General features: G+C 41.6%; 5 protein-coding genes across 6 annotated transcripts; 3 read left to right on the forward strand and 2 right to left on the reverse strand.

Annotated features, from left to right (window-relative positions):
• The first annotated feature begins 10621 nt into the window (after window positions 1-10621).
• On the forward strand, window positions 10622-11557 carry LOC139175833 (olfactory receptor 4E2-like). Its single transcript, XM_070767136.1, has one exon. The coding sequence runs from the start codon at window positions 10622-10624 to the stop codon at window positions 11555-11557; it is 936 nt and encodes a 311-aa protein (XP_070623237.1).
• A 7805-nt stretch (window positions 11558-19362) lies between these two features.
• On the forward strand, window positions 19363-20394 carry LOC139154886 (olfactory receptor 4E2-like). Its single transcript, XM_070729933.1, has one exon. It carries the CDS (start codon window positions 19393-19395, stop codon window positions 20392-20394), a length of 1002 nt encoding a protein of 333 aa, XP_070586034.1. The 5' UTR covers window positions 19363-19392.
• A 6458-nt stretch (window positions 20395-26852) lies between these two features.
• LOC139154256 (olfactory receptor 4E2-like) lies at window positions 26853-39205 on the forward strand (the record flags this gene model as incomplete). The annotated part of the gene is made up of 3 exons (XM_070728683.1): window positions 26853-26931; window positions 28419-29328; window positions 39181-39205. Coding segments are annotated over exons 1-3 (1014 nt in total), but the record flags the coding sequence as incomplete, so codon positions are not given.
• On the reverse strand, window positions 33286-34230 carry LOC139153139 (olfactory receptor 4E1-like). Its single transcript, XM_070726740.1, has one exon. It carries the CDS (start codon window positions 34228-34230, stop codon window positions 33286-33288), a length of 945 nt encoding a protein of 314 aa, XP_070582841.1.
• Window positions 39206-49800: 10595 nt separating the features above from the next.
• Window positions 49801-57452, reverse strand: LOC139154845 (olfactory receptor 4E1-like). Of its 2 annotated transcripts, none has more exons than XM_070729858.1 (2): window positions 52989-53075; window positions 49801-51046 (listed from the first exon to the last, which is right to left on the reverse strand). In XM_070729858.1, exon 2 carries the CDS (start codon window positions 51028-51030, stop codon window positions 50080-50082), a length of 951 nt encoding a protein of 316 aa, XP_070585959.1. In that variant the 5' UTR covers window positions 51031-51046; window positions 52989-53075; the 3' UTR covers window positions 49801-50079. The 2 variants fall into 2 exon arrangements, with proteins under 2 accessions (XP_070585959.1, XP_070585960.1); XM_070729859.1 differs by lacking the exon at window positions 52989-53075 and adding an exon at window positions 57198-57452 and having other exon boundaries at window positions 49996-51046.
• Window positions 57453-63712: the final 6260 nt, after the last annotated feature.

The following is a 63712-nucleotide window of genomic DNA, read 5'->3' on the forward strand; positions in this document are numbered from 1 at the left end:
CTGCTATGTAGAAGCTTTGCATTTTGATATTAGGGAGATGGGTGAGGTTACACAACCACACACAAATTAAAAAAAAAATACAATAGTCACAGTCACTCATGCCCTCATCACCTCGAGGCTCGACTACTGTAACGCTCTCTACATTGGGCTACCTTTGAAAAGTGTTCGGAAACTTCAGATCGTGCAGAATGCAGCTGCGAGAGCAATTATGGGCTTCTCTAAGTATGCCCATATCACTCCAACACTCCGCAGTCTGCATTGGTTGCCGATCAGTTTCCGGTCACAATTCAAAGTGTTGGTTATGACCTATAAAGCCCTTCATGGCACCGGACCAGAATATCTCCGGGACCGCCTCCTGCCACACGAATCCCAGCGACCGGTTAGGTCCCACAGAGTCGGCCTTCTTCGGGTCCCGTCGACTAAACAATGTCGTCTGGCGGGATCCAGGGGAAGAGCCTTCTCTGTGGGGGCTCCGACCCTCTGGAACCAGCTCCCCCCTGAGATTAGGATTGCCCCCACCCTCCCTGCCTTTCGTAAACTCCTTAAAACCCACCTCTGTCGTCAAGCATGGGGGAACTAAAACATCTCCCCCTTGCCCATGTTGTTTTGCCGTTTGATTGATTGACTGTGTGCTTGTTTTTTATATATATTGGGATTGTTTTATGAATTTTTTAATTTAAAATTGTAATTAGATTGGTGGGATTTGGATTTGTTACTATGTACTGTTTTTATTATTGTTGTGAGCCGCCCCGAGTTTGCGGAGAGGGGCGGCATATAAATCCAATAAATCTAATCTAATCTAATATGCAAAAAAAAAATAATCCTTTCCCAAAAAGTCTTGTTGGCCTTCCTTTGGTTTACTACAAAATAACTGTGGCTAGATGTCGTAAATATGCATGAGGAAAAAGGAGTCCATTAAGTGATTTATGTATTGTCACCAGTGGGAAGTGAGGGGTCATTGGCTTTTGTATTTGGGATTTTACTTCTGTAGGTATAAAATTACTTCTGAAAATCACAGTCACCAGGAGAGAATTGGGTGGCTGTATAAATCTTCTCTCCTGCCAACCTAGCTGTTTGAAAGCATATTTTAAAAAATGCAAGGTGGGAAGGTAATGGCGTACCATGCATCTTTGGCATTGAGTCATACAGTCCACATGACCATGGAGACATCTTTGGACGACACTGGCTCTTTGGCTTTGAAATGGAGATGAGCACTGCTCCCTAGAGTCAGGAACGACTAGCACATATGTGCGTGGGGAATCTTTACCTATATAAATAAAGAAATGCAATCCAATCATGTCTAACTTGTTTTATGTTGATCATGAACACGGAGAGCCAGTTTGGTGTAGTGGTTAAGGCACCAGGTTAGAAACCAGGAAATTGGGAGTTCTAGTTTCACCTTAGATATGAAAGCCAGCTAGGTGACTCTGGGCCAATAGTCAGGAAATGCTGATTTGTAGTTCACCATAAGCCTGAAAGTCACCTGGGTGATTTTGGGCCAATCATTAGGAAATGGTGAGTTCTAGTCCCATTTTAGGCATGAAGGGCCAATCACCAGAAGATAATCACTACCGGCGTAAGGTTGACTCAGCCTTCCATCCTTCCAAGGTGGGTAAAATGAGGACCCGGATTGTGGGGGCAATATGCTGGCTCTGTTAAAAAGTGCTATTGCTAATATGTTGTAAGCCACCCTGAGTCTAAGGAGAAGGGCGGAATTAAAAAATTGAATAAATAAAATAAAATAAATAATGAGTTCTAGTTCCACCTTCGGCACAGGGGGCCAATCTTTTCCTTCCTTCCTTCCTTCCTTCCTTCTTTCTTCCTTCCTTCTTTCTTCCTTCCTCTCTCTTTTTTCTCTCTCACTTCCTCTCTTCCTTCCTTCCTTCCTTCCTTCCTTCCTTCCTTCCTTCCTTCCTTCCTTCCTTCAATTTTTATGCCGCCCTTCTCCTCAGACTCAGGGCGGCTCACAACATGTTAGCAATAGCACTTTTTAACAGAGCCAGCCTATTGCCCCCACAATCCGGGTCCTCATTTTACCCACCTCGGAAGGATGGAAGGCTGAGTCAACCTTGAGCCGGTGATGAGATTTGAACCGCTGACGTTCAGATCTACAGTCAGCTTCAGTGGCCTGCAGTACAGCACTCTACCTGCTGCGCCACCCCGGCTCATTGTCACAAAGGGCCAATCAACATAAGTTATTGAGTTCTAGTCCTGCCTTATTCACAAAGGGCCAGTCACCAGAAGATATTAAGTTCTAAAACTTTTTTTTTTTTTTTAGTGATTTTTAGTCCTGCTAGGCATGAAAATCAACTAGGTGACTTTGGTCCAATCACTTTGTCAGCCCAACTGATCTCATGGGAAAATAGGAAAAGGAAGAAACATTATATACGTTTGCCACCTTGCATGATTTATAAAACCATGGCGGAGATATACAGAAGTATAATTATATAAGCAAAATAAAATAAATAATAAAAATAAAATAAGTAATAAATAATAAGTAATAAGTAATAAGTAATAAGTAATAAGTAATAAGTAATAAGTAATAAGTAATAAATAATAAATAATAAATAATAAACAATAAACAATAAACAATAAACAATAAACAATAAATAATAAATAATAAAATTAATAATAAACAATAAAAACAAAACCAAACAAAACAAAACCAGGTCTCTGGGCCCAGAACAGAAGAAGGAAGCTAATAATGTAAGGAAAGATGGCGGCTGCTTCTACTTTGCAGAGCTCCACCCACGACCTTCAATGTCTTTTCAAGGTGAAACACCTGGAAGAACCCTCTGGTGCTTTCAAAGATGCTTACAACTTTTTGCAAAAGGCTGAATTTTGCAAAGCATTCGGGGCAACAAAGGCTGGGACAATGGTGTCAATCCAGATTCAAATCCACCTTTAAAGGCTTTCCAAAGACATCTGTCTGTCCCCCTGCCTCTTTTCTTTCCTCTTCCTTCCTTGCTCCTTCGGATTTGACCCATCTCTCGAGCGGCCCCTCGGTTTCCAAGGGGGCCTACAAATTGCCTGAATGTAACAGAGATGTGAACTGTAAGATGCCTTTGATTTCTCCTGGAGGGTGGGTTTCCCCTCCCCCCCTAGTTCCCTTCCGGCTATCCATGTATCTCCTCTCCCTTGCAATTTTGCATTGTCCTCTGCCATTTCTCCCCCTCCCTTTCAGGCTTGGCACAGTATTCAGATGCTGGGGGAGCTGAAAGCAGAGCCAGAGGGGGCTGGGGGGAGGCTGTGGTTTGGCGGGTGAGTGGGTAAATGAGCGTGGCGGGATGAAAGCTTTGACTTCTGATTTGGGGAGGGGAAGGATTGCAGGAAGAGTTAAGAGGGAAGGCAAACCACTGTCAATTCACTGGCAGGAATGGCCAACTCCCCAGAAGATAGGCTCAAGAATATCCTGCGAACATAGACTAACAATCCTGGGCCTAGAAAGCCTAGAACTACGGCACCTAAAACACGATTTGAGTATTGCCCACAAGATCATAGGCTGCAACGTCCTACCAGACAATGACTACTTCAGATTCAACCGCAACAACACAAGAGCACGCAACAGATTCAAATTTAACACGAACCGCTCCAAACTTGACTGTAAAAAATAGGATTTCAACAATCAAGTTATCGAAGCGTGGAACTCATTGCCGGACTCAATTGTGTCAACCCCTAACCCCCAACATTTCTCCCTTAGACTCTCCACGATTGACCTCTCCAGGTTCCTAAGAGGCCAGTAAGGGGCGTACATAGGTACACTGGTGTGCCTTTCGTCCCCTGTCCAATTGTCTTTCCTTTCTTTCACCTATCTTATATATTCTCTTCCTTTCATATATCCTCTCCTCTAAGTCCACTTTCACCCTCATTTATATTATCACATGACTATTTTTCTTCCTATTTGTGTATTGGACAAATGAATAAAATAAAAAAAATATTAAAAATAAAAATTCACTGGCAGGAATAGCCAACTCTCCAGAAGGCTCAAGATATAGAAGGATTTTCACAGAATTGAATATTGAGCGCTATCTAACAAAGTGAAATTCAGAGGTGGAAAAAGTAAGGCTCTACATTTAGGCAAGAAAAACAAAATGCACAGGCACATCATATGTCATACCCTGCTCAATAGTGATAACTGTGAGAGGGATCTTGGAGTCCGAGTGGACAACCAGTTAAATATGAGCCAGCAGTGTACAGCAGCTGCCAAAAAAGCCAACACAGTCCTAGGCTGCATCAACAAAAGGATAGCATCGAGATCAAGTGAAGTGTTAATGCCACTTTATAATGCCTAGGTAAGGCGACATTGGGAATCCAGTTTTGGTCGCCATGATGTAAAAAGGATGTTGAGACTCTAGAAAGTGTACAAAGAGCAACAAGGAAGGTTTGGTAGGGAAGGTTTACCTATTTGCCAATGACTCTAAAGTGTGCAATAGGGTTGATATTCCTGGAGGCGTCTGTAATATGGTAAATGATTTAGCTTTACTAGATAAATAGTCAAAGCAATGGAAACTGCAGTTTAATGTTTCCAAATGTAAAATAATGCACTTGGGGAAAATGAATCCTCAATCTGAGTATTGTATTGGCAGTTCTGTGTTAGCAAAAACTTCAGAAGAGAAGGGTTTAGGGATAGTCATTTTTGACAGTCTCAAAATGGGTGAACAGTGTGGTCAGGCGGTAGGAAAAGCAAGTAGGATGCTTGGCTGCATAGCTAGGGGTATAACAAGCAGGAAGAGGGAGATTGTGATCCCCTTATATAGAGCGCTGGTGAGACCACATTTGGAATACTGTGTCCAGTTCTGGAGACCTCACCTACAAAAAGATATTGACAAAATTGAACGGGTCCAAAGACAGGCTACAAGAATAGTGGAAGGTCTTAGGCATAAAACTTATTAGGAAAGACTTAATGACCTCAATCTGTATAGTCTGGAGGACAGAAGGAAAAGGGGGGAACATGATTGAAACATTTAAATATGTTAAAGGGTTAAATAAGGTTCAGGAGGGAAGTGCTTTTAATAGGAAAGTGAACACAAGAACAAGGGGAACAATCTAAAGTTAGTTGGGGGAAAGATCAAAAGCAACATGAGAAAATATTATTTTACTGAAAGAGTAGTAGTTCCTTGGAACAAACTTCTAGCAGACGTGGTTGGTAAATCCATAGTAATTGAATTTCAACATGTCTGGGATAAACATATATCCATCCTAAGAAAAAATACAGGAAATAGTATAAGGGCAGACTAGATGGACCATGAGGTCTTTTTCTGCCGTCAATTTTCTATATTTCTATGTTTCTTATAAAGATGATTAGAGGACTGAAGACTAAAACATATGAAGAACAGTTATTGGAATTGGGGATGTCTAGTTTGATGAAAAGAAAGAGTAGGGGAGATATGACAGCGGTGTTCCAACATCTCAGGAGTTGCAACAAAGAAGAGGGAGTCAACCTATTCTCTAAAGCATAGAACAAGAAGCAATGGGTGGAAACTAATCAAGGATAGAAGCAAGTTAGATCTAAGAAATTTCCTGACAGTTAGAACAATTAATCCATGGAATAGCTTGTCTCCAGAAGTTTTGAATACTCCATACTGGAGGTATTAAAGATCTGAGATAACATCTAGGAGTTGGACTAGAAGACCTCCAAGATACCTTCTCTTCTCTTCTCTTCTCTTCTCGTCTCTTCTTTTCTCCTCTCCTCTCCTCTCCTCTCCTCTCCTCTCCTCTCCTCTCCTCTACACTCTATTGTACTCTACTCTACTCTACTTTACTCCACTCCACCCTACCCTACCCTACCCTACCCTATTCATTAAATTAGACATACCCAGTTCCTGCAACTGTTCTTCATGTGTTTTAACCTCCAGTCCCCTAATCATCTTTGTTGCTCTTCTCTGCACTCTTTCTAGAGTCCCAGCAAACAAAAAAGTTTGATAACCTTGCAGTCCAAGGACTCACAGCATTTCCTTGGTATTCAGCCTTCCATATGGTCCAATTTTCACAGCCATACATTGCAACGTTTGTTGGTAGGGTGATGTCTCTACTTTTTTTTTTCAAGCAAGATTTTTTTTTATGTCTCTGCTTTTTAGTATGTTGTCTAGATTTGCCATAGCTTTCCTATTAAAATTACTCAGAAGAACTACCGGTATATCAAAATGAACTTAACGTCCCTGATAACCATGATGGCACTTTTAGAGGTTTATCTACTGAGACAAAATATTTTCCCTATTAATGATTAGCAAAGTTGATCTCAAACTTTTGGCACTTGTGGGAAAGCTTTAATTAAACTGTTCAGCCCATAGTGGTTTAATTAAGGTTAGGATCTCCAATCTCCCCTAGGATGGAAATCCCTTTTATCTTTTTCATGCTTGGAAAAAAAGTCAAGTCCAGGTCTTTGTTTCAAAAAAGTCTACATAAGAGTGAAGGTTAAGATTACATACATTGCCAAAAAGCTATCACATAGCCAAGAGAAGGTAACAACTGGTTTTTACGTTTGTCCATCAAGGTGACTAATCCAAAGAGGCTGGACTTGTCTGAAATAGTATAGAGTCTCCTGCTTGGGCAGGGGGTGAACTAGAAGACCTCCAAGGTCCCTTACATCTCAATCCTGATTGATTAAAACTCTTTGACTCTTTGATGCTTGTAAACTGATGCTCAGCAAAATTGTGAGTATTTTCTTGTACATATTTAGAAAAGTAGTTGTAAGGGTAAATAAAACGGTTTAAAAGAGTGGGAAAACATACTTGTTAGAAACTTGTTACAGTCATGTGCCTAAAATATTGGAACTACAATTACCTGAATCATGCCAGAACTCTAGGACTTGTCCAGCAGCGTATCAATGTTAGGGCTCCAAAAAACATCCCCAACGAAATCAGATTAGGGAAGCCTTAATTAAAATTTTAAAAAAATTATAACATAGGAAACAATTTTAAACTAAAACTTGTGTGTTTGATCAGTCCAATGTTGCTTGTTTTGAGCTGGTGACAGATTTAAAGGGATTCCTTTTTCATCAGCATCATATAAATATCTGAATGTCTACAATGTATATGTGTATATATGTATGTATGTATGTATGTATGTGTGTGTGTGTGTGTGTGTGTGTGTATGTATATGTATATATATATATATATATATATATATATATATATGTATATATATATGTATGAAATGTTTTTAGCTGAAATTTTAAAATTAAGGGAGACTAGGATGGTACCATTTCGGCCTTGTTCTGGCCTCATCAGCTAGCCACACCCTTCCTTACTAGGATTCGATCTGGCAGCTTCTGCCTTGTAAGGCAGAGAATTAACAGTTGAGCCACCAGATCTTGATCCCTCCAGCTCTGTTTGGGTTTTGCCCCGTGTAATATTTTAAATGTCTATGCAACGTTTCGGTGAAATCACATTCACCATCATCAGGCTGAAGTTGTAAACTTCCTGCTGCTGTAAATATAGTTTGTTTGCAACTGCCACTTGTTCCTTATAAATAGTGGTGGGGATGGAGATTTGGCTTGAATGTAGCAAATAGATTGGGTGGTTTCCAAATTTCTGGTAGGCGGGATGTGTCATCACGTTTATTCATACTGAGGGGGTGTTTTCCCTTTTCCAGCACATTAAAAAAACAGGATATGAAATTGACTTCAAAAAAACTAAATTACTTTCCAAAACAGAACTCGTATATAAAAGAATAATCATGGAAGCCAAAGAGATAGAAAAACACCCCCTCAGTATGAATAAACATGATGACACGTCCCGCCTACCAGAAATTTGGAAACCAGCCCTAAACAAAAAAACATATCATAATTATCACCATGTCAGACCCATCCTCGAATACAGCTCATCTGCTTGGAACCCATATCGCATCTCAGACATTGACACCCTTGAAAATGTTCAAAGATACTTCACCAGAAGAGCCCTTCACTCCTCCACTCGAAACAGAATACCCTATGAAACTAGACTTACAATCCTGGGCCTAGAAAGCCTAGAACTACAACACCTTAAAAATGATCTAAATATTGCCCACAAGATCATATGCTGCAATGTCCTGCCTGTCAAAGACTACTTCAGCTTCAACCATAACAACACAAGAGCACACAACAGATTTAAACTTAATATTAACCACTCCAAACTTGACTGTAAAAAATATGACTTCAGTAACCGAGTTGTCAAAGCGTGTGAACTCATTACCCGACTCCATAGTGTCATCCCCAAACCCCCAACACTTTACCCTTAGATTATCCACGGTTGACCTATCCAGATTCCTAAGAGCTAAGTAAGGGGCGAGTACAAGTGCACTAGAGTGCCTTACGTCCCCTGTCCTATATCTCCTATACCTTTCTTCTATTCCTTTATCTCTTCTTCTATTCTTTCATTGATATGTTTTATTCCTATATCTTCTCTTCTCTTCTTTCTTAGATATATTTTACTATGAGTATATCCTCTATAACCTTCATCATGTATATTACTATGTGTATATAGATATATACCCACTAAAACCCTCATTGTGTATTGGACAAAATAAATAAATAAAATAAAATAAATAGATTCCTAAGAGCTAAGTAAGGGACGAGTACAAGTGCACTAGAGTGCCTTCCGTCCCCTGTCCTATTGCTCTCCTATATCTCCTATGCCTTTCTTTTATCCCTATATCTCTTCTTCTATTCTTTCATTGATATGTTTTATTCCTATATCTTCTATTCTATTCTTAGATATATTTTACTATGTGTATATCCTCTATAACCTTCATTATGTATTTTACTATGTGTATACCCACTAAAACCCTCATTGTGTATTGGACAAAATCAATCAATCAATCAATCAATCAATCAATCAATCAATCAATCAATCAATCAAACAAACAAACAAACAAACAAACAAACAAACAAACACGAGAAAGCAGTGTGTGATGGCAGCCAAACAAGCCAATGCAATCCTAAATTGCATTAACAGAATACAGGATACAATTAAGATCAAGTGAGGTACTAATACCACTCTATAAAGCCTTAGTAAGACCACACAAAGAATACTGCACCCAGTTTTGGTCACCAGACAAAAAAAGATGTTGAGACTCTAGAAAAATTGCAGAGAGGAGCAACCAGGATGATTAGAAGACTTGATGATTAGAAGACATATAATGAACTCTTGCAGGAACAAGGCATGGCTAGTATAGAGAAGGACCAGGGGAGACACGATGGCAGTATTCCTGTTGTTGCCCACCAGTGGCCAGCGGATGTTGTCCACCACTGGCAGCAGATTCGGACAGTAAGGAGGTTGGTAAGAAACATGGGCACTCTACAAAGTTTGGTCTTGCCATGCATCTTGAAATTTGCTCTCTGGCAGTGTTCAATGCCAGATAGGTGGGTATTGGTAATCTTTTGACAGACTTTTATCAAGCCTTGTGGACTGTAAATGAAAGTAATTTACAGTCATATAAATAAAAGAGCCTTCTCTGTGGCGGCCCCGACCTTCTGGAACCAACTCCCCCCAGAGATCAGAGTTGCCCCCACCCTCCTTGCCTTTCGTAAGCTCCTTAAAAACCACCTCTGTCGTCAGGCATGGGGGAATTGAGATATTCCCTTCCCCCTAGGCTTATAAAATTTATGCTTGGTATGTCTGTATGTATGATTGGTTTCTTAAATTAGGGTTTTTTTAATTTAACTTAAACTTGAATATTAGATTTGTTTATATTGTCTTATTATTGTTGTTAGCCGCCCCAAGTCTACGGAGAGGGGCAGCATACAAATCTAATAAATAAATAAGTAAGTAAGTAAGTAAATAAGTAAGTAAGTAAGTAAGTACGTAAGTAAGTAAGTAAGTAAGTAAGTAAGTAAGTAAATAAATAAATTTAAAAAATATAAAAAAAGAGGTTTGTAGGATTAAACCTGTGCTTTATACTTTCTAAGGAAGCCTAGGTCAGAACAATTCCAATATTTGAGGGCTATTTTCTAAAGCACCCAAAGGCCAGGCAAGTAATAATGGATAGAAACTGAACAGGGAGAGATTCAACCTGGAAATAGTTTCAAGTTTTATTGGATTTATATGCCGCCCCTCTCCGAAAACTCGGGACGGCTAACAATAATCATGAACAATATACAATAAAATCCAATACTAAAAGCAAATTAAAACCTATTAATATATAAAAACCAAACATACATACAAACATACCATGTATACAGTTGTAACGGCCAAGGGGGAGAAAAAGTCTTAATTCCCCCATGCCTGGCGGCAGAGGTGGGTTTTAAGTAGCTTACGAAAGGCAAGGAGGGTGGGGGCAATTGTAATCTCTGGGGGGAGTTGGTTCCAGAGGGCCGGGGCCGCCACAGAGAAGGCTCTTCCCCTGGGTCCTGCCAAAATAAGGAGACATTTTCTGACAGTGAAAGCAAACAAGCAATGGAACAGAAGTTGCCTTCGGGGGTTGTGTGAGCTTCATCACTGGAGTCTTTCAAGAAGACATTGAACTGCCATCTTTAGAAATGGTGTAGTAGGGTCTCCTGCTTGGGCAGGGGGTTGGACTAGACAACCAAGAGGTCCCTTCTGACTCTGTCACTCTGATCTGATAAGTTGAGATGGTAGAAAGAAATTATCATCTTTTTTTCCTCCTTAGGTTGAAAGGGTGGACCTATTTCTACCCCATTTCAATGGAAGGAATCAACCAGACAGTGAGCCATTTTGTGTTCTTGGGACTGACCAATAACCGGAGCCTGGAGCTGGTTTTATCTGTCGTTTTCTCCATCCTGTACTTACTAATCCTAGCAGGCAACCTCCTCATCATAGTGACGGTGGCTTGGGACCGCTGCCTACACACCCCCATGTACTTTTTCTTGTGGAACCTCTCTTTCATTGACATTTGCCATTCCTCTGTCACAATGCCCAAGATGCTTTCCGATTGCTTCTTCCGCCACAAGGTCATCTCTTTTGGGGGTTGCGTCACCCAACTCTTCTTCCTTCACCTGTGTGCTTCGGTGGAGATCTTCCTCTTGACCGTCATGGGCTATGATCGTTGCGTCGCCATCTGCTATCCCTTGCAGTACGTGAACCTGATGAATCTGAAGACCTGTGGGGGTTTGCTCGGAATCTTGTGGGTCGGGGCAATTATCCACTCCCTGATCCAGATGGTCCTCACCGTTCATCTCACTTATTGTGGCCCTAATGTCATAGACAGCTTTTTCTGTGATATTCCTCCACTCATGAAGTTGGCTTGTACGGACACCTACTTCACTGGCGTTCTCCTCATATCCAGCAGTGGTCTGATGTCTGTAGTTTGCTTCGTGATCTTGGTAGCTTCCTATGCCATCATCCTTATTTCACTGGCAAGGCAGACAGCAGAGGGGCGTCACAAAGCTTTCTCCACGTGTGCAGCTCACCTACTTGTCGTGATCCTGTTCCTGGGACACTGTATCTTTATCTACACCCGCCCTGCTTCCAGCTTTTCAACAGACAGACTGGCTGCTGTCCTCTACACCATGGTGACCCCTTTCCTCAACCCTCTGATCTACACTCTGAGGAACAAAGAGGTCAAAAACTCCATTAAGAAACTCTGGAATCAGAGAAAGATCTTCTTGGCAAGGAGATGAGTTGGCTATCTTTGTGTAGGTGGAAAAACAAACAATATATGGAAAGAGAGGATCCCATGGAAAGGTCGATTATGATATGAGCCAATATTGTGTGGTGACAGCCAAAAAAGCCAATGCCATCATAAACTGCATTGGCAGAGACATACAATCAAGATCAAGGAAGGTAGTAACAGATGATTCCTACCGGTTCTTTAGAACCATTAGTAGTTTGACGATGACATCATGGAGCTGGTTCTGGTGATGTCTTCGTGGGACTGCCACCTTGGATTTTACATCTGTGCATGTGCAGAAGCTATTTTTTGATTTCTGTGTGCCTGCACACCCAGCACAATTCTGGGCAACCTGGAAGCAAAAGGATTCAGAACCCACTTGGGGTTAGTAATACCACTCTATAAAGCAAGACCACAACTAGAATACTACACTCGCACTATAAAAAAGGATGTTGAGACTCTAGAAAAAGTTCAGAGGAGAGCAACCATAAGGATTAGGGGGCTGGAGACTAAAATATTTTCTCTCTCTCTATAATATATATAAAAAGTTATATAAAATATCTTCTTTCATCATCTCTATCACCATTTCCTCCTACTTATGACTCTATAATTGTAACTTGTTGCTTGTATCCTTAAGATCTTTTATTAATATTGATTGTTTCTTCATTGTTTATTTGACCCCATGACAATCACTAAGTGTTGTACCTCATGATTCTTGACAAATGTATATTTTCTTTTATGTACACTGAGAGCTTATGCACCAAAGACAAATTCCTTGTGTGTCTAACCACACTTGGCCAATAAAGAATTCTATTCTATTCTATTCTATTCTATTCTATTCTGGCAACGGAAGTCCGGAGGCGGGGTATCCTAGCGGCAGTGGCGGATTCATAAGGTGAAAATAGTTCGGAAGAAGAGGCAAAAAATCTTAAACCCCAGGTTCGTTTCTTAAAAAGTTCATATGATGAGGGGTTCATAAGACGAGGTATCACTGTACTTGTATATAATATTGATTTATATATTCACAGCATGATTATTTATAATTGGGCCAGTTGCTTTTTAAAGAGGTTTGCTTGTTTGACATGTAATCTCAGCAGAATCTAACAACCATTGATGATTTTTTTTACCATACAATATAACAAACACTTTAAGCTTCTATGGTATAAGTTGGAACACTAATGACATTACTTACTTGCATCATGAAATGTTGGCAAGAAAACAACCAATTTCACAAACATGAAGGACCTTACAGTTGTCATCGTCATCGTTATCGTTGTCCTCCTCCTCCTCTCCACAAATCCTACTCCCTTCTGGCGCTTTGAAATGCAATTATCAGTGAATGATCAATTACTTGAAATTACAGGTAGTCCTTGACTTACAACCACGATTGCGACAAAGATTCCATTGCTAAGCAGGGTGGCTATTATTTGTATCACACTTAATTTATGATCTTTTTTGCTATGGTTATTAAGCAAATCAACTAAAACACATGGTGTTAGAAATTCCATTTATATATGTATATCTATAACCACAGAACAAATACAGAGTATAGTCACCATGTGCTTTACCGCTCAGCTATATAACAGGAAACAGGAAGCCCAGAACAAAAGAGCATACAGTATACACTGTGGATCCAGATTTGTAAATACTGCCATCTACTGGCTGAATACTACTGTAGTTGTAGCATAAAAACACATTCCAGCCATGAATTCCAACATTGGTCATTAAGTAAAACTGGCTTCTTCCATTTACCTTGCTCCAAAGCCAGTTGGAATGGTCACAAATGGCGGTCACATGACCCCGGGACATTACAATGATGTTCTGACCTAGACTTCCTGATAAAGCATAAATCACAAACATAGACCCCCAAACCCCTCTTTGTATTTCAACAACTGAATTCACAGCCGTAATGAGTATCAAACAGTTTTAATTAGTGTGACAGAAGTATGACAGAAGTCTGCCATTAATAGTAATAGTAATAGTAATAGTAATAGTAATAGTAATAGTAATAGTAATAGTAATAGTAATAGTAATAGTAATAGTAAAATCTTGCACACGCAGGCATCCTTGCACAAGATTTTGCTTGCTGTGCATGTGCAGAAACTAAATCTTGTGTCGACAGGCACGCACGTGCCAGCTGGATACCCATGTGCTTGCGATGCTCCCAGAGGGCATACCAGGAAACGGGACATCAGTTGCCTTTTCCTGTGCTGTTATAACTTTGGATGGCTACTAAACAAATGGTTGTAAGTTGAGGACTAACTGCATCTTTTAACCATCTTTTTCAAGCTGTTCGTGGCTGCTTTGCCCTTTGCAGTATACTTCTTGATTGTGTCTTACAGTTGACGACGAATCCTAAAACGCAGAGCTATCCACCCCCTTGTTATCTTCATGATCAGTTCAAAGGCCAGTTGCTCTCTTTTAATTGAACTCATTAATTAAAGAAAGCTGGAGATTCTCATTGCTCTTTCCAAGACTCTGTAACGTACCTCCAATTTGTGGATTAGATTTGTGTATGCTGAGAGCATATGCACCAAGACAAATTCCTTGAGTGTCCAATTGCACTTGGCCAATAATTCTATTCTATTCTATTCTATTCTATTCTATTCTATTCTATTCTATTCTATTCTAAAGCTCCTTGTTGAAAAGATGGAATCTTTATGATATGGGGCTAACATACACATTGAAACAATGCCATTTGGCTGAGGTCCTGTAGGATTTCCTGCTCAGGCAGGGGGGTGGGGTGAGGGTTGGACTTGATGACCTGCATGGTCCCTTTCAACTCTAACAATAAATAAATAAATAAATAAATAAATAAATAAATAAATAAATAAATAAATAAATAAATAAATAAATAAATAAATAAATAAATAAATAAATAAATAAATAAATAAATAAATAAATAAATAAATAAATAAATAAATAAATAAATAAATAAATAAATAAATAAATAAATAGACAAATAGACAAATAGACAAATAGACAAATAGACAAATAGACAAATAGACAAATAGACAAATAGACAAATAGACAAATTGACAAATTGACAAATTGACAAATTGACAAATTGACAAATTGACAAATTGACAAATTAACAAATTAACAAATTAACAAATTAATAAATTAATAAACAAACAAACAAACAAATAAACAAATAAATAAAACAAACAAACATAGTTTCAGTAAATTTTTTAATTAGGGATCTTTAACAAAATATATAAAAAAGAAGATAAATACTTGACAACATAGAATAAAATAAAATAGAATAGAATAAAATAAAAGACTATACTAGACTATACTAGAATAGAATAGACAACAGAGAATAGAAGAGAAGAATGGACAAGATAGAATAGACAACATAATAATAGGATAGCATAGGAAGGATAGGATAGGATAGACAACAGAGAACAGAACAGAAGAAGAGAATAGAATAGAATAGACAACATACAATAGACTAGAACAGGCTAGTAATAGACTAGACTAGACTAGAATAGACAACTGAGAATAGAATAAAATGGAATAGAAAAAAGAATAGAATAGACAACAGAGAATAGAATAAATAGACAATATAGAATAGAAAACATAATAATAAGATAGAATAGACAACAGAGAATAGAATAAAACAGAATAGACGACATAGAACAGACTAGAACAGAACAGAACAGGAATAGAATAAAATGGACAATATAGGATACACAACATAATAGAATAGAATAGGATAGGGCAGGGCAGGGCAGAACAGAACAGAACAGAATTAGAAGGGACCTTGGCAGTCTTCCAACTCCCTACTCAAGCAGGAAACCCTATACGATTTGAGACAAATGGTTGACCAAACACTGAGCTGGTTTATTATTTTCATCTTCCGGAATGGACTCAATTGACCCAGCGCTTCTTGGCAGAGAAGAACCCAAAACTTTAAGAAGGATCAAAGCAGGTTTTTAGCCTCCCTTCCTTTTTAGTTTCACCTGCGTGATCAAATCATCCCTGAGATCTTCCCTAGAGAAAGAGTAAAATCAAAATTGACTTGTCTTCATTTTTTTGCAGTGAACCTCTAAATGTCATTATGGAGGCAGGCCTGTTGGCACAATTTATTTTTCCTATTAATTCTTACCAAACTTTGCTCCAGATTTCTGATCCTCTTGAGGAATCTTTAATTAAAGATTCAAGCTCCGTGGTGTATTAATTACAGTTAGGATCACCAATCTCTCAAGATCTTCTTCTCTGCCCTCCCCAACCTGGTCCTCCTTGAGTTCTAAGTTTATTTCTTACTTTCAGAGCATCTAAGGTTATATAAAGGAGAAATAGCCAAGATCAGATGATGCTTATGAAAACCATCTCTCCACCTAGAGAAAAGAATGAGAGAGAAAAAAAATAAGATGGACACAGAAGAACTTGTGAAGCTATCTGCATGATCTTCTTTTTTTCCTCCAATATATCAGGTAAATCCGCACTCTTTCTTAGAACAATTTAAATCTGCATCAGTGTTGGTCACCACATTATGAAACAGTTGTTGAGATTCTGGAAAAATGCAGAGAAGAGCAATAAGAATGATTAAGGGGTTGAAGGCTAAAAAAACCGAAAAACAAATGAAAAATGGTAGCAGGGTTTAGGTGTGGCTGGTCTAGAGAATAGAAGTATCGGAGTGTGTGTGTGTGGGACTTGATAGCAGTATCCCAATATTTGAGAGGCTGCCACAAGAAATTTTGGCCCAGAGGGCAGCACAAGAAACAATGGATGAAAACTAAATCAAGGAAAGGCGCAACCTACGGTAGAAATGAAGAGAAACTTCCTGGCAGTGAGGACAATTAACTGGTGGAATGGCTTGCCTTCAGAAGTTGCAGGTGCTTCAATAATAATAATAATAATAATAATAATAATAATAATAATAATAATAATAAACAACAACAACAACAACAACAACAACAACAAGAACAGCAATATGCTGCAATGTCCTACCGGTCCATGACTACTTCAGCTTCAACCTCAACAACACAAGAGCACGCAACAGATTCAAACTTAATGCGAACCGCTTCAAACTTGACTAAAAAATATGACTTTAACAATCAAGTAGTCGAAGCATGGAACTCATTACCGGACTCAATAGTGTCAACCCCTAACCCCCAACATTTCTCCCTTAGACTCTCCACGATTGACCTCTCCAGGTTCCTAAGAGGCCAGTAAGGGGCGTACATAAGTGCACTGGTGTGTCTTTCGTCCCCTGTCCAATTGTCTTTCCTTTCTCTCATATATCATATATATTTTCTTCCTTTCATATATCTTCTCCTCTAAGTTCACTTTTACCCCTATATATATTACTACATGTCTATTTTCTTCCTGTGTATTTGTGTATTGGACAAATGAATAAATAAAAATAAAACAAAAATAAAACGACAACAACAATAATACAGAGTTGGAAGGGACCTTGGAGGTCTTCTAGTCCAACCCCTCCTTAGGCGGGAAACTCTACTTCAGACAAATCGTTATCCAAACATCTTCTTAAAAACTTCCATTGTTGGAGCATTCACAACTTCTGGAGGCAAACTGTTCCACGAATTAATTATTCTAATGTCAAGAAATTTCTCCTTAGTTCTAAGTTGTTTCTCTCCTTGTTTAGTTTCCACCCATTTCTTCTTGTTCTACCCTCAGATACTTTGGAGAATAGGTTGACTCCCTCTTCTTTGTGGCAACCTCTGAGATATTGGAAGACTGCTATCATGTCCCCCGGTCCTTCTGTTCACTAGACTAGCTATACCCAGTTCCTCAACCATTCTTCATATGTTTTAGCCTCCAGTCCCCATATCATCTTTTTTGCTCTTCTCTGAACTCTTTCTACAGTCTCAACATCTTTTTTACATCATGGTGACCAAAGCTGAATGCAGTATTCTAAGTGTGGCCTTACCAAGGTATTATAAAGTGGTATTAACACTGAACATGATTTTGATTCTATCCCTCTGTTAATGCAGCCTAGAATTGTTTTGGCTTTTTTGGCAGTTGCTGCACTGCTGACTCTTATTTATTGGTTGTCCACTGGGACTCCAATATCACTCTCCCAGTTACTACTGTTGAGCAATATATCACATATATTGTACTTGTGCATTTTGTTTTTCTTGTCTAAATTTAGAACCTTACTTTTTTTCACCATTCGATTTTTCACCATTTTGAAGAAGAGACTGGACAATCCCCTGTCTGAAATGGTATAGGGTTTCCTGTTTGAATAAGGGTTGGACTAGAAGATCCCTTCCAGCTCTTTTCCGATTGATTTGATATATGACCTCAATTTAGCCTAAAATTTCTGTGGACAAGTGAGACAGTTGTTAAATGAATCTTGTCCTGTTTTACAGCTCAGGCCAATCTCTTATTATTTTTCTCTAGTCACTAGTGATTATTCTAATCTAAAGGATGTTAGAAAATGCCTTTTCCATCCATAGAATTGGGTTTATTTTAAGGAATGGTGCAACGAGGTGAATCAGCATAAGTTTACCTTGTTGGTCTAAAAAAACCAGACATTCAGTGTCTAATCTACTTGTAGAATTTGGAATCTTAAATGGATAACTTTGAGTCAGTCAATCTTTCTGTACACATCAACCCAACAGGGTTATTGAAATGGATATAAATTAAAGATGGGCTCCTTGTGTGTAAACCACATCTCTGCTTAATTAGCTTTCTAAAAATTAAAGGTTTTTAATCCACCAGATGTTGATTACCAGAGGACAGATTTTATAAATTATTTATTTTAAAAGAGAATTTCTATATTTATTTATTTATTTATTTATTTATTTATTTATTTATTTATTTATTTATTCTTTGTCCAATATACAATACATATGAAATGAAATAGACATTAAGTAGTATATATAGGGATAGTAAGTAAAAAAGAAGAGGAGTGGATGAGAGGGAGAGAATATATAGGATATATGAGAAAAGGAAAGGTAATTGGACAGGGGACGTTAGGCACATCAGTGCACTTATGTACGCCCCTTACTGGCCTCTTAGGAACCTGGAGAGGTCAATCGTGGAGAGTCTAAGGGAGAAATGTTGGGGGTTGGGAGTAGACACTATAGAGTCCGGTAATGAGTTCCACGCGTCGACAACTTGATTGTTAAAGTCATATTTTTTACAGTCAAGTTTGGAGCGGTTAATATTAAGTTTGAATCTGTTGCATGCTCTTGTGTTGTTGCGGTTGAAGGTGAAGTAGTCGTTGACCGGAAGGCAAAAGCTGCAAAATATGCAAGGCAAAAGCTGAGGCAGGGATTTGCATCAGCAAAAGTGTATTTGTCTCAACATGCCTAAAAAATGCTTCAACAAATATTGAGAAGGTAAAGGCTTTGACCTCTGGGCAAAGCATAACAATGGAAAATCTGAACAAATCTGTCTCTCCTGGTCCTTCTTTTCATTAAACAACCCATGCCAAGTTCCTTCAACCGTTCTTCATATGTTTTAGCCTCCAGTCCCCTAATCATCTTTGTTGCTCTTCTGTTAACTCTTTCAAGAGTCTCAGCATCTTTTTTAACATTGTGGTGACCAAAACTGGATGCAGTATTCCAAGGGTGGCCTTGCCAAGGCATTATAAAGTAGTATTAACAGTTCACATGAACTCAATTCTCTATCTGTTAATGCAGCCTAGAACTGCATTGACTTTTTTGGCAGCTGCTGCCTCGGTTTCATATTTGCTCATTGAGAATGTGACCACAATGTGCTTTTTAACATCTTTGCCATATGGTAAATGAATAATAATGAGGAATGGATTTTTTCCCCTATACATATATGCTTGGAGATATTTTGATCAAAATGTTTTATTTCTCCTTACTTAGGTTGAATGCATGGACTTTCATCTGTCCCATTCCAATGGAGGAGGCAAATCAGACGGTCACTTACTTTGTGTTCTTGGGACTGACGGATAACCGGAGTCTAGAACTGGTTTTATTTGTCATCTTCTTCATCATTTACCTGCTTACCCTAATAGGAAACTCCTTGATTGTGGTGACGGTGGCTTGGGACCGGTGCCTCCACACACCCATGTACTTTCTTTTGGGAAATCTGTCCTTCCTTGACATCTGCCATTCCTCTGTCACAGCACCCAAGATGCTCCTGGACTCTGTCTTCAGGCAGAAGATCATCTCCTTTGGGGGCTGTGTGGCACAATTCTTCTTCCTCCACATCTGTGCCTCCGCTGAGATCTTCCTCCTGACCATCATGGCCTATGACCGCTGTGTCGCCATCTGCTTTCCATTACAGTATGTGACTCTTGTCAACCTGAAGATCTGTGCATGGTTGGTGGGTGCTCTGTGGTTCGGGGGCATCATCCATTCCCTGGTTCAGACTATCCTCACCATTCGCCTTCCTTTCTGTGGCCCAAATATCATAGATAGCTTTTTCTGCGACATTCCCCCAGTCATGAAGTTGGCCTGCGCTGATACGTACTTCACTGAAGTGCTTATGATATCCAACAGTGGGGTGATCTCCTTGCTTTGCTTCTTGGCCTTGTTGTCTTCCTACGCCATCATCTTTCTCTCCCTCAGGAAGCAGACAGCTGAAGGCCGTCGCAAAGCCTTCTCCACATGTGCTGCCCACCTACTTGTGGTGGTCTTGTTCTTAGGACCTTGCATTTTTATTTACACCCGGCCCACCACCAGCTTTTCCACTGAGAAGATGGCCGCTGTCTTCTATACCATGGTGACCCCTTTCCTCAACCCTGTGATCTACACATTGAGGAACAAAGAGATGAAGAACTCCATGAGGAAACTTTGGTTCAGGAGAAAGATGTTCATAAGGAAAGGGGTTGGTCAACTTGCTTTGGTGGAAAACGACTCTTTCAAAAAGGAAAAGACAATTCATTGCAAGGAATGATCTTAATAAAGTCAAGTGGAGTATCTTAAACTACAGAAGTTTTTTTTTTTAAGTACAGGTAGACTTCAACTTACCACTGCAACTGAACCCAACATTTCTGTTGCAAAGCAAGTCAATGGTTAATGGCGTTTTGTCTCACTTTACAACCTTTCTTGCCAACTTTTCTCACTACAACTGTCAAGTTAACTACATGGTTGTTGTGAATCTAGCTTCCACACTGACTTTATGTGTCAAAAGGTTGCAAAAAGTGACCGATGACCCCAGGACGCTGCAATTGTCATAAATACATGGCAGTTGCGAAGCTTCCAAAGTGACTATGGGGATGGTACTACATTTGTAAGTGTGAAAAATGGACATAACTCACTTCCCCCCCCAGTGATGTTGTGACTTCAAACTTTTGGAATGTATGTATTCTTTATGTTGGAGAGTTTCCTGTTTTCTATTACAGTTACATAGTTGAGCAGTAAAGCACATGATGACTGTACTCTTTGTTTACTCTGTGGTGCCACAGTATATATAAGCTGGGATTTCTGGTCACTAAATAAATGGTTGTAAGTTAAGGATTGCTTGTATGTCTATAACAGGTCCATTTTTCTAATTTTGGAGACATGGTAAGCCAACAAGCTATGTTAAGTTTTTAGGACATCTGTAAGATACTATTAATTTCTTTAAAAAGCAAGACAATGGTTTTGGAGCATGACCAATCCCTTCATGGCACCGGACCAGAATATCTCCGGGACCGCCTTCTGCCGCACGAATCTCAGCGACCGGTTCGGTCCCACAGAGTTGGCCTTCTCTGGGTCCCGTCGACTAAACAATGTTGTCTGGCGGGACCCAGGGGAAGAGCCTTCTCTGTGGCGGCTCCGACCCTCTGGAACCAGCTTCCCCCTGAGATTAGGATTGCCCCCACACTCCTTGCCTTTTGCAAACTCCTTAAAACCCACCTCTGCCGTCAGGCATGGGGGAACTGAAACATCTCCCCCTTGCCCATGTTGTTTTGGTGTTAGATTGATTGTGTGCTTGTTTTTTTAATATTCTGGGGTTGTTTTTTATGGATTTTTTAGCTTAACATTGTAATTGGATTGGTGGGTATTGGATTTGTTATTATGTATTGTTTTTACCTTGTTGTGAGCCGCCCCGAGTTTGCGGAGAGGGGCGGCATATAAATCCAATAAATCTAATCTAATCTAATCAATCCAAAGGCATGAGATCTGTGCTGGAAACAGTTCTGTAGGAAAAGGACAAAACTACACTCCTACGTAGGACTCAGGGGTGGGTACTGCCCGGATGGGATGGGGGCAACGCAGTGGGGTAGCGAAAATGGAGCTCCACCCCAGAGCACTCAATTTGCACTGAAAGATATTGAAAGAAAAGCAGGCATCCTGCATAAGCCACACCCACAGTGTAGTAGTACATTTTTTGGTTGCCCTTCACAGGTAGGACTTAATGAAGAACTGGTGAACTGCCCCATCCCAGTTAAATGAAAAGACAGAATTGGAGGGAGAAGACTCAACTGAAACTAAAAGGAAACAAGGACATGTGTTTTATCTAACCAAAGATGTCTAGAAATGAATATTGGGGAAATAAATCTCAAAGGTCAACGATTGAAGAAAAGTGATTCATGCTGGACACAATAAGACAGAGATGTCATTGAGTTGATCCTTCTTTGTGGCAGCCCCTCAAATATTGGGAGATTGCTATTAATTATAGTTAATGGTATTACTTATTTTAATACTGCTTAGGATTCTGGAGTTGGAAATGTATCCAGCATTTTTCATATAAACAGGAAGTTCAATTGCATCAGGGTATCATTCGGAATGCTTGAAGTGCCTTTGTTTCAGAATTAAAATATTGAATGATGTCTGAAATATTGGAGACAAATTTATCAGATTTGTCAAGGAATTCCTGGCCACCCAAGAAACTTTGTACTTTTGTTTTTAAAATTATGCATTTCAGTGCCATGTTACTCTGTTCTTAAATATACCAGCATTTGAAATTAAATATCATAATTGAGTTCTCTTCATTACATTGTCTTAATATTTCACTAACAACAATTTTCCTATGGATGCACTGCAAAAGAGTACAAAGCAAGATCAAGATTTTGATTCCACAATGTACTAAATCACATTTTCAGAACTAAACCATGAAATATAAGTGTTCTGTCGGGCTCTCTGGTAGACTCCTCCCGAAAATTCACAGGTACAAATTTGAGGCACACACACGTTTGAAAATTCAAAACAATGTTCTTTATAATGAAAATTCACTTAAACCAAGCCCTCTTTTGGTATTGCAAAGAGCACTCGTCTCCAAACAAACTGGTAATTTGTACAAGTCCCTTATCAGTCCTGTGATACTTAGCTTGCAGCTGTGAGGTAATTCACAGTCCTTCTTCTTTCACAAAGTGACACACACTTTGCCCTGGTTTAGTTTCAAAGCGGGGGAAAATCAGCACACAAAAGGTCAAAGTCAGTAAAGCAGTCATGAAACACAACGATCAGATAATCCTCCACAATGGCCAAACCCACAGGCTGCTATTTATAGCAGCCTCACTAATTACCACAGCCCCACCCAACCACAGGTGGCCTCATTTTCTTTGATAATAATCTCTCAGTTGTTGTTGCCTATGCATCGCTCTCTGCATGTGTGGCTGTATCATTAACTCTTGTTCTGAATCCAAGGAGGAGCTAGATAATTGATCTCCTTCTGAGCTGTCTGCCACACTCTCCTCCTCCCTGTCACTCATGTCTTCTTGGTCAGAGGAGCATTCATCAGCAGATTCCATCGGGGGCAAAACAGGCCTGCAGCATGTGGATGTCTCCCACACATCCACAGTCCTTGGGGCAGGAGCTGGGCCAGAGCTAACCACAACATATAAGTATATTCCAAATGGCTTAATACTTAAAACCATTGTTGGAACTTTCATCTACATAACAGTCAATTTCTGCAAAAAATGCTTACCTACACCAACTAAAGTTACTCCTTTACTGCCATGCTCAAGATATCACACACTAGCAAAAGTAGAGTGGATAGAGGTTTACATCAGTTATAACCACTGTAATTTTTTGTTGTGGAAAGTGAATCTGTAAATCAGTCAGGAATGAATTTTGTCACCTCTGTCCAATAAACCTAGTATATTTTCTTATCAAGGCAATGGAGTGATAGAAGTAGGAATTGCAGAAGGAAGAGTTTGTCTGACATAAAAGAATAGAATAGAAATCTTTATTGACCAAGTGTGATTGGACGCACAAGGAATTTGACTTGGTGCATATGCTCTCAATGTACATAAAAGAAAAATATACATTTGTCAAGAATCATGTGGTACAACAATTAATGATTGTCATGGGGTCAAATAAGCAATGAGGAAACAATCAATATTAATAAAAATTTTAAGGATACAAGCAACAAGTTACAGTCATACAGTCATAAGTGGGAGGAAAAAGGTGATAGGAATGATGAGAAAAATCTAGTAGTAATAGTAGTGCAGATTTAGTAAAGAGTTTGACAGAATTGAAGGAATTATTTGTTTCAGCTAGAATAATGAAAAACAGATTGAACGGGGTGAGCCCTAATACATCTGCTCTAAAAAGCTATGGTGTTCATGTCTATGAGTTAATAAGTAAAAAAAATGTGTGTAGAATTCATGTCTTCCGATCAACATTGTTTAGCAATAAATGTAACAACGAGCATTAATTAATTGGGTTGTCAATAATCATGCTCTGATAGCATTCAATTCTCTTTTTATTTATTTGAATTTATGTCCACCCCCAGCCAAACAATCTCAAAATGATTTATATGGGGCCTGTGTTTACAAGTTGATTACTATAAAATGTTATTCTGTTTTCTAAATAGCTCCCAGAATTCTCAGCAAAGGCCACGTTGGATGATGGATTCTGGGAATTGAAGTCTACATTGCAGGAGAGTATCCAAGTTGGCAGGTGACTGTCATAGGATTATCCTGGCTGATTGTCCTTGGTTGATGTGATGAACATTAAATCAAATCTAAATTCTTAGACAGTTCCATTTAAATCATGGTGTTTTGTTAATGTAAGATTTATTTCAGATTTGGAAAACTCAGAACTCATGGAAGGACCAAGCAGGGTCCATGCAGTATCTAGAAATTATGGATGCTTCAACAAGAAGAGATTGGGCAACCATTTGTCTCAAATGCTATAAGGTTTTCTGCTTGAGCAGGTCCCTTCCAACTTGGTGGATTCTTCTGATAGTTTTTATTGACAAAAAAAAAGACAATTGGTTAGTAATGGACCCCTGAATGTCATTATGGGATCCTTTCTACAGACACAATATTTTTTGCTCCGCAGTTGTCACTAAAACTGTCTACAACATTTGGCCCTCTTGGGAAAGCTTTAATTAAATGCTCCAGCCCAATGGTGGGAATTCATTAGTGTGCAGATTTCAAATCTGGAAAAAAACCCCACCCCAATTTTGTCTTCATTATAATCCAGTATTCATCACCTCCAGTATTTCTTTCAGGTTGTCTAAGTCTATACAAGGGAAATGATTACATTGGTCCCCACCAAGACTCTAAGCTTCCTAATGGATGGCGAAACTCATTTATACTCCCCAATTCATTAACCTACCTGTGATGCCTTGACTGAATAGATTGTCTTCAGAAAATGTGAGTACTTGACCATGATTGCTCATGAGCATGGAGATAGCTGAAAAGATGGATACAAGGCTTAGAGGCAAATAAAAATAACAAATTAACAGAGTTGGATGGGAATTTAAAGGTCTTTTAATCCAGCCTCCTGCTCAAGCAAGAAACCCTATACCATCTCAGAGAGATGATTTGTCGAATCTCTTCTTAAATACCTTCTGTAGTGGAGAATTCACAACTTGTAAAAGCAAACTGTTCTGTTGATAAATTGTTTCTTAGGAAATTTCTCCTTAGTTCTAGTTTGCTGCTCTCCTTCCTTGATGTCCATCCATTGTCCTCTTCTTTGAGGCAGCCCTTTGGATATGGGAAGAAGGCTATCCTGTCTGTCTATCTATCTGACTGTCTCTATATAATATTTATATCTGTGTGTCAGATGTGTGCTGCAGCTGTCAAAAAAAGCCAACATAGTTCCAGGCTGCTTCAACAGAGGGATAGAATCACGATCACGTGAAGTGTTAATACCACTTTATAATGTCTTGTTAAAGCCACACTTGGAATACTGCATCCAGTTTTGATCATCATGATATAAAAAAGATGTTGAGACTCTAGAAAGAGAAGTGCAGAGAAGAGCAAAAAAGACGATTAAAGGGGCTGGAGGCTAAAACATACAAAGAATGGTTGCTGGAACTGGGTATGCCTAGTTGAATTAAGAGAAGGACTAGGGGAGACATGATAGCAATGTTTTAACATGCCAGGGGGCTGCCACAAGGAAGAGGGAGTCAAACTATTCTCCAAATCACCTGAGGGTAGAATAAAAAGCAATGGGTGGAAACTAAACAAGGAGAAAAGCAACTTAGAACTAAGGAGAAATTAGTTTGTGTGTGTGCACAAAAAGACTTTAGGTGTAGATTTGAAGCAGTGGAGGGTCCGCCTGTAATTTATTTATTTATTTTATTTATTTAATTAATTTGTCAATTAGTTTGGACAGGTTTATTTTGAGTTTGTATCTATGGTTTGCCCGTGTGTTATTGGGGTTGAAGCTAAAGTAGTCATTAACAGGTAGGACATTGTACTAAGCTTAAGTCAGACAGTAGGGTAGATTGTCCAGGTCCAAAAATTCAAGCCTTGTGCATTAAGTATTGTATTGGCAGTTCTGTGTTAGCAAAAACTTCAGAAGAGAAGGATTTAGGGGTAGTGATTTCTGACAGTCTCAAAATGGGTGAACAGTGTGGTCGGGCGGTAGGAAAAGCAAGTAAGATGCTTGGCTGCATAGCTAGAGGTATAACAAGCAGGAAGAGGGAGATTGTGATCCCACTGTATAGAGCGCTGGTGAGACCACATTTGGAATACTGTGTAAAGTTCTGGAGACCGCATCTACAAAAAGATATTGACAAAATTGAATGGGTCCAAAGACGGGCTACAAGAATAGTGGAAGGTCTTAAGCATAAAACTTATCAGGAAAGACTTAATGAACTCAATCTGTATAGTCTGAAGGACAGAAGGAAAAGGGGGGACATGTTAAAGGGTTAAATAAGGTTCAGGAGGGAAGTGTTTTTAATAGGAAAGTGAACACAAGAACAAGGGGGCACAATCTGAGGTTAGTTGTGGGAAAGATCAGAAGCAACATGAGAAAATATTATTTTACTGAAAGAGTAGTAGATCCTCGGAACAAACTTCCAGCAGACGTGGTAGATAAATCCACAGTAACTGAATTTAAACATGCCTGGGACAAACAAATACCCATCCTAAGATAAAATACAGGAAATAGTATAAGGGCAGACTAGATGGACCATGAGGTCTTTTTCTGCCGACAATTTTCTATGTTTCTATGTTTCTAACGAAGATGATTAGAGGACTGAAGACTAAAACATATGAAGAACAGTTATTGGAATTGGGGATGTCTAGTTTGGTGAAAAGAAAGAGTAGGGGAGATATGACAGCGGAGTTGCCACAAAGAAGAGGGAGTCAACCTGTTCTCTAAAGCACCCGAGCATAGAACAAGAAGCAATGGGTGGAAACTAATGAAGGACAGAAGCACATTAGATATATATTGTGAGCAGTGGAGGACTCTTCTTGTGAAATACCACTGTACTTGCTTAATTGTATTAATGACAGATTCTTTTTTTAATATATATATAAGAATTTTATTTACAAATATACAATAAATACATAAGAAACAAATAATTACGATTGACAATTAAAACATGGCAAATTACCTAGGCAGTAATCGTATGCTTTGACAGTAAACCAAGACATAAAGACAAAACAATTCGACAGATTCGATTGGTGACAAATGGCTCCACACAAAGGAAGAAACCAACCATATTCTAGTTAACGTTTTCCGAACTTGAGTGAAGACTGTAACATCATATTATTTCCTTATGATATATCCTGTCTGCTACTGAAGTAAGGAAGTGATTTCAGGGTATATATTCATTTTGAGGAATGGTTTATTGATATGTATTTCTATGTTTGTAGATTTGGAGCAGAGGTGGTATTCAGCCAATTCCGACCAGTTTGGTTGAATTGGTAGTGGAAATTTTGAATAGTTTGGAGAACCGGCAAATAGCGGTTGGCTCCGCCCTCCCACCCCTGCCGTTCACTGTCCTATATTCCCTTTATTTTTACCTCAGCTGATTCACTCACCTCACCAGTGCTGACAACAACGGCGGTCTTTGAGTGTTGCGCGCGCACACAAGGCACACTCATAGAACCAGTAGGAAAATATTTGCAATTCCACCACTAATTCGGAGACATTCTGAAGTAAATTTTTTTTTTAAAAAAAAATACTTTATTGATTTATACAAAAAGGAATAAAACAGGGGGAAAGGGAGATGTGAGTACAAAAAAGAGAAGTGGGAGGGGAGTGGGGTAAACAGTATTGTTATATCACAGCTTATATATATTATTGTATATACATTTCAAATATTTGTCCATATGTAAATATTTCGCATTCAGAATTCTTATTTAAATAATCTTATAGCTGTAATATTTGATAATCCAACAGTAATGTGGAAAGAGAAGGGATAGAAAGGGAGAAAAGGGAGGAAAAAAAGAGAGAAGAAAGAAGAGAGAGATAGAGGGAGGAAAAGTAGTACCTGCAAGCAAGCAGGCGTTTGGGTAAATATTTTATGTATGTTTTTATATTGGGGTTCCTTGCTTTTAGATTTTTAAATGTGCAACTGTTATTTTAGATTCTAATTATTAGATTTGTCATTATATATTGTTTTTATCACTGTTGTGTGAGCCGCCCCGAGTCTGCGGAGAGGTGCGGCATACAAATCTAATAAATAAATAAATAAATAAATAAATAATAATAATAATAATAATAATAATAATAATAATAATAATAAATAATATTTCTCTCTACTTAGGTTGAAGGTGCGGACTTCAATCTATCCCACGGTAGGGTCAGAGTTCAACCAGACAGTGACGCATTTTGTGTTCTTGGGACTGACTAATATCCGGAGTCTGGAGCTGGCTTTATTTGTCATTTTTTTCATCACCTACCTGCTTATTTTAATAGGGAATGTCCTCATCATAGTGACGGTGGCTTGGGACCGCTGCCTCCACACCCCCATGTACTTCTTTTTGGGGAACCTCTCCTTCATAGACATCTGCCATTCCTCTGTCACGACACCCAAGATGCTGCTTGACACCTTCCTCTCCCAGAAGGTCATCTCCTTCGGGGGATGTGTAGCCCAACTCTTCTTCCTCCACATCTGTGCCTGTGCCGAGATCTTCCTCCTGACCATCATGGCTTATGACCGTTGCGTTGCCATCTGCTACCCACTGCACTATGCGAAATATGTCAACCTGAAGATTTGCGCATCCTTGGTGGGTGGTTTGTGGGTGGGAGCCACTGTCCACTCCCTGGTCCAGACGGTTCTCACCATTCGCCTCCCTTACTGTGGCCCAAATGTCATAGACAGCTTTTTCTGTGATGTCCCACCTGTTATTGGGTTGGCTTGTACAGATACGTATTTTACCGGCGTTCTCATTGTATCAAACAGTGGCATGATCTCCTTGGTCTGCTTCTTGGCCTTGGTCACTTCCTATGTTATCATCCTGTTCTCACTGAGAAGACGGACAGCGGAAGGCCGTCGCAAAGCTTTCTCTACATGTAGCGCTCATTTACTGGTGGTGGTTTTGTTCCTGGGGCCATGCATTGTCCTTTACAGCCGGCCGGCTTCCAACTTCTCCTCAGACAAACTGGTCGCTGTCTTCTACACCATGGTTACTCCTCTCCTCAATCCTGTGATCTACACCCTGAGGAATGAAGAGGTGAAGAAGTGTATACGGAAAATCTGGCTCCGGAAGAAGATTTTTTTTACAAGGGGATGAGTTGGCTAGCTTGACAAGAAATAGGAGAAAACAAAGGTGTGTGTGTGTGTGTGTTTGGTTTTTTTGTTGAGTTTTTGTCGATTTTTTGTCCCTCCTTCCCTCATTATTAGCAAAACAATAATTTTAAATATTCAGCAAAAAATATATTCAGCAAAAATATGTGATAGGTATATATATACACACACACATATATGTATCACATATTTTTTGCTGAATATTTAAAATTAAGGGAGACTAGGACAGCGCTATTTCAGCCTTGTTCTGGCCTCATCAGCTAGCCATACCCTTACTGGGATTTGATCCTGGGGCCTCTGCCTTGTAAGGCAGAGAATTAACCTCTAAGCCACCAGATCAGATGCCTTCAGCTTTGTACCAGGGAGGGGCTATATGTTTTTTTTCTGTTGGATCACCCTGGTATATTGAAGGAAGGTCACAGCTCCTTTTTGCCTCTAGGCCTATTTCAAGGCAGTTAATTTATTCATAGCCAACAAACTATGTTCTGTATGTATCACATATTTATTGCTGAATATTTAAAATTAAGGGAGACTAGGACAGCACTATTTTGACCTTGTACTGGCCTCATCAGCTAGCTATACCCTTACTGGGATTTGATCCTGGGGCTTCTGCCTTGTAAGGCAGATAATTAACCTCTAGGCCACCAGATCTGATCCCTTCAGCTTTGTACTAGGGAGCGGCTATATATATTTTTTCTGTTGGATCACCCTGGTATATTGATCCTCATTTTACCCACCTCAGAAGATTGGAAGGTGAGTCAACCTTGAGCCGGTGATGAGATTTGAACTGCTGACCTTCAGATCTATAAGTCAGCTTCGGTGGCCTGCAGTACAGCACTCTACCTGCTGCGCCACCCCGGCTCAATCCTCACCTCATCACATTTATCTATTTGAGGAATGTGCTGCCCAGTATAAAATCCCCAAATTGCTTGCTAGAGAATTTAAAAAAAAGTCTAAGACCAAATGTAGACATGTGTGTGCATATTTTGAATATATTATAATCATATAATAGTTGCATTAATCCCGGCATAAATGTGAAAAAGGAAATATATAACGCGTTACTAGATAGAAGACTGACGGCAGAAAAAGACCTCCTGGTCCATCTAGTCTGCCCTTATACTATTTTCTGTATTTTATCTTAGGATGGATATATGTTTATCCCAGGCATGTTTAAATTCAGTTCCTGTGGATTTATCAACCACGTCTGCTGGAAGTTTGTTCCAAGGATCTACTACTCTTTCAGTAAAATAATATTTTCTCATGTTGCTTTTGATCTTTCCCTCAACTAACTTCAGATTGTGTCCCCTTGTTCTTGTGTTCACTTTCCTATTAAAAACACTTCCCTCCTGGACCTTAATTAACCCTTTAACATATTTAAATGTTTCGATCATGTCTACTTCAGGATAATTTTAATAAAGAAAGCTTGGTAATGAAAAGATAATAGATTTCCTTATTTCTCACTAATGCTCCAAAGGCTGATTGCCAATTGTTGATGTTCACAGTAACCCCCCCCCCCCACAATTATAATTTAGGACTGACATTTTTTTCATTGTATCGGTTCCCTCTCTCCTTCCTTTCCTTTTCCCCTCTCTTGCTCCCCTCCCTCCCTCCTTTCCCACTCTCTCTGTCTCTCCCTCTACTCTGGGCTCCCTACCTATCTTCTTTCCTTCCCTCCCTTCCTCTGCTTCCCTTCGCCTCCCTCCCTCCTTCCTGACCTCCCTTCTCTCCTTTCCTTTTTTCCTCCCTCCCTCCATCTCCCTCTCTTTCTTTCATCCTTCCTTCCTTCTTTCCTTTCCTCCCTCCTCTCCCTTTCCTCCCTCCCTCCTTCCACCTCTCCCTTCCTTTCCTTCCTTCCTTCCTTCCTCGCTCCTTCCTTCTTTCCCTCCTTCCCTCTCTCCATCCATTCCCTGCCTCCCTCCTCCCTCCCTCCCCCTCTCTCCCTCTCTTCCTTCCCTCCCTCTTTCCTTTCCCTCCCTCCTTCCATTCTTTCCTTTTCCCCTCCCTCCCTCCCTCCCCCTTCCTTCTTTCTTTCTTTCTCTCTTCCCCTCCATCTTCCTCCTTTCCTTCCCCCTTCTTCCTTCCTTCTTTCCTTCCTCCCTTTCATTTTCTCCCTTCTTCCCTTCCTTTCCTCCCTCCCTCCTTCCACCTCTCCCTTCCTTTCCTTCCTTCCTTCCTCACTCCTTCCTTCTTTCCCTCCCTCCCTCTCTCCATCCCTTCCCTGCCTCCCTCCTCCCTCCCTCTCTTCCTCCCCCTCTTTCCCTCTCTTCCTCCCCTCCCTCTTTCCTTTCCCTCCCTCCTTCCATTCTTTCCTTTTCCCCTCCCTCCCTCCCCCTCCCTTCTTTCTTTCTCTCTTCCCCTCCATCTCCCTTCTTTTCTTCCCCCTTCTTCCTTCCTTCTTTCCTTCCTCCCTTTCCTTTTCTCCCTCCTTCCCTCCCTCGCCCCCAGTTTCTCCATTTCTCTCTTTGGGAAAATATAATGATCTGCTCTTTTTAATATTCCTCAAAATATTTTGTTCTTCTAGGAGGGGTGGCAGCTTCCCACATTGTGATAATTGGTTTAGTTATTAAATAACTGTAATAAGTAAATAAATGATGCCAAACAATTAGCGCTGCCACTGTAGTCCTTGGTTTGTGACCATTCACTTAGTAACTATTAACAGCAGCTAGAATTTCAATTGCACAATTTTGGCAACATAGAGAGTTACCAGATGATTTTGTATTAATAAAGAAAATTTTGGAGTGAGCTGAAGCAGATATGCTGATGCATTAAATAAATAATAAGGAAGACTCAGAATATTACAAAATTTGGAACAACTTTTATGAGTGGTTAGAAATGAGAAAACAAAACTGAGACACAAACATGAGTTAAATATAAAACAAAAAGGATGAAATTACTTAAGTTATAAAAGTTTAAAGTTAAAATATGAATAATTGGATGCATATGAAATGTGTTATTGTATTCTTGATTGATCAAAGGCAGTTGAAAGCGTATCAAATATGTAAATGAACTAAATAACCAAAATTAATTTTTTTCCAAAATGTCATTGTTTGTAAAAGCCGTTAAAAAGACTAATTATCCATTGTATTTAATGGATATGTATAAACTGATTGATTTATTGATTGATTCTTTTTTCTTTCTTTCTTTCTTTCTTTTTTCCTTTTTTCCTTGTTTTTGTGTATATGTATATGTTATAATGTTTGTTTCAAACGTCTATATGTTTTGTTTTTAATACAAATATTTCAATAAAAAGTATTTAAAAAAAAAGAAAAATGATCATAAGAAACTTTTTGCAGCACTTGGTCACTTAATGAACGGTTGTAAGTTGAGGACTACCTGTAGTTTGCAGGGAGGAGGAGAGAACAGTACTAATAGTCTTATGGCCGTAATGGAGTCTTCTACTAGATTCGTAAGTTGGGTCAATTGTAAAATTGGTCACCCACATGACCAATCTCATTTTGCAACTTTTGGGCTGGTGGTAGTTAAGGGACTCACTAATGTCACTAAGAAATGCAGCAGGGGGCAATAGGCTGGCCCTGTTAAAAAGTGCTATTACTAACATGTTGTAAGCTGCCCTGAGTCTATGGAGAAGGGCGGCATAAAAAAAATCAATCAATCAATCAATCAATCATTTAATTAAGCAAGCAAGCAAGCAAGCAAGCAAGCAAGCAAGCAAGCAAGCAAGCAAGCAAGCAAGCAAGCAAGCAAGCAAGCAAGCAAGCAAGCAAGCAAGCAAGCAAGCAAGCAAGCAAGCAAGCAAGCAAGCAAACAAACAAACAAACAAACAAACAAACAACCATATTGGAGGTAAGATCAGATCAGAAATGTGCTTCCTTGCCTGGGGTAGACACCTCACTATTTCTATTGATTATCAAATTATTGGAAAGACATAATGCCGAGTCTTGAAATATTTTAGTCTTCTTAATGAATTCCCTTGGCTCCCGCATGGACTTGCCGGCCACGGAGTTTATGCAAGGCACTTAACATGTCCTCATTACGCAATGTGTAGATCACTGGGTTGAGTAGGGGTGTCACAGCTGTGAAGAAGATGGAGACAACCTTATCTGCTGCCAAACTCTTGGCCGGCCTGAGGTAGATGAAGATACAGTGGCCCAAGAAGAAGGTCACGACGGTTAGGTGAGCAGCACAGGTAGACAGAGCCTTGCGCCTTCCTTCAGAGAAGCGGTTTCTCAAGGAGACGAGGATGACCACATAGGAGATGATCAAAACGATGAAGCAAACCACGGAAATCAGTCCTGAATTGGAGACGATGAGGACCTCAAAAACGTAGGTGTCGGCGCACGCGAGTTTGATGACTAGAGGGACGTCACAAAAGAAGTTGTCAATGGAGTTGGGGCCACAGTAGGGCACGCTGAGAGTCAAGGCTGTCAAAGCAATGGAGTGGATGAGGCCTCCTAGCCACATGCCCACCGCCAAGCTGAGGCAGACCCGGTGGCTCATGATGCTTGTGTAATGCAGCGGGTGACATATGGCAGCATAGCGATCGTAGGCCATGATGGTGAGAAGGAAGATCTCCGTGCAGGCAAACAGGTGGAGGAAGAACATCTGCGCAATGCATTCTCCGAAGGAGATGCTTTTGGACTCCGTCAGGAAGTCTGCTAGCATTTTGGGCATGACTACCGAGGAGTGGCAGACGTCGATAAAGGAGAGATTGCTGAGGAAGAAGTACATGGGGCTGTGCAGCTGGCTGTCGAAGATGATGGTGATGACAATGAGAATATTGCCTACCAGGATCAAAGTGTAAATGGCAATGAAAAGGACGAAAAGCACCAGTTCGGTGTTATGGTTGGTGGTGAGTCCAGATAAGATGAATGTGGTCACTTCCGTAGTGTTCGCTGCTGGCATGGTTTTCTGTGGAGAAAGTAGGAAGGAAAGAATAATAATAATATTATAATAGAATATCGCCAAAAAAGCTTCTAGGGTGGTTAACCTGATCCTACGCAGCTTCTGCTCAGGCAATCTCACACTACTCACAAGAGCCTACAAAACTTTTGCCAGACCCATCCTAGACTACTGCTCATCTGTCTGGAACCCATACCACATCTCAGACATCAACACCCTTGAAAATGTCCAAAGATATTTCACCAGAAGAGCCCTTCACTCCTCCACTCGAAACAGAATATCCTACAAAAATAGACTAACAATCCTGGGCCTAGAAAGCCTAGAACTACGGCGCCTAAAACACGATTTGAGTATTGCCCACAAGATCATATGCTGCAATGTTCTACCAGTCAATGACTACTTCAGCTTCAACCGCAACAACACAAGAGCACGCAACAGATTCAAACTTAATATGAACCGCTCCAAACTTGACTGTAAAAAATATGATTTCAACAATCGAGTTATCGAAGCGTGGAACTCATTACCGGACTCAATTGTGTCAACCCCTAACCCCCAACATTTCTCCCTTAGACTCTCCACGATTGACCTCTCCAGGTTCCTAAGAGGCCAGTAAGGGGCGTACATAAGTGCACTGGTGTGCCTTTCATCCCCTGTCCAATTGTCTCTCCTTTCTCTCACTTATCATATATATTTTCTTTCTTTCATATATCCTCTCCTCTAAGTTCACTTTACCGTTATATATATTACTACATGTCTATTTTTCTTCCTATGTATTTGTTTATTGGACAAATGAATGAATAAATAAAATAAAATAATAAATAACAGATTCAAACTAATGACTAAAAACTAATTCAAACAGTCCAAATTAATGTTCACTATGTAAAGAAAAAACTTTGAACTTTTGGGGAAAAAATGTGGGAAAATCCAGTGGAATACAACAAAGCTGCCTTCTGGGTCAAAGATATTCAACAAACAACCCAAAACAAAATGGAAAATTGTATAATAAACTGCAAACTGACAGGGTTGCAAACTGGCATGGTTGCAAAACAAGCAAAGAAGGTTAAGAACCGGAATGTACCTGGCCTGTACAAATTTCATTTGTACTGGTTAAAACACCTGACCAGCCTCCAACATTGTATGGCACTGAATTTGATAAAATGCTTCAAAATGCAACAAGTGAAGAATGGTTAACAGCTGGCCAAATATACTTGATAATGAAAGATCCAGACAAGAGCATAGAACCAGGCAACTATTGCCCAAATACTTGTCTGCCATAACTTTCAAACTTTTTACATGAATCCTGGCAAATTCATGATTCAATCATCTGGTGGAAAACCGCTTGTATCCAGTAGGAGAAAAAGGAAATTATAAAAAATCAAGAGGAACAGAAGATTAGCTGCTCATTGACAAAATGATACTAAAAATTGCAAAACGAAGAAAAATTAATTTAAATATGGTGTGGATTGACTACAAGAAGGCATTTGACTCTTTACCGCACAGCTGGATTAATACCTCTCTGGAAAACTTTGGAATCAGAAAAAAAAATCTGTACGTTTTTGAAAGAAAATATGCAAAAATGGAAAACAGTTCAAACAGCTAATGGGGAGAACATTGGTGAAGTCAACATCAGACAAGGAATCTTCCAGGAGGACTCACTTTCACTACTACTGTTCAATATCACATTAATTCCACTGACAGTAATCCTTATTGAAAATGAGACTGTGAAGATCTTGTGGGACTTTCGAATACAGACAGGTCATCATTTCAAACACAACACGCCAGATATCCTTGTTGTTGTGGGCTGAAGAATACAGTTTATTGATATCACTGTACAACAGATTTATTTATTTATTGGATTTGTATGCTGCCCCTCTCCGGAGACTCGGGGTGGCTAACAGCAACAATAAAGCAGTGTACAATAGTAGTCTGATGTTAGAAACAATTAAAAACCCATTAATATATACAGTATATAAAAAAACCCCCAAACATACATACATACATACCATGCATAGAATTGTAAAGGCCTAGGGGGAAGAGGGTCCCAATTCCCCCATGCCTGATGGCAGAGGTGGGTTTTAAGCAGCTTACGGAAGGCAAGGAGGGTGGGGGCAATTCTAATCTTTGCGGGGAGTTGGTTCCAGAGGGCCGGGGGCAACCACAGAGAAGGCTCTTCTTTGATACCAGAGTCAAAGAAAAAGAACTGGAAGAAATTATGAAATATTGAGACCTATTCATCAAAACTATACAGCTATGGATGAGATATGTAACAGTGATACCCATTGTCATCGGGGGGGGGGGGGAATTTGGTACCATGTCCAAGAATTTCATAAAACACATCAAGAAATTGCAGCTTTCTGAAATAACATCAAAGGAATTGCAAAAAACCCTATGCTACTCAGAACATTATATATTTTAAGATACTTAGTTGATACCTAGGGCACTGGCAGCAACCAATATAAACCATTAGCACCAGTCAGTGGTATTTGGGACACTTTTTAAAATGTTCAGTTGACTGAGTTTCAGGTTTAATGAATAAAAGATATATGTACTAATAATACTACCAATACTACTACTAATACTAGCAGATTGTCAAGAATAATTCTGCTGCAATTTTAAATAGTTCATCCAGATTCTTATAGATTTTCAGATGAGCTTCACATTAGATATTGTCTGGTGTTCCACAATTACCTTATCTTTTAAAAAAAATATTTTTATTGATTTTTTACAATGTAAACATCCACACAACATAAAACAAATGCTTTGTGAATTGTGCCCACCACCAGACAAACATTCATACCCCACCATCAAATCGGGGGTGTTTCTTGTATAAACCATTTTAACCCAAGAGCAAAGTATCTATTTACATATTGCAGAAGAGACGGAGTAACGACTCGGACACAAGAGCTGGATTTAAACTTGGGTCATTTTTATTATAATAAATTTGCATAATTTATTAATTAAATTAGCATGAATTAGCATAAATTTGCATAATCAACATACTTAACTATGACCCGGAACCAAATGGACCTGCAGGGTCAAACAAATACTTCCGGGGCGGAAATGACGTAAAAGGTCAACATTCCTGGGCAACTATGGGCGTAATCGATGCTGGTCCAGGTGAGGGACCTCTCCCTCACCTGAGACCCTGCCATACACTCGCATGAGGGGGGTCCCGCCGGCTCACCCCTACCCTGGGACTTCAATAGCGGGACCCAAAGACAGGTTCCCCCCAAGTGCGCAGGTAGCACCCACCATGGTCTTGGAGAGAACCTGTCAATCATCCCCAAAGATGCCCAAGGGAGAACGCGCAGTTGCTGAAACCACCCAGATTTCCGCCCCTAACCTGCCTACCCAATGACCAGAGGTAAGCCAATTAACCTAATTAAATGCAAACACCCCCTAACCGCACATCCATCTCCCCAGTGTGGAATGGGCGAAAAAACAGCCTGGCCTAATGGGCGAAGCTGCAAAAAATTCCCATTCGGCCCCCGCAGGCGACCCCTAGGCACACTGCAAAATAGGGAAGGGCGGGTGGGTGTCTGCTCAGGCAACCAGGTCCGGGCGAAAAGGCTGTTTCCCGGCCTGCTGCCCCTTAAATAGGGCCAGCAGGCCCCGCCCAGACCTGACGTCATGCCCAGCCACGTGGGCAGGGCATTCCCGGCCGAAATCTCGTCTCGCGAGATTTCGGCCGAAAACAAGATGGCGGCCGCCATCTGAAGGGTCCGAGTCTGCCCGGCCCTTCAGCAACATCGCCGTGGGGCCGGTGAGTCAGCCGGCGTTATTGCAGAAGAGACGGAGTAACGACTCGGACACAAGAGCTGGATTTAAACTTGGGTCATTTTTATTATAATAAATTTGCATAATTTATTAATTAAATTAGCATGAATTAGCATAAATTTGCATAATCAACATACTTAACTATGACCCGGAACCAAATGGACCTGCAGGGTCAAACAAATACTTCCGGGGCGGAAATGACGTAAAAGGTCAACATTCCTGGGCAACTATGGGCGTAATCGATGCTGGTCCAGGTGAGGGACCTCTCCCTCACCTGAGACCCTGCCATACACTCGCATGAGGGGGGTCCCGCCGGCTCACCCCTACCCTGGGACTTCAATAGCGGGACCCAAAGACAGGTTCCCCCCAAGTGCGCAGGTAGCACCCACCATGGTCTTGGAGAGAACCTGTCAATCATCCCCAAAGATGCCCAAGGGAGAACGCGCAGTTGCTGAAACCACCCAGATTTCCGCCCCTAACCTGCCACGGAGCGGGGGTCAGATCTCTATCTTGGCCCCCCGACTCCCCCCTCTATCTGCGCCAGCTCACGCAGAGACCTCTGCAGGTCCTGTAAGAAAATGGCGTTCCCCTGTTCTGACAGGTGAACGCCATCGGCCCGGTAAAGCCACGGCCGATCTACAGTGATGAGGGGATGGGCAACTACAATCCCCCCTAATTCTTTGACGGTCTTTCCCACGGCCTTATTCACCCTACGTCTAACCCGGTGGATGGCCCTAAGGGAAATGGCGTCCCTCCAAACGATCCGTGGGAGGATCTCTGACCACACCACTTGCGTGGTGGGCCATACCGTGCGAAGCCGCCGCAGGTCTTCGCGCGCCTGGACGATCAACGGTAGACCGCCAAGCAGGCATAGGTCATTGCCACCGAGGTGCAAGACCAGCCATCTGGGTGCGGCTATGGGCTGCCGACCACCCAGTCCCATCTGGGCGCGACCCTGGGTAGCCGCCCGCCCAGCAGCGCCGGGTACCGCCCTGAGATGCTGCGTACCCAGCAGCGTCGGTAGGAGGCCCTCCCACCGCATGCCCCTCCGGCCCATCCACACAACATTGACCCACCGTCCCAACGACAGCTGGGTCCCGATGGCACTTCTGGCTGCTGAGCGGCCGGCCCAGAAGACCATGCTGTGGCCACACAGCAGCGCCGTCGGTTTCTGCCTGGACTGGGAACCTGGAAGAGGACACACACAGAGAGGTTACCTAGCCTAAACCCTGCCCCGGATCCTCAGCGGGCCTGACATAACCCAAATATGCCGCTGACCGCCAGCGGCCGATCTCCTGAATCCGTTGGGCCGGGAGACCAGAAAGTGCCGCGCTAGTGGCGGCGCCGATACGGAACGAATGCGTTCCATAGCCGGCGGGATCCATGCCTACCTGAGACATAGCCTTAGACACTATCGCCCAGAATTGATACCGGGTCAGGGGGGAACCATCCTGGTGTATAAAAAGGTACCCACGCCCTGACCCACGCAAAACACAAAATTGCTGCAAAGCAGCCACCGGGCAAACAGACTTATCGGTGGCTGCACTAAGTTCAAGTCTAACCCCTCTGTGTAACTGATCTGTCTTGGAGTGTCTCACCAAAAGAGAGACACCCCCCTGTCTAAAGGACAGATCAGCGAGCTGGAAGGCGCGGAGCGACAAGTCAGACTGCGAGGAGGCCATTGCCTCGCTGACCCTGAGGGCCCCGAAAAACATAACGCAAGTCGCTGCCCTGAACAGCCGAGCCTCGTAAGGAGAGGCGCACAGACTGCCAAATGTCTGATTAATCAGAGACAGCTGCTGAACCGTCAGGGCCCGACGAGCGTCAGCGGGAAACCCCTGTCGCTCCCTCACCCAACCTTCCAGCATCCTCCGGATGCGAAAATCACCCGTAAAATCACCAAACCCCCCCGCCTTGGACAGAAAGGCGAGGCCGGCTAACCTAGCCCTGATAGTCCTCACTGAAAGGCCACGCCCCTTCAGCAGGACACAGAATTCAGCTAGGTGCTCAACCGGGGCAGGCCAGCAATGGGGGTAACCCTTACCCAGCCTGAAATCCCCAAACTCCTTACCTGCACGCTGATAAGCTCGCAGGGTACTAGGAGCTACCGATAAGGCGATCGCCCTGGAGGCCTCGTCTCTCCAGCTCTCGAGAGCCCGCCCAGGCTCCACAGGTGGGCTGGAAACACCTCCGGCGACTCTCGGGCCCACGGGGCCAGGGTCCGAAACCTGGACAACTGACCACGGGACAAGGCGTCAGTCACCCCGTTATCTAAACCAGGGACGTGCCTAGCCAAAAACAAGGCGTTCAAAGACAAGGACCTGTGCACAAAATGGCGGACAAGCCGCATCACCCTGTCACTCTTAGAGGACAGGGCGTTCACAACATGGACAACCGCTAGATTGTCACACCAAAAATGCACAGTCTTATCCCTGAACTGCTCCCCCCAGAGCTCTAAGGCCACTATTAAGGGGAAAAGCTCCAAAAAGGTTAAGTCCTTAACCAATGGACAGGCACTCCATTCCGGAGGCCATGCCGACCAGCACCACTGGTCACCTAACACTACCCCAAAACCGCAAGTCCCTGCGGCGTCGGAACACAGCTGCAGCTCCGCTTCCAAAAGAAGCTCCTGCCGCCAAAACGACAACCCGTTAAAACGTTCCAAAAACTCCCGCCACACGCAGAGGTCAGCCCTGACCCCTGCACATAAGCGGGTACGATGGTGGGGCAAACTCAGCCCCTTCATCGCATCATACAACCGGCGAGAAAAAGCCCTACCAGGCACCACTACCCGACAGGCAAAATTAAGAATCCCAGCCAACTCCTGGAGCTGCCGAAGAGTAACCTTCCTGCAGCCCAGGACCGCCTCAAGTTTGGACCTGATCTTAATCAACTTACCCAGGGGCAATCTGGAAGATTGCTCCACTGAATCCAATTCAATACCCAGGAAGGTAATCCTGGTGGCAGGGCCTTCGGTCTTCTCGGAGGCTAAAGGCACCCCCAATTGAGCACAAAGGGCTTCGAAGTCCCGCATCAAAGCAAAGCATTGCTCCGATTGCGCAGGCCCGGCCATCAAGAAATCATCAAGGTAATGAACGACAGACCCCAGGCCACTCCGCCCCCTGAGCACCCACTCGAGGAAGGTACTAAAGCTCTCAAAGAGGGAGCAGGAAATAGAGCAGCCCATCGGCAATGCCCTATCCACATAAAACCCACCTTCGAAATGGAAGCCCAGCAGCTCGAAGTCGCCTGGGTGAATGGGGAGGAGCCGAAATGCCGACTTAATGTCGCATTTACCCATAAGGGCTCCCACCCCACACTCCCTAACCATAGCCACGGCCGCATCAAAGGATGCGTACCGGACGGAACAAAGCTCGTCAGGAATGAAGTCATTCACTGACTCCCCTTTTGGAAAAGACAAATGGTGAATCAACCTAAATTCACCACTCGCCTTTTTGGGGACCACACCTAAGGGGGACACACGAAGATTCGGAAAGGGCGGCTCCGGGAAGGGCCCAAGGACCCTGCCCTCAGCCACCTCCTTTCGAATCTTAGCCCGTACAATGTCTTCATGTCCGACAACCGACCTGAGGTTGTCGGACATGAAGGCCCTCCTAATACCCACATAAGGGATCCTAAATCCCTCGGAGAAGCCCCTCAAGAGCAACTCGGCTCTCGGGCGAGGGTGGTAGTCGATCAACCAACCCTCAAGTACAGAAACATTAATTGGGCTGGGCCCCTTTTCCCCCAGCTGGTGGGGGAGGTTTTCCTGGACCCCCGCCCTTCTTCTCCGCCCCTTTCTTGGGGCGGGGACAGACTGAAGCTGCATGGGACCCCCCACAATTCCCGCAGGCATGCTTGTACTTACAAAAGGGACGAAAACACGCCCCTTTTGCAGCAAACTCATGACAAGCGGGCGAGGCCCCCTTGCCAGCCACACCAGGAGTCGCCTTGGCCGGCGAAGCCGCGCCGGGCTCCTCCTCCATAAAGTGCCCACTATCCGTGCGCTCACACCCTTCCTTCCCGGACATATGCGTGGCCCGGAACCACAGGTCCGGGACCACCATATCCCACGGCAAGTTGGGCTCCACAGACATCCTCATGCGGAAACCCTTATCATAATGGCGCCAGATGGTGCCCTTATATTCAAAATGGGCCCTGGCAATTAAGTCTATATACTTAAACATGGCAGAGGCCATAGCCGGCTGCCGTTGGATCACTACCGACCCATAGGTAAGAAAGGCATACAGCCAGGAGCTGAAGCATTTCGTTACCTTGGTCTTCTTCGTTTTCTCCCCCGGGACAATCTCTTTCTCCTGCTTGGGAACCTCGCGGTTCAAAAGCGAAAAAAGATCGACGTATTCGCCCCGCCAAATAGCCTCCTTGACCGACGGGTGAAGGTGGCATCCTAGAGGGGTGGACGGCAGCCCGCACGGTATGGCCCCCGCTTTAATACAAGCGAAGGGGTCCCATACCGAGTTGGCCGCCACACCAAAAACACCCGCCCCATGGGGGTAGGGGAAAACCGGGAGCGGGGGCATGACAGGAGGGGCCGGAGGAACCCACCCCCCTGCCCCTGGCACCGCTGGTGTCCCCGCAGGACCCGTCCCAGACAACGGAGCAGCGCTGGCCGCCGGCGGCCCCGGAGGAGGAACCGGCGGAGCCCACACCTGCCCGCAGGTGCCCGCGAGGGACCCCAAAAGGCTAGACCCACTCCCGACCCCCGCCGGGGGAAAACCCGGGGCGGGGGGAGGAAGAAAAGACAGGGTTGTGGTGTGTGGTGCAGCCTCACCTGCCCCGTACGGGGTTGAAGACATCCACGGGGGGCCCAATGGTGTGGGGCCCGGAAAAGCCGCCATCGGCCCTGCAGGGGCCTGCCGTCCGAACGGAGCCGGCTGCCCAGCCTGGGCCGCCGCCGGCTCTCTCCCCAACGCCGCGGGCACTTGATCGCTGGACGCTCCGGGGACCGCGCCGCTCCTCCACTGCTCGAGCTCATCGAGCCTCTCCAACACCCTGGCCCAAGACAAAGCAGGAGAAACATCAGGTTGAGGGGCAGGAGGCAATGAGACCACCCCCCCCTGTCCAGGGACCACCCCAGCCGTCCCCTCCCTGCTGGCCCGGGCCCGGGCAGAAGGCCTAAGGGCCCTCCTGGGGCGCGCCGCTGGCGGAGCCATAGGAGCAGTGGCGGGCCTTTTCTTGGGAGCCATCACCCTTCTTCCCTTTGTATGCAATAAGCCACTAAAACCTCCTAGGAGAAACCCCCAGCACGAGTGGCAGGCCCAACTCCCCAACCACAGGGCCCTACCTAGGGCCTGGGAGCACCTGCTACCCCTTTAACCCCTTTAAGGGACAAAACTTACAATTATATATAATTGACAGTATTTACGGTTTGTATTACTACGATAGCAAGCCTCCCTGCGCAGGCAGGCCTGAAAAGCCTGCAATCCGGTAACACCAACCCTCAAGACCGGGGCCCAGACCCAACACCCCCCACCGCGCCCTCCTCCCAGCCGGGAGGAGGTTACCAGTCCCCCTCGGGCCCGAGGGGGATCGCTGAAGACCGCTCGAGTGAAAGGAGTAAGGCCTCAAACGTTGTCTTGAAGAGAAGTAAGCAGAGCACTTTTCGCCCCCTCGGCAGGCCACAAAATGGCGGCCGCAACACGAGGGAGACTCAAAATGGCGGCCGAGCAGCACCAAACAAGTGTCTGCTCAGGCAACCAGGTCCGGGCGAAAAGGCTGTTTCCCGGCCTGCTGCCCCTTAAATAGGGCCAGCAGGCCCCGCCCAGACCTGACGTCATGCCCAGCCACGTGGGCAGGGCATTCCCGGCCGAAATCTCGTCTCGCGAGATTTCGGCCGAAAACAAGATGGCGGCCGCCATCTGAAGGGTCCGAGTCTGCCCGGCCCTTCAGCAACATCGCCGTGGGGCCGGTGAGTCAGCCGGCGTTATTATAAAGTGATTCCAATTTGTTTCTTGTAGCTTGGTCTTGGATTCTACTCGCCATATATCATCTTACCTTGTCCCATAATCCCATCAGTTGTCACAAATCAGTTTCATTAACCAAATTCATCCTTTTATCCATAATCTCAAATTGAATGTGATCCACCATGTACCGGTACCAATTTTGCATTGTCTATTTTGTCGCATCCTTCCAACCCAAGACTATTACCGCCTGAGCATTTTTTATCACTGCTTGTTTTATTTCTCTAAATTCTCCCATTGCATTACTTTTAACTAATACTGCCATTTCCTTAGTAATTATCCATCGTATATTTAACATCCTATTAATATCCCCTTGCACTTTTTGCCAAAAATTCTGCACTACCGGGCATTCCCAAAACATATGCATAAACACTCCTTTATATTGGCACCCATGCCAACAAATACCCTTACCATTCTGCTGAAAGTATGCGAGTTGAACGGGTGCGTAATACCACTTATGTAATATTTTCCTTCTCATTTCCCCAACTCTTGTATTCTTAGTTTTCCATATATTCTCCACTATGTTTTTCATTTTACATTCTCTACTTTCATGTAGTGACTACATGGACTGTCAGAGGACAAACTTATTTCTTCCATATAATTAACTTTAATAGTTTTACAATTACTCTGCTCAAAATCTCTTTCATTTATTTTATATCTTGGAGAGGAAAAAATATCTGGAATTTCTATATATTCTTCACAAGTGAAAACACAGATTGCAATTGGGGGAGTTAAGAAAAAACAATTGTAGTTTGAGTGATACTTGCCTGCAACATTTTGGTCCTACCATATTAATGAATTTGCAAATTGAAATACATGTTTTATCAAATAGAGAGGGAAGGAGGAAGGGAGGGAGGAGATTTAACTACCAGGGAAAACGTTGGGCAATTCCTATGTGGTAAATTCCGTGGATAAATTTTCAGCATTATCTATCACAAAAGTTTCATTTTTAAAACATAGACATAATGTATGTTAACCTAACCTTGCATAGCTTCTTGTCTGGTAATATTGAACTGCAAACTAGGGCATACGGAACTTTTGCTAGACCAATTCTGGAATACAGCTCATCTGTCTGGAAGCCGCACTGCATATTAGAGATTAAAACAATCAAACGAGTCCAGAGATATTTCATGAGAAGAGTCCTCCATTCCTCTTCTCGCAACAGAATACCTTATGCCACCACACTTGATATTTTGGGCTTAGACAATTTAGAACTTCGGCATCTTCAATCCGACCTAAGTGCTGTACATAAAATTATCTGCTACAGCAGCCTACCTGCCAATGAGTACTTCAGCTTCAACCTCAACAATACATGAGCACACAATAGATACAAATTTATGATAAGCCGCTCCAAACTTGATTGCAGAAAATATGACTTCAGTAACAGAATGGTCAAAGCCTGGAATGCACTACCTGACTCTGTGATTTCTTCCCCAAATCCCCCAATATTTAACCTTGGACTGTCTATTGTTGACCTCACCCCATTCCTAAGAGCTCTATAAGGGTCATGCATAAGTGCACCAGCGTGCCTACTTTCCCTGTCCAAATATTATTTTTTGAAAATTCCCTTTTTAAATATGGATGATATACTACAATGTAAAACAGCATTTTTCAACCTTGGCCATGGTCATTTCTGACCAATGCATTCAAAGTCACCAGACACTGGCAATTGTTGATGATTGTGCTTAAAACATCTGCCATAATTTAGGATTGCCATTTTTTCTTATTGTATCTGTTCTGTTTCTCTCTAGATCTCTAATTCCAAAACCACGAGAGAAAACAATTCCTCTTTGTTATGAATTCTGTTGTTTTGCAAAGTGATCTCAATTATGTGTCTGAATGGTCATCTATTTGGCAACTTCAAATTTCAATTTAAAAATGCTCTGTCTTACATATTGGTAAATGTAAACAGAATTTCAAGTATAAGCAAGGTGGCATTGGTCCAGACTCTAGCATATGACCCTGACTTTGTTAAGGACATGGATATACTTATCTTTGATGATTTATGCTCCAAAGCTCAATGTAACAGCATTGCTTAAAAACCATTAATAGAATTCCTTGAGCTACTGGACTCAAGGAATAACTTGGATAACTTAGAACTGTGTTGCTTGTGGTTCAGTCCTAGATATTGCATACAAAATTATATGTAGTAATGTTATTCCTGCAAATTACATTTCCTGTTTTAATCGCAATAATAGGCATGCAAACAACCGCTTTAAACTCGATGTAAATTGTTCTAAACTTTAATGTAAAAATAAAAATGTTTTCTGCAACAAAGTTGTCAAAGTCCAGAATGCCTTATCTGATTCAATTGCCTCAGCTACAAATTTTCACAGTTTCAGTCACAAATTGATTTCTGTGGACCTTATTTCATACTTAAGTGGTTAGGAGAGGGTGGTGTGCATAAGTGCACTAATGTGCCTGTCATCCCTGTCCTATTTTTATTTTCTTGTTCTTGTTCCCATTACTGTTTGACAAATTCCAATAAATAAATTGGGAATTATGAATATGTAATTGAGGTCAAGGTATTTTTTATAAACCTTGACCGCAATCACATCTTCCTTCCTTCCTTCCTTCCTTCCTTCCTTCCTTCCTTCCTTCCTTCCTTCCTTCCTTCCTTCCTTCCCTCCCTCCCCCCTCCCTTCCTTCCTCCAATTCTATTTAGTTTAAAAGGGAGATACTTTACATTACGTGCATACAATTTAGTGCAAATCACTAGTGCTAAGTACATTCTCTCTCTTTCTCTCTGTGCACCAAATGCTATTGTGCAAATCATTTGCTCCAAATGTGTTGAGATGCTGAGTTTCTCATTGCAGAATTTATGACACTGTTGTTCATAAGAGAGCATTTTATGAATTTCACACATTTTTGGAAATGATCTTTTCATAACTATGGACTAGGAACTTGTTTAAACTGGTGCACAGTTTCATGGCACTAAGTTATTAATTATTTTTCTGCATTGGATCTTGTGTAAGTGCAGAAAACCAGCAGGAGGCTGCAAAGACAATAAATAATCATGCATCATTTCCAGAACTAACTACAGTTAAATGAAGCAGCATAACTTTTCACAAAATTAGAACTTCAGTTTCTTTCTCTGAAAAAAAACTCCCTATGTTTTTGGCTTTGAAAAAAAAAAGACGTTTGCAATTCAACTATTCAACTTATTCAACTAAGTATATATTTCTACCAGACTGAATAAAATAGCATTTACATACCTTGCTGGTGTTTGCAGCAATCAGGAGAATTTTATTTCTGAATAAATTATTTAGGTTCAGTATTGCCAAAACAATGTTTTAGGAGATGCCACAGAGTTCACTTTAAATAAATTAAGGCAACCCGGAGGTATTGGCTTCAAAACTTTGTCCCTTCCAGGATGTGATGATAATAAAATCTTCCTTTGTTTCAATGGCCAGATTGATGCTTCAATTAATTCCAAATTCATGTAAACTCAAAATAAGATGGGCAGCGAGATGATTTTTTTGCATCAAAATCGATCAGCGTGGAAGTTGTACCTTATGATTCTTGACAAATTTATATTTTCTTTTAGGTACACTGAGAACATATGCACCAAGACAAATTCCTTGCGTGTCCTATCACACTTGGCCAATAAAGAATTCTATTCTATTCTCTATGTTCTTTTTCAATGCTATGACTTCTAGAAAATTATTCAGTATCTGTTGTTAAGATGTTCCTGCCCCACTAAAAAAATGGAACGGGAAATATAAAATCAAATTTATTTTGCATCATCTTTGTAATTAGCTGCTAAATATAATTGCAACTCAGTAATAATTCATGCCAGTTATTGAGAGGTCAAAGAGAACCATCATGCTTTGAAGATTCAACTCAGAAGTTCATGGCAATTAGGTCACTAGGGAAGTTGTCAAGGTACCAAAAGTTTTGAAAACTGTAAAGTTAATCTTAGAATTCTTTAACAAGCCCTCTTAGGCTTTGAAAAGTTGGGTTCTTGCATTGTGCAGAGGGAGTACAGCATAAGAATACCCAAACATGACAGCAAACTTTGGCAGAAAAACATCTCCACGTTTTGGACAATAGCACTCCCAATCCACCAGTTTTGGCAGGAGAACCTCAAATGTATGGAATTTTGTCATGCAGAACACCTGTAAAAACCCAAGTTACTTTTCTCTAACTTTGAAAAAAGGGTTGTGGGAAGAAATATCTATCTGGTTTGGTTCCAAGCTAGGAGAAAGACACTGGAAACATGGGAGCTGATTGGAAAGATAGTTTATTGATGAAGCAGAACTACATGTGGTTTTGGCAGCTGTCAAAATTGAGTTGAGAGTGTGTGTTTGGGATTATACTTTCTTTTGAGCTTTGAACTTGAGCTTCCTGTTCCTGTCCAAGAACATGTATTCTATTAGCTGTTGTCAAACACTTGTGCGATCATGTAGGGGCTATGTAGAGATCATAACTGGCTCTATAGGCAAAGGAGGAAATGCAGATCCTAGGTCCTGAGCTAATCTGGTCAGCCTCTGGCATATTATTTATCTGAGCTCCAGGTGAAGCTCTGGACTGCTCTGGGAGTGGTTCAATGAAGGGGCTTCAGAGGTAGGTTTGGACCAGATCGCCCGAACAATTAGTGACCCGCTGGTGATGTGATGATGGTGTCATGGATCCAGTTAGATTGGTACCCGTCGATGGGCACCACCATCTTTTGGGAGAATTTTTGGCAAATTTTTCAGTGCTTGGATGGCTTCTGTTCCTCTGCTGCTTGAAAAGAAAAACCTCCTGCCCACCACCGGGTTAATACTGACCTTTATTTCTTTGCCAGAAGCACAGCTGATCCACTCCTCAACTGTGTTTCAGGCTGAATTGTGCTACTAAGCATGCACAGAAGTGAAATTGCATGAGGAAACATCCTGGTGTGAGCCAGTGGTGAAAGTAAGTGGAACATACCCTAAGGGGCTTATGTCCTCAAAGGTGTTGGGCAATTCCTATTGTGTCCAATGACCTTCATCCAGTGTTGGGTCTTGGGTGAGGGGCTGCTTCTAATCCTACCATTCTGCCTTCATTTCAAAATATCCTGTCTTGAATGGATTACCAAATCTGCATTTCTAAAAGGTGCCTCCTCAATTTCTGCTTGGGGGCAAGGAGACTTGGGCTGCTTCCCGCCTCTAAAAAAACGTTCACCTCAATTTCTCATATAGGGAAACATAATATTCTGCCTTAAAAAAAAAACATTCCTCAAAATATTTCATTCTTCTAGGAGGGGAGGAGGCTTCTCACAGGCAAAAGGACTTCAAGTTCGCTCTTGCTAACTTCATGGACAGATCTTAGAGTCTTCGGAGAGGGGCGGCATAAAAATCTAATTTTTAAAATTATTATTATTATTATTATTATTATTATTATTATTATTATTATTATTATCTCTGTAATTTGCTGTAGGTAGAATAACAGAGTGGGAAGGAACCTTGGAGGTCTTTTAATCCAATTACCAGCAGGTAGTCCTCGACTTATGATCACAACTGAACCCCAAATTTCCATTGCTAAGTGAGGCAATTGCTAAGTGAGTTTTGTCATGTTTTATGACAAAAAACCCATGGGTGTTAATTAAAAAAACATGGGTGTTAATTAAAAAAACATGGGTGTTACCAGGGTGTTGAGAAAAAAAAAGGAGATTGAAAAGTGAAGAAGGAAGTTGAGGGAAGGGAGAAAAGCAGATGGATGGATGGATAAAAGGAAGGAAGGAAGGAAGGAAGGAAGGAAGGAAGGAAACGAGGGAGTTGGGTATAAGGAAAAGGAAGGGAAGGGAATTAAATAATAATGCTAAACTCTGCTTTACATTCAAAACATTTCATTTAATCAAACAACCATTTTTTATTGAATTTATGCTCCAAGCTGCCTGAAGCTAAAACATGTATAAAGGGGAAAGCATTAAACCGTTCCACATCCTGTTCCGAGTAAGTAGATTGTATTTAAAGTCCCAAATTCTGCCATTGCAGGGGTGATCTCATAAAAGATGATCTCATGGAGGCCTCCAGTCTTGGTTTATTGATAATCTCCCCCTTTGGAGCCACGCGGGTCACATTTTATCAAAAATTTTCAATGAGTGGCATCTCACCTTAGGGCCAAGTTCTCAACTCTCTCTGTCTACCTTCTGGCCAAACAATTTCTTCAGAGCCCGTTTCATATCTTCGTTCCTTAAAGTATAGATAATGGGATTGAGCAAAGGTGTCACTGCTGTGAAGAAAACCGAGACTACTTTGTCCTCTGCAAAACTTGTGGAAGGACGGGAATAGATGAAGATGCAGTGTCCCAGGAAGAGAGTCACCACTGTCAAATGTGCTGCGCATGTGGAAAGAGCCTTGTGCTGACCTGCCACCAAACGGGTACGAAGGGAGACCAAGATAACACCGTAAGAGACCACCAGCACCACGAAGCAGACGACGGAGATCAGGCCCGAGTTAGACACAATCAGGACCTCGATGACATATGTGTCAGTGCAGGCAAGTTTGATGACGGGAGGAACATCACAGAAGAAGTTGTCCACCACCTTTGGGCCACAGTAGGGGAGTTTGATTGTCATGCCAATCAGTGCAAGGGAATGGATGATACCGCCAACCCAGATGGTGCTTGCCAAGAGCAGGCAGACCTTATGGTTCATGACGTTGAGATAGTGCATGGGATTGCAGATGGCTACATAGCGATCGTAGGCCATGACAGTGAGGAGGAAGATCTCAGTGCAGGCAAAGAGGTGAAGGAAGAACATCTGAGCAACACAACCTCCAAACGAGATTGTCTTCTCGGTTGACAGGAAATCAGCCAGCATCTTGGGCACAGTGACAGTGGAGTGGCAGATGTCAATGAAAGAGAGGTTGCTTAAGAAGAAATACATGGGGGTGTGGAGGTTCTGGTCCAGCATGATGGTGATCATGATGAGTATGTTCCCAGCCAAAATCAGCAGGTAGATCACCAGGAAGATTGCAAACAGAACCTGTTGGGTCTCGGGATTGCTGGAAAGGCCAACCAGTACAAATTCGGTCACCGAGGTCCAGTTCTGAATTGGGGTGGTCCAATTGGAAGCCATCTCTTCACCTTCTGTTCTGGAGGAAAGAGGAAAAAAGATTTCAACAAATTGTCAAAATTGGTAGCGCCATCTCCACCCCCGTCCCTGTCATAAGTGGGGTTCCCCAGGGAAGCATACTAGGTCCTACTCTCTTCATTCTCTACATCAATGACCTCTGTGACCATATCAAAAGCAACTGTGTTCTTTTTGCCGATGATGTGAAACTTTTCAACACCACAGACAACACACTCTCCAAAAAGACCTGGACTTTGTCTCAGACTGGTCTAACACCTGGCAACTTCAAATATCAACCAACAAATGCTTTACCCTCCACATTGGCAAAAAGAATCCAAACCGCACATATGAACTGAATAAACAATCTCTCACTGCCAAGCCACACTCAGTAAAGGACCTTGGAATACTAATATCGAATGACCTGAGTGCTAAAGCCCACTGCAACAATATCGCCAAAAAAGCTTCTAGAGTTGTTAACCTGATCCTACGTAGCTTCTGCTCAGGCAATCTCACACTACTCACAAGAGCCTACAAAACCTTTGCCAGACCCATCCTAGATTACTGCTCATCTGTCTGGAACCCATACCACATCTCAGACATCAAAACGTCCAAAGATATTTCACCAGAAGAGCCCTTCACTCCTCCACTTGAAACAGAATATCCTACAAAAATAGACTAACAATCCTGGGCCTAGAAAGCCTAGAACTACGGCGCCTAAAACACGATTTGAGTATTGCCTACAAGATCATATGCTGCAATGTCCTATGACTACTTCAGTGATGACTACTTCAGCTTCAACTGCAACAACACAAGAGCACGCAATACGAACCACTCCAAACTTGACTGTAAAAAATATGATTTCAACAATCGAGTTATCGAACTCATTACCGGACTCAATTGTGTCAACCCCTAACCCCCAACATTTCTCCCTTAGACTCTCCACGATTGACCTCTCCAGGTTCCTAAGAGGCCAGCAAAATGGTCTTCTCCTTCCCTTGTGCTGGCTACTCAGTTGCCCGTTTCTTCATTGCAGCGCAGCAACCAGGATTCACTTTGATACTCTGTGTGTGTATGTGTGCTTGTGTGTGTGTGTGAAGAGCCCTTCTCTCCTCCACTCGAAACAGAATACCCTATGAAACTAGATTTACAATCCTAGGTCTTGAAAGCTTAGAACTATGATGCCTTAAACATGACCTAAGCATTTCCCACAAGATCATATGCTACAACGTCCTCCCTGTCAACGACTACTTCAGCTTCAATCACAACAACACAAGAGTTCCAACAGATTCAAACTTAATATTAACCACTCCAAACTTGACTGTAAAAAAATATGGCTTTAGTAATAGAGTTGTTGAAGCATGGAACTCATTTCCAGACTCTGTAGTGTCATCCCCTAACACACAAAGTTTTACCCTTAGACTATCCATGGTTGACCTCTTCCAATTCCTAAGAGGTCAGTAAGGGGCATGCATAAGGGCACCAGCGTGCCTTCCGTCCCCTGTCCTAATACTTATTATTATTATTTATTATTATTTATTAGATTTGTATGCCGCCCCTCTCTGAAGACTTGGGGTGGCTTCTCTTATATTTATACTAACTACATGTATATATTTATGAACTCTAGTATTTCTTCCATATTATTCCTATATCTTTTCTTCTAATCTTCCATTGATATATTTTACTATGGTAATATCCTTTGAAACCTACATTATGTATTGGACAAAATAAATAAAATAAAATAAAATACAATAAAATAAATACAATAAATAATAAAATAAAATAAAATAAAATAAAATAAGATAAAATAAAATAAATAAAATAAAATAAAATAAAATAAAATAAAAATAAAATAAACTGGCTGAATCCCACCAATATGTGCTTGGTATTTTTTCCTTGCAGACCTGGAACGGGATGAATACTTTCTTCTGCCCCAAAGCAAAAGATAGATGAATTATTGTACTTACTTCTCACCTGGCAAATAAATATGGATTGCCAGCTTTAAACCTGGAAACTGAAATGCAGTGAGGGGAGACAGCTAACATAGGCAAGGGGTATGGGTTTGTTACAAAGCTTTCTAGAAATTAATAAATTCATGAATTAAAATAATGAATGAGTTAAAATTATCTCTTATATGGGGAAGAAATCAAACATGGAGTAGGAAGGAGCATTAGGCATATTTATCACCTTGAGTTACTTTTAAAGGGATACAATCTAATAAGTAATAATTCTCAGGATGACAAAGGAAGGTTTAAAAGTTTACATCTTGTGGTCTGCCTGTCTGCTTGCTGAGTTTCTCACTCCTCCAAGTCATCTTGTCCCAAAGGTGCTTTTTCAAGAGGTAGTTGGACTTTCTGGTTTTTCTTTGAAGTTGTTTTGTTTCTCTCTCTCTGTTTTTTCTCTCTCTCTCTGTCTCTCTTCCCCCCTCCCTCCCTGTCTCCGTCTCTCTGTTTTTCTCTCTCTCTGTCTGTCTCTCTCTGTTTAGAAAATCTTAGACAAGATTCTAAGCTTTTTGAATGAAAATGTTTTCCAAAAAAGCCCAGAAACTCCAGTTTCCTCTTGAAAAAGCATCTTTGGGACCCCCCCTCTGTCTCTCTCTGTCTCTCTCTGTCTCTCTCTCTCTCTCTCTCTCTGCCTCTCCCTCTCTCTCTCTGTAGCTCTGGAAATGAAAAAATATTTATTTATTTATTTATTTATTTATTTATTTTGTCCAATACACAATGAGAGTTTTAGTGGGTATATATCTATATACACATAATAAAATACATGATGAAGGTTATAGAGGAGATACTCATAGTAAAATATATCTAAGAAATAATAGAAAAGAAGGTATAGTAATAGAACATCTCAATGAAAGAATAGAAGAAGAGATATAGGAATAGAAGAAAGGTATAGGAGATATAGGAGGGCAATAGGACAGGGGACGGAAGGCACTCTAGTGCACTTGTACTCGCCCCTTACTGACCTCTTAGGAATCTGGATAGGTCAACCATAGATAATCTAAGGGTAAAGTGTTGGGGGTTTGGGGATGACACTATGGAGTCCGGTAATGAGTTCCACGCTTCGACAACTCAGTTACTGAAGTCATATTTTTTACAGTCAAGTTTGGAGCGGTTAATATTAAGTTTAAATCTGTTGTGTGCTCTTGTGTTGTTGTGGTTGAAGCTGAAGTAGTCGCCGACAGGCAAGACATTGCAGCATATGATCTTGTGGGCAATACTTAGATCTTGTTTAAGGCCAACCACATAACGAGAACTTATGCATGTTTTTAATAATCCCCTGTTTCACCAATTCTATAAATGAGGGATCTCCCCCCACCCACCTCCACCACAAAACCATCTCTTTTTCAGGGAAGGTGAAAAAATGGGAAGGTTTCTTCCCCAAACCCCCCAAAACTTTAACCTTAGACTATCTACAGGTGGCTTCACCCCATTCCTAAGAGGTCTGTAAGGGACATGCTTAAATGCCTCATTGTGTCTACCATCCCTGTCCTACTGTCCTATTGCCTAATTTACCTGTACCTGTACCTCCTTTGATAATGTTTATGTTTTATAACATTACCTACTATCTTGTACATGCTTGATAATAAACAAACAAACAAACAAACAAACAAACAAACAAATAAATAATATCCACAAACAGTTTGAAGCAAAAATAAGGAAGATGCTGAAGGTAACTTAGCCATCAATACTCTCTCGTTACTAACAGTGCACCACTCATCACGTCATCCTCATTAATTCTTTTGATGCCGGGTCACTGTTGTAAGGACTAAAATCTCTTTTCTTTACTTCCTGATTTTGCATCTTTTTCTCTCTTTAGATTATCCTCCCAGAGAGCAAGAACTACTCTGCATACAATAAAGTTCCTTTTGGAGTGATTTTGGCTGAAATAACATATTTATTTCCGACAGCGTCCCTTTGAATAAACGCACATCATTTCAGATTATTTTTTCTTATTAGCTGGTTTCTCCTGTTCAGATTTGGCTTCAGAAAAATAATGAAGCATTTAGGAGAAAAGGTGCAACCCAGTATTTATGTATGTATGTATGTATGTATGTATGTATGTATGTATGTATGTATGTATGTATTCATCCATCCATCCATCCATCCATCCATCCATTCAAATTTATAGGGCACCCTTCTCCAGTAGACTCAGACTGAAATTGTCTTACAGGCACAAAACAAAATTACTAATTACTCAGAATATAAATGTTTTTTTTAAAAAGTAGAATACTCAAGGAAACTAATCAAGGAGAGGACAAAAGAGAAATTTCCTGACAGTGAGAACAATTAATTTGTGGAACCATTTGCAGAATTAAAGATCAAAATACAATATAGTAGTATCCCTAAACTGGAGGGCAAAATGGGAAAGACTTCCACAGATACCATGTCCTTTCCCTTGGTGTCTGGTAAGCATTGAACAAAAGACATCTAAACACTGAAAACCAGCAACATGCTGAAGTTCATAAACTTGGCTTCCTTAAAATATCAGGTTTGATTTTTCTGCTCAGTTTAATGCTGCAGTTGACCAACCTATTCCCTCCTTCATAATCTAGCTACCCACTTTTGGAGGCTGTTCCCCCAAAAGGGATTTTACATTAAAAAAAATATTCCTGAAATTGTCTTACAGGCACAAAACAAAATTACTAATTAGTCAGAAGGCAAATGTTTTTGTTTTTTTTTAAACTAGAATACTCAAGGAAACTAAACAAGGAGAGGAGCAACCTAGAACAACAATTTCCTGACAGTGAGAACAATTAATCCGTGGAACCATTTGCCTCCAGAAGTTGTGAATGCTCCAACACTGGAAGTTTTTAAGAAGAGATTGGATAAGCTTTTGTCTGAAATGTATAAGGTGGAAAGATCAAAAGCAACATGAGAAAATATTATTTTACTGAAAGAGTAGTAGATCCTTGGAACAAACTTCCAGCAGACGTGGTAGATAAATCCACAGGAACTGAATTTAAACATGCCTGGGATAAACATATATCCATCCTAAGATAAAATACAGAAAATAGTATAAGGGCAGACTAGATGGACCATGAGGTCTTTTTCTGCCGTCAGACTTCTATGTTTCTATGTTTCTAGGTTTCATGCCGAGTGTGTGTGTGTGTGTGTGTGTGTACTAGAAGACCAACTCTGTTATTCTACTCTACTCTACCCTACCCTATCTACCCTACCCAACCCTACTCTACTCTATTGTATTCCTAGTATACTCTACCCTATCCTACTCAACTCTACTCTACTTCCTTTCCCATTCTATGCAAAATTCAACAAGGCTTTAATGGCGTTAAAGTGATATCCACAAGAGTGAGTTGATGATGCATTTTTATCATGGTCCTTATAACAGATACATGTATTCAGTGTTCCCTCTAATTTTTTGGGGGGGATGGGCAGAAAAGTATAGTGTCTGAGCGGCAGTCCCTTCAGGACTGGGTGGCACAAAAATAATAAATAAATAAATAAACAAACAAACAAAGAAATAAAAAACCCACCCTGTTTTGCCTCAGAGAATTTCAAAATAAAATACTGTACTGTGTGTCTATAACAGTGAGCTCATAATAGGGCAACTCTATCAATATCAAAATGCCACTTAAATAGTTGAGCTAGTTTCAAACTAGATTTTGATTTTCTTTCTCTCTTCCTTACTCCCATTTTTTTCTTTCTCTTTTCCTTCCTCTCTTTTTTCTATCTGTTTCTCTCTCTTCCTCTCTTCCTCTCTCTCTCCTTCCCTCTCACTCTTTCCCTCTCGGCTTCTGGGCAGGTTTGGAAAACTCTGAGTTGATGATGATTTTTAAGTGAGCGATTGCTCACTGCTCAGCTTAGAGGGAACTATGATTCCTAGTGTACTCTACCCTATCCTACTCAACTCTACTCTACTTCCATTCCCATCCCCATTTTATGCAAAATTCAACAAGGCTTTAATGGCGTTAAAGTGATATCCACAAGAGTGAGTTGATGGTGCATTTTTATCATGGTCTTTATAACAGATACATGTATTTATTTTACAATTGCACAGGTGTCTCCTAACCCTACAGTAACAGACATTACAGGAATCCCTCCTGTAAGTTCTTTGCAGTATACATTTCTGCTTAAAAAAACACCACCACAAAAACAAAGAGAAGGGGCAAATCCCCCTTGTGTTTCCTGCTTTCAGGACAGAAAAAGAAAACTTACAATTTTGCATGTGTCTGAAGGACAGCTCTTTTTGTCCCCTTGCTTCAGCTCCCTTGAAGTTTCTGGATCTCATCTGTATTTTTTTTAACCTTTTGCCCTTTATTGCTTTCTCTCGCTCTATTTTTTTCCTTTGCATCAAGGCAGCATCTTTTAATGTTGCTTTGCAACAGCCCTTTGCTGACACTGTAGAGAATACAATTCATGATGTCACGTGGGAGGATGGGATCATTGGATGGGGCACAACCCTTCCAAGGTATTTTCAACTTTAGTACAAAGGACATGAGGCTTTTTCCCTTGACAGGGGGAAGTGGAGTAAATGGGGAAAGTCTAAAAATTATGAATTTTTTTATTTATTTAGCTGGCTTGATGAATGAATTGTGCTGCAGAAAGTATTTTCCAAATATTTTAGATACAATTTCTCAACAGAATAGAACAGAATAGAATGGCATGGCATGGCAAGGAATATAATATAATATTGGTATTATATAGTGTAGTGTAATGTAGTGGAGAGGAACGGAATGGAACAGAACAGAATAGGAAAAAATGGAATGGAATGGAATAGGAATAGAACTTAACAGAATAGAGAAGAAAAGAAAAGATGCAATGGAACGGAATGAGAAGAATAGGAGCAGAATAGAATAGAATAGAAATAGAATAGAAATAGAAATAGAATAGAATAGATTAGAATAGAACAGAATAGAAATTTATATATGTATGTATGTATGTATGTATGTATGTATGTATGTATGTATGTATTTATTTATTTATTTATTTATTTATTTATTGAAGAGCCCTTCACTCCACCACTCGAAATAGAATACCTTATGAGACTAGACTTTCAATCCTGGGCCTAGAAAGTTTAGAACTAAGACGCCTTAAACAAGATCTAAGTATTGCCCACAAGATCATATGCTGCAACGTCCTGCCTGTCGGCGACTACTTCAGCTTCAACCACAACAACACAAGAGCACACAACAGATTTAAACTTAATATTAACCGCTCCAAACTTGACTGTAAAAAATATGACTTCAGTAACCGAGTTGTCGAAACATGGAACTCATTACTGGACTCCATAGTGTCATCCCCAAACCCCCAACACTTTACCCTTAGATTATCTACGGTTGACCTATCCAGATTCCTAAGAGGTCGGTAAGGGGCGAGTACAAGTGCACTAGAGTGCCTTCCGTCCCCTGTCCTATTGCTCTCCTATATCTCCTATACCTTTCTTCTATTCCTATATCTCTTCTTCTATTCTTTCATTAATATGTTCTATTACTATATCTTTTCTATTCTTTCATAGATATATTTTACTACGAGTATCTCCTCTATAACCTTCATCATGTATTTTACTATGTGTATATAGATATATATCCATTAAATCCCTCATTGTGTATTGGACAAAATAAATAAATAAAATAAATAAATAAATAAATAAAACTCTAAAAACATATAGCAGGAAACCATGAAAAAAGCAATTAAAATAGGTAGAATCAACAGAAATAAAAGCGAAGACCAAAATAGTGTCCAATCTAAAAAGGTAGCAAAAATAAACAGCCTAGTCCTCACAAATGAGATGTGGGCTCCTCCCAGTTCGGACCGGTTCTATAGAACTATTAGTAATTTGGAGGCCTGGGTTCCTGGAAGTGGCAGTGACCCAGGCCTGCCACACCTTGAGCTGATTCTCTTGGATGTGCCACGGGGCTGCTATCTTGGGTTTTTTAGTACTGTGCATGCGCAGAAGGTTATTTCCTGGAAGTACACTTCCATCACAATGCGACCCGGTGGAGAAGGTAAGTAGAACCCACCCTTAAAGGATTAAATTGTAGGCCAGAGGGGCGGTAGGGTGGTTGGGGAGAAGCTCTTCCATAACGATGGACAAGCGAGGAAAAAATGTAAAAAAGAGCAACTAAGACAATTAAAAGCCTGGAGATTAAAATGTATGAAGAATGTCTGCAGGATTTGGGAGTGGCTAGTCTAGAGAAAGGAGGACATGATAGCAATATTCCAGTATTTGAGAGGCTACTTCCTTCCTTCCTTCCCTCCCTCTCCCTCCCTCCCTCCCTTCTTTCTTTCTTTCTTTCGCTCTCTTTCTTTTCCTTCCTTCTTTCTCCCCCTCTCTTTTTCTTTCCTCCTATCTTGTCTCCCTTCTTTCCATCCTCCCTCCCTCCCACCCTCCTTCCTCCCCTCCCTCCCTTCCCCCTCCCTTCCTTCCTTCTCACCTTCTCTTCTTTCTTTCCTATCTTGTCTCCCTTCTTTCTACCCTTCCTCCTTCCCTCTTTTCCTTCCTTCCTTCCTCCCCCTCCCTTCCCCCTTTCTTTCTTTCTTTCTTTCTTTCTTTCTTTTTCTTCCTTCCTTCCTTCCCCCCTCTTCGTTTCTTTCCTTCTTTCCCTCCCTCCCTCCTTCCCTCCTTCCTTTCCCCTCTCCCACCTTCTCTCTCTCTCTCTTCCTTCTTTTCTCCCCTCTTCCTTATTTCATTCCCTCCCTCCCTCCCTCTCTCCCTCCCTCCCTTCCATCCTTCCTTCCTTCCATATTTTACTCAAGACAATGACCATATCCAACACGCCTTCCTCATTCTATTGTCCCCACAACAACGCTGTAAAGTGGGTTGGGCTGTGAGAGAGTGACTAGTTAAAGGTATCCAGCTGGCTTCCTGCTTAAAATGGGACTAGAGCTCATAATCTCCTGTTGATTGGCTCAAGGTCACCCAACCAGCTTTCATCTCTAAAGCGGGACTAGAATGCACAGCCTCTTGCTTTCCAGGCTGGTGTCATATCCTCTAGTCTAAACTGTCGCTGGAACTTCATTTGGAAGCTTTACGACAGCTGCACTTAATGATGAATGTTCATGGCTTAATTGTGGTTAAATTCGAAGGCTACCTATAGTTTTAGGTTGTCTTGAGAAATGCCTCGACCCACCACTAGAGGGCAGCAAGGGACCAGTAAATTCGGCCTCTTCAAAGCCAGAATGAAAATTTGCAAGCTGGGGAAGTGAGGATGACGAGGAGAAGAAAGAAGAGGAGGAGGAAGAAGGGTGGGAGGAAACAAGGAGTAAAAGGAGTGTGTCGTCACAGGATGGGTGAGTGTCTCTTATTGTTTTGTTTATTTTCTACAACGCGTTCTTGTTGCTTTGCTGTGAGCAAGCAGGGGACCATATAAATGTCTTAAATATGTGAATTTGCAAGACACAACGACACACCACTTAGACCACGGGTCCCCAACCACCGGGCCGCGGACCAGTACCGGGCCGCGGGGCATGTTGCACCGGTCCGTGGAGTCAGCAGCTGCCGGCCCTCATGCCGCCACCCCCTCCCTCCAGCGCTTCGCCTCCCGCCGGGCAAGAGGCCTCGGGAGGCAGGTTCTGCCGGCCACAGGACGATGGATGGGACAGAGGGGCGGGAAGGACCGAGAGGCTCAAGCCTCTTTTGGCTTCTGCCGCGGGGCACTTTTGCGTTTTTGGCTGGGGGGAGGCAGGAGGGCCAGCCTGACCCCCTCTCTCCAGCGCTTAGCTCCCGCTGGGCAAGAGGGCTTGGGAGGCAGGTTCTGCCGGCCACAGGACGATGGCGGGAAAGAGGGGTGGGGAGGACCAGCACCCCCATGCTTAATCCCGCCCCCAACCACGCCCCTTTCCGCCCCCACTGGGCCATAGAAAAATTGTCTTGCTGAAACTGGTCCCTGGTGGAAAAAACGTTGGGGACCACTGACTTAGACAATTTCATCCTGGCTGCAACAATTTTATAGAACTGACTTCTGTGATGGGTTGATGGTTCCTACTGTATAACATTCAGAACAATCACAGTTTGTTAACCCCTAGCAAGGCAGACATGCAAATGAAGGACATCCATCAACTTTTAGACTAGAATAGAATAACAGAGTTGGAGGGGACCTTGGAGGTCTTCTAGTCCAACCCACTGCCTAGGCAGGAAACCCTACATCAATTCAGACAAATCCAACATCTTCATAAAAACTTCCAGTGTTGGAGCAGTCCCAACTTCTGGAGGCAAGCTGTTTCATGGATTCATTGTTCTAAAATGTCAGAAAATTTCTGCTTAGTTCTAAATTGCTTCTCTCCTTGCTTTGTTTCCACTCATTGCTTCTTGTCCTACCCTTCGGTGCTTTGGAGAATAGTTCGACTCCCTCTTCTTTGTGGCAACCCCTGAGATATTTGAAGACTGCTATCATGTCTCCCCTTGGCCTTCTTTTAGTTAAACTAGACATACCCAATTCCTTCAACCATTCTTCAGATGTTTTAGCTTTCAGTCCCAAAAGGAATTGTGTTGAAAAAGAAGGAAGGAAAGAAGGAAGGAAGGAAGAATGAATGAAAGAAGAAAGAAAGAAAGAAAGAAGGAAGGAAGGAAGGAAGGAAGAAGGATGGAGGGAGGAAAGGAAGGAAGGAAGGAAGGAAAGAAAAAGAAGGAAAAGAAATGAAGAAACAAGGAAGAAGGAAAAAGAGAGAAAGAAAAAGAATCAAAAAGAGAGAGAGGAAAAGGAAAGAAGGAAAGAGGAAAAAGGAACGAAGGAACGAAGAAAAAAGAAAGAAAAAAAGAAAGAGCAAGTCTTGGTAAGTCATCAGCAATCAAGAGCAAGTAATTGAGAATATTTCTTTAATTCATATTCCTCACCCTGCCCCTTGAATTCTGATAGAGATACTGTATGTTATATGCCAGTTCCAAAAGCTATACCAAAATGTCCAGCGTTGTTTCGATTTTTCAGTATCAAAACAATATCAGTATCACCAGGTGGTGACAAGGAGGTGTGGTGGTGGTGAGAGATCCATCTGAGTTTCTCCTCCCATTGCTTGTTCTGCAGCTCTGATCAGATGGTTCATCTCTTGAAGTCTTAGATGTGTCCTCCTCATTTGAGAGAATTGCCTTCCTTCCCAAGGATGTTCTTCTGTGTCTTCTCCTTCTTGGGTCAGTCAACTTTGGAATGGGATGAACCAAAATCTGTTAGAATAATAGAGTTGGAAGGGGCTGTGGAAATCCTCTAGGTCCTGCTTAAACAGGAAACCTTATACCATTTCGGACAAATGTTTGTCCAATCTCTTGTTAGGCTTGGAACCAGGTTGCTCTTCAACCACTGGGTGACTTTGGGCTAGTCTTTAACTCTCACCCCAACCTACCTCACCGGATTATTTTTCTTGGGTGGGCGAGGGGGCAGAAATAAATAGCACATGGGTCCCAAATTTCATAACCTGAGGAGGTTGAAGAAATAAAAATATTGATCTTCTCTTTAACCCGCAGAGGTTCTCTGTCTTGTCTCCAGCCAAGTCTTCCAAGACAAGCAACTGATCCGCACGGAAAAAGAGGAGATTGTGCTAGCATGCACTCATAACATCACCGGCATTAGCAACATGTTTTGGTATAAGCAAACTGACAGAGCTCTGCAATTCCTGGGGGGCAACTATAATGGAAAATCTGATCTTTCCGACGGATTTACAATGGACGTGGATCAAAAATCCCGCTCTAGCAAACTTACGAGAGACAGAGCAAGACTGAAAGATGCTGGCATCTACTTCTGTGCCGTGAGAGACACAATGGCAGGAAGCCAGCTGGCATCAGAGCAAAAATGAAATTTAGAAACAAAAGAAAGCTTAAAAGCTTGTCTGCAAACTCACCATCGCTTGTTTTTTTTTGCCAGAGGGCATTATATTTTTTTGGGATTGTAGCTTCCTTATTGATATGGGTAGTTTGTCTTTCTTGGTTATAGCAGTTGTTAGCGGTGTGTGTAATCTGATAGTTCTTTTGACTTTGAGCAAAAACATGTTATAAAGTCATCAGCAGTGTTACATTCAAAGAATAGAGTTTGCCAGGCAAGAGTTGAGAGGTCGGCATCTATCGGTTCATAGTTGACTTTTTAAAAGTTGTACTTGGGTATCCCATTATTAAAGTGATTCTTGCAATCAATGTTCCCTCTAATTTTTTTTCGGTGTGGGTGGTAAAGTATAGTGTCTGAGCGACAGTCCCTTTGGGACTGGGCGGCATAGAAAAATAAATAAATAAATAAATAAATAAGAAAAAAATTCCCTTCTTTTTTTATAAAAAGAAATTAATAATAAACCAAAACCAAAATCTATTAATATTATTATCTTCTCTTTTTCCATCCCTGTCTCCTCCCCCCTTGTGTGTGTGTGTGTGTGTGTGTGTGTGTGTGTGTGAACCATTTCCAATTAGAGGTGAGCTATTGGAAATTGTTCAAGAGTTCACACACACACACACACACACACACACACACGGCTGGGGTTTTTTTCCTCTGTTATTATTTGGGTGCTTTTTACCATATGCTTTAAATCAAGAGTCATTTCTCTCTCTTTCTCTCTCCCCCTCTTTCTCTCTCTCTCTCTTTCTCTCTCTCATTTTCTTTCTCTCTCTCTATTGCTTTCTTTCTCTCTCACTCTTTCTTTCTTTCTATGTCTCTTTCTTTCTTTCTCTTCTCTCTCTTGCTAGCTCTCTCTCCCCCTTTCATCTCTCTCTCTCTTTCTCTCTTGTTTTCTTTCTCTCTCTCTATTGCTTTCTCTTC

Source organism: Erythrolamprus reginae, chromosome Z (assembly GCF_031021105.1).
Source record: "Erythrolamprus reginae isolate rEryReg1 chromosome Z, rEryReg1.hap1, whole genome shotgun sequence".
NCBI lineage: Eukaryota > Metazoa > Chordata > Lepidosauria > Squamata > Dipsadidae > Erythrolamprus > Erythrolamprus reginae.

Bases quoted from the DNA above. Each gene is read 5' to 3' on its own strand.
- LOC139175833 (XM_070767136.1), top strand. From the start codon at position 10,622: ATGGAAGGAATCAACCAGACAGTGAGCCATTTTGTGTTCTTGGGACTG.
- LOC139154886 (XM_070729933.1), top strand. From the start codon at position 19,393: ATGGAGGAGGCAAATCAGACGGTCACTTACTTTGTGTTCTTGGGACTG.
- LOC139153139 (XM_070726740.1), bottom strand. From the start codon at position 34,230: ATGCCAGCAGCGAACACTACGGAAGTGACCACATTCATCTTATCTGGA.
- LOC139154845 (XM_070729858.1), bottom strand. From the start codon at position 51,030: ATGGCTTCCAATTGGACCACCCCAATTCAGAACTGGACCTCGGTGACC.